Below are 72,089 nucleotides of genomic sequence, written 5' to 3' on the forward strand. Positions count from 1 at the left end.
TCAAAAGATTTTGGGAAGACTTTTAGAAGACTTCGCTAGATGTGTTCTACATCAAGAAGACTTCCTTGGAAATTCTACCTTTCCTTTATTAAAAAGAAGCAAAAAAATCCCAGAGAATCGGATAAACAAATTAGTTTTGCAATTGACCGAAGTTTGTCAGAAATTTGACTTTTTGTAAAAGACTTTTCAGGAAAAACTTCTATAGAAGTTTTTTGAAAGTTATTCCGAAGTCTTCTTAGTTTCGAATGAAGTCTACGTGGGTTACTTTTACAATTAAAAAATAATAGTAAAATATTTAATACTAATGAGAAGACTTCTAAAGAAGTCATAAGTCTTCTAAAATTTTATTTCGGGTTTTGGTCAAACCTTTGGTTACGAGAGAAGACTTCTCTGAAAAAGTCCAATATAGTCAATTGCAAAAGTATCTCAGGTAGACTTTTTGCAAAATTGAGAAGACTTTCAGAAAACTTCTATAGACGTCTTCCCCGATAAGATTTTCGGAGAATTCTTCTATAAAAAGTCAAATTTCTGACAAATTTGGTCAATTGCAAAACTAATTTATTTATCCGATAAGACTTCTCGAGAAGTTTTCTCTGGCATATTCGAGAATTTTTCAAATTCAAAAGTAAGGCAATATTTACAAAGGAAAACTTCTTAAGATGTCTTTTGTAGAGTAGACTTCCTAAGAAGTTTTCCTTCGTAAATTTGCAATTGCAAAAATGACCTAAATAGAAAACTTGGTACGTCAATGTTTAATAAACTTTCATTTTCTCTACAATTAAAATGACTTTTTAATATTTTCTTATTAGTTCATATGTATTAGTCAATATTGGGGCTCCTGGATGAAATTCATAACTTATTTGGTGATAATTATGAGATTTCAAATATTTATGTTTGCTAATGTTTCTAGCTAATCCGAGAAAAATTTTTAAGAAGTCTTCTATGTTAGATTTTCAAGAGTGTTAAGTAACTTCAAAGTATGTTTTTAACTTTCAAAAGTGTTAAGTAACTTCATAAATATCAAGTCATGTGGTTTAATATGTCTTTTTTATCATAAGAGATATTTTTTTAACTTACATGACATTTAAAATTTCAACTTTCACTTAAAATTCAAGTTTGATCTTTTATGAATTTGATTAAGTTTTCTTGTGAAGTTTTCTCTCTTAGTTTTAGTAAATTTGACTAAGTTTTGTGTTGTTGTGTTTTGTTATGAGTGGGTAAAATGGTTAAAACAAAATTCTTGGTATGTTGTATCAATAACTTCAATAATGTCAAGTACTTTTGGCAAAACATGAACCTATTTACCAAATTCTTTTGATTAACATCTCTTCAAGTTTACAATATAATTCATAAATAAAATAATACACATACAAATCATAAAACAGAGCATAAACAAAAATATTACACATGGAGCTAGATATCATTCATCAGCATAGATAAGTTTAGACTCCACTTGACATCATTCCTTTGTACCACTTTGGGCAGAAGACTTCGAAAGACTTTCTGAAGTCTTCCAAGATTCTTCTGAGAGTCTTCCAAGAGTCTTCTGAGAAGCATGATTCAGATCTGAAAAAATCTGCATATTCAAAAGCATTCAATTGACTTCAAAACAGAGAAAGCTTCAAAAATATTTTTTTATGCCTAAATAATAAACAAAACAATCAAATTATGTTGAATTTATAAATTTTTAGAATCTGATAGTAAAAATACACAAAATACTTATCCAAAATTTGTATCACTTTGGGCAGAAAACTTCGAAAGACTTTCTGAAGACTTTGTGGGACATGTTCTAGCATAAAATGCATTAGAAGACTTACCTAGAAGTCTTCCGAGGGTCTTCCGAAAAGTGTGTCTCAGATCTGAAAAACCTGCAAATTTAAAAATATTCAAATGGCTTCAAAACAGAGAAAAACTTCAAAAATATAACGTTATGCTTAAATAATAAACAAAACAGTCACATTATGTTGAATCTATAACTTTTTAGAATCTAATATATAAAACACACAATAATACTTATCCAAAATTTATAGATCTATCTTTGAAGCAGTGAAAGATGAGAACCATGTAATGAAAAACCTACAAAAAGAATATAAGTTAGTGAGAAGGCTTAAGAAAAAAATGAGAAATAGATTTAAAGTTTGGTGTTTTGATGTTCAAAGAGATTATAGAGAGGTTGGAGAGTTTTAGAATGAGAAACATTACATTTTTGTTATAGCCATTTGAGAGTAAGAAAAAAAATGTGTAAATTTTCTTTATATATGAAGACAAAAATTTTATTTAGGTTAAATATTTTCGATACAGAATTTTTCTAGACTCTAAAATAAAATACATGAAAAAACTTCTTGAAGACTTCGATTTAAGCGGGAAACTTTAATTATACTAAATTTTAGGCAGAAAACATAAATTCTACAAACATTTAGGCGGAAATATGGCAGAAAACTTCTTGGGAAGTCTTCTTTGAGTCTTTTTGGAAAGTCTTCTGAAAGTCTTCTTGGGATGTCTGCTAGAAGTCGTCGAAACCATAGTATAATCAAATAACTAACTAAATAACAAATAAAAATTCATAAAATTTAAAATCAACTTATAAAGTGTTTAATATACACAAAGCTAAACACATTTAGGTCAAAATGTTTTTTTTTAAGTTAAGATTCCAAAATCTAACCCTAAATACAAGCAATACTATATCATAAGTTACTAAACCATAAACCAAAGTCTTCTCGGAGTTTTCCAGACCATATAATTAAATAACTAGGCAAAAAACACTTCCTTAAAATTAAAAAAAACTTAAAAAGTGTTTAAATTAAGTTATTAGATAGTCACTAAACAGATATATATATAGGTCAAACTAAAAAAAATTTAAAAAAATAAAATTTCAAAATCTAACCCTAAGAATACCAACAATATTATAACATATGTTACTAAACCTTAAACCAAAGGTTATCATGATTCAGTCTACATTCACTCTCTATGTTAAAAATAGTTCAATTTTAGTAAAACAAAATTTTATTTGTCATATTTAATTTATAAATCACTTCTATTATATACAATAGAAATTATAATTATAAAATTTATAAAAATAGTATATATATATTTTTTTCTTGTTTTAGAATAAAATTTTAATTAACATTGATTTATAATTATATTACTAATTACAAAACTAATAATGTGTTATTTTATAAAAACATTTAAATTTTTAGTAAGATTTTGTTAAATTCTTTCTCAACTGATTTTATTACAATTTAAAAAATTTAAATTTATAATTGGTTTATTATTAATGTAAGTAATCAAATATGTCATATTGACATATTAAGTAATTAAATATGTCATCAAAATAGGACCATAAGTTAGTAGATTAGATAACGAAATTGTTTTTTTTAGTGTGGTAAGGTTTGGTTCACGGTCCGGATATTTGTCCAAACCTATACAATATTTTATATTAAAATTTGTTTGAGCTAATTTATTTAACTGCAAAAAAAAAATCCGTGCTTTCCAAGCGCGAGTTAAAATCTAATAGATACATTAAAGCTAATACATTGCTAATTAATCCACCTTGTTTCAACCAAACACCCAAAATCAACACTCTAATTAGTACACTAATTTTACTATTAATTTCTCACTAACACAATTATATACAATTTTTGAAAAATTGTTGTCTAATTTTATATAAATAGTAATCTTAGTAATCTTTGAAAAATTGTTGTGTAATTTCTTACTAACACAATTATATACAATTTTTGAAAAATTGTTGTGTAATTTTAAACTCAATCAAACAAAAAGTCATATAAAACTTTTTGAAAAATCGGATAAGGCGGTAGAGTATATATAAAAAAAGATTTGAACGTAATAAGTTTTCTCTGTTAATTTTAAATGTGATTTACATTAAAATGATGATAAGCTGAAATTTGATATACAGAAATAAAAGAAATGTAAATCTGTTATAAACCAAATGATGATCGACCATGGACCAGCCCGTACTGCAGGCCCAATCCGGGACATGATAAAGACAACCAGAGACTATGTGTTTATCTAGTATATATTCCATGTATATCTGTATCATAGTGTTTATCCTTATCCTTATCTTGTTAAGATAAACATGACCTTATGACGGTCTAATACCTTGTATATATATGGACCTTCTGGTCGACACTAATGGTAACCGAAGTATTTCTCCAACACTTCATTTACAACACGTTATCAGCACGACGTTGCTCTTGTAAACCCTAACCCTAAAAACAAGAAATAAATCCGAGCAGCAAAAACCCTAATTCCCGACAAACTTCAAACAGCTCTATCCCTCAACTCCGGTGGATCCAGACGACGAGCCAGATACCAAATTAAAGCTCTTGACGAGACGAAGCCAACGCCGCTAACCCCGCATCAATCGGAGTTCGGACGCGCCCCCACGCTCAGCTACAATACATGCGGAAAATTTGTTCCAGAAACCAAAATCTCTCTCAACCATATACCAGTCTCCTATTCCAACAAGCAGCAACAAAAAAATAATTCCGAGCAATCCATCAGCTAACCAGGAAGATCTCTAACTGATAGACCGATCAACCCATCAAAAGTTTTCAGGTATCATCGAAAACTCATCTAAAACCCATAAAGTATTAAATACCCCCATCCGCAGCCATGTAGCTATATTTAGCAACATGTCTCTGCAAATAAAATAAAACCAGAAACCATAAACTCTTTAAAATCTCGAACCTGAACTTGTTTTGAACCTGTTCTTAATCTGAAACTGATTTTAAAATTGTTTAAAACTTTTCCTGATGATAGTTTCACATTAGAACTGTTTAGGATTGAAAGTTAAACAATTTTTTTTTAAAATCTGACTGCTATATGTTGAAAGAAACCGACTGTTACTTGCTTAAACTTATCATTATTGTCCTGTTTAATGTTCTTATCTGATCTGAATCAACTAGAACTGTTAAGGACTGCATGTTACATAATTTTTTTTGAAAATCTGATCATGGTTTCATAAATTAATCCGAGGTTTTACCTTTTGTTCTTGTCTGAGAAATTTGTTTTCCTGATGATTGATAACGACTAGAACTTGATTAGGATTGAAAAAAAATATTTTTTTTAATATTTAAAATCGAAATATCAGAGATATATCTGAGAAAATATATTTATTTTTAAATCGAACAGTATATAATAAATTGCTTGAATAAATCAAATCTTCCTGATTTATTCTTTTTAAGTCACAATAATTTCTGATTTGATATTTTTTCGAAAAAAATAATAATAAATATATGGTATATTTTTCGAAAATCCTAACCTGATTTCATGATTGAATTGGTTTGCTTGATTGCATATTGTTTGCATACTAATATTGCATACTGAACATGAAATCTCGACTGTTAGGGATATAGATCATTCATAGTTTTCAAGCAATCTGATCTGAACTGAAAAAAAAAAATCATTATACTAAATGATCCGATCCAATGGGATGAAGAAAATATGGAACATTTTCCTGATCATCTAAGATAGAATCCCTAAAGGCCTTGAAACCTTGTGTTTGAAATAAGAGGACCTTAAATCTGAAAAATACATTGATCCACACCTTAAACCGTATGGTTTTAAGAAAATGCATCATTTAGAAATTTTTTTTCTTTTGGTCCGTGTGTGGCATTGATATGAAGCATGAAAAATTTCAAAAAGATTACTTGATTAAGACCTGTTTTGAATAATGATTTCAGATGTCGAGTTTCATACCCTCAGATTACAAAGCCCTTGATCTCTCTGGAGATAATTATCTTGATTGGGCTATAAACACTTCAGCCGTCTTGAAGTCTAGAGGACTTGGGAAGTGCATCAAGTATGGCAATGACACCCTTGCGTGTGAAAGACACAGAGCCATAATGATTATGCGACACCATCTCTGTGAGGACCTAAGAGACGAGTTTGGATATGTTAATGATCCTCATAATCTCTGGTCATTTTTGAATTCTAGATTCTGTGAGCCATTGTTGCACGAATCCAAGAAAAAATGGGAAGCTCTAAGGTTCCAGGATTATGAATCCGTGGACAATTATCACTCTGATCTTATGAGAATCACCTATAGTCTTAGACTATGTGGTGAATTGGTAACAAACGAGGATTTGTTAAACAAAACTCGTGACACATTCCATTCAGAGGAAGTGTTGTTATCACATCAGGCCAAAGGTTTCACCACCTATTATGACCTGTTCTCATATTTATTAGACATTGAGCAAAAGAAGCAGAAAAGGATGGATAACATCAGACGGTTTAATGACATCATGGAGATATATTATGAAGTACTAGACAGTGAGATGAAAATCCCTGAAGCTAATAAAGCCACATTTGATAAGAAGAGATCTGAGGAGGATTCCGAGTGGACACTCATGGACCATGAGGTCGGATTATACATTGAATAATTTTCCGACATTCTGATTTTATGTTTTCATATCTGATTTGATTTATTTGTTATTCATTTATGTTATTGAAATAATAAAAACGATTTTGTTTTTATATATTATCTTGCTTGGTCTTGCTTGATGATTCTTGATTAAATAACAAATAAAACCTTAATAAAAGGATAATCAGTCCACTGATAGTTGATTTCATGCATGGTTTAACTTTACCTTGATTGTATAGGTTTAACTTTACCTTCCTGCAATCACATAAAATCAATTGTTGGGTGTAGACTAATGACAGTTCACTGATAGATTGATTTCTCGCATAGATTTAACTTCATCTTGATTGTATAGGTTCAACTTTACGTTCCTACAATCACTTGAAATCAATTAATTGGTACTGACAATGGCAAAAGACACGACATTATTCAGACCCATTGAGTTATAAAGATTTATAACATTCTACATTGAACCAGTGAGCAAAGAAAATACGATTCCTTTCAGATTTTTGAAAAATCGCCTAAAAGCATTATGAATGCCTATACCCATATTTTCTACTGATTTATTCTATGCTAAGGATCAGTATGAAAGAGGCATAAAGCCATGGTAACCAATATGGCTCACCACGAAATAAACACTTATGGCATGACCAGATTAGCCATCTTGATCCAAAACATGATGAAAATTAATTAAGACACAAAAGTGATCCCATAAAATCTCACAATGTGTTATAAGTACACAAAAGGGAAAATCACTAAAATAATTAAGGCTCCACTGTCCTAAGCACTACGAAATTATGAGTATGTTCATGAGGGGGAGAGAGGACTAAAACCCACAGTCCATGATCATATCATAAATTCGGATTCCATGGTTTACAACCATAATATACACGGCTGGAAAGCTTTAAAGCCCTCACTAATGGTACATCACCCACGTCCAGCCTAAAGCTTAAGGACATTATGTATATAAATATTGATTTACATCAGGCCATACATGTAAGCATAGACATTCCCACCTCTGAATGATTAAGGGTCATAAACCAGACATATACACAAACCATCTTAAGAAAATACGAATATTCCACCACATATATGTGTGTCATTTAAGATGGAACCTCAGATGAGGATTGAGAATATATATTAGATAAATAAGACTTCCTCCACGAAACTATAATGTATCTTGTGCCAAACATGGATGATTTAATCAAGTGGCCAAGAACACAGATTACAAAAGATAGTAATCTAATTATCTAACTTTGAAAGGAGAAAGTTATCAGGCTGATAAAGAGTAAAGAGTAAAAGAGAAATATAATGGTATGTCTTGGCAAGATCCTCAGACCAAAGATTATGATCTAGACGTTCTAAAAGAATATGATCAAAAGATATAAAAGCTAGCAGAAATATATGCCAGACACACTGACCCGAAAAGAAAAAATGACTATGTCATACCAGCTTAAGCACCACGAATTAGATGTCTAAGAGACACAATCAAGTTGCTACAATGTCTATTAGAGATAGACAAATAAGTTCCAAATAATAAGGAACCTCGGAAAATTATGAAAGGTGCTCAGAATCGTACAAATCCGAGTTCATAAGAGAAACCAGTTCAGACAGAGAAATAAGGTTGCGCAACCACACATCTAAGGTACCAGACCATGTAGTTTGGGACGCCAAACTGCAAGGTATAAAGGTCTTGGATAATAAGATCTCAAAATCTAATTAGATCATGTCTGGAACAGTATGAAACTAAAGATAAAGAGTGTTAACACCAAAGATGTATTTACATACATAAGAGCTCATAAAAGATTGTAGTACTTGGGATTTGAAGGATATAACCTGAGGATCATGAACCCACGTAGAGTACTCATAAAACCTATATAGGGACGTGGGGTGTTCAAAGAATTCAAAGTAATTATAAGACAGATGGGCGTAGTAACCATGTACATACAGAAATGCCATCTAAGAAAAAAACCAATGAATGGATCTTGTGAGATAAGAAATTCTGTGAGATTAAAGGACATGACCACATGGTATAGTGTGTCCATGTTCCTTCTAAATAACGTTCAAGTATAGCTTGATTACACAAGGATACTCACAAGGACCAAAGAACAATTTATAAAGAGATATGCTCCTATATGGTGGATGCTACTACAGAAAATCAAGTTTGATTTTGTCTGGATATTTACTAAAGAAATAATGGTGTAGTAAGCAGCAAATGAATCACTGGATAAAGGTATCAACGTACCATAGAAATATGAGAAAGAAATTCTCATAGAACAAGCTTTGTTCCTAAGTTGTTTATGTATTGTAATATACAACAGCTGTAAGTAATATGAAAGACTAAGTATTTACTTAGTGCAGTCAGTCCATACAGAAAATATTATAATTCCTTGTGATCATAATAAAGACCAACTGAGAGAAAAATGTTTAATGGTTCAAAGGTTAAGTAATACAAGTTATCGATTGATTAAACAGGCTATGTTTTACATATGGAAAGTCTGTAGAAAAATCATAGCCGTGTGTGTGTGTATGATTAAGTCAGCACGTCTAAGTGAGAACCATAAACCAGGATAGTGACCAGAAGGATGTCTGGTCGTGGCTTAATGATTATAAGCATTGCTAAAGCAAGAAAAGATCGATAACCATGTACAAAGGACATGAGTGTATGACTGCGAATTCATTGTGTGATGAGTTTCATTGCAGCAAATAATTATTGATGGTATGACCTTAGACACTCATGATTATGAACGAATATAGACAAGGTCTATAGCTCAACATGGATCGACAAAAGAAAATAAAGAATGATTGGTTACAATGGATAAAGCCATTGGCACATACGAAGAGATATAAGTCCGAATGAACGAAAGATATGAAGTAAAGTTGTTCGTATGTGTTCTGGGTCTATGACTCAATATATATTGAATGTCCACGTTTTGGGAAAGCCATATAACCAAAGAGAATCCGTGGGACATGAAAAAGGACTTGCAAGTAAAGTTTTATTGCAGATTATAAAGTCCATCCGAGCACCGTTTGAAGCACAATCAGTTCAACAAAGACATGGAGTGATCAGCAGCAAAGATGTACATCCTGACCACATCTTAATGGAGTTCCAAAAGACATACCAACGTCCAAGACTTACAAGTTCATTCAAGGAGAATCCAGCTGATCATCTTCACCAAGTCATAGGCAACTTCAACGTTCAAGAAGACTCGGATACCAGATGGGAATGCGTCTACTACAGTGATGCATTCATCTGGGGGAGTTCATGTGTTGTACTCTTTTTCCTGTCCTTGGTTTCCCATTTTGCCACATTGGTTTTAGGGTTTTTCAGGAGAGGTTTTAATGAGGTAACATTAAGCATGCAACGAACCTGTACCGGATGTGTCGATCAAGGGGGAGTGTTATAAACCAAATGATGATCGACCATGGACCAGTCCGTACTGCAGGTCCAATCCGGGACATGATAAAGACAACCAGAGACTATGTGTTTATCTAGTATATATTCCATGTATATCTGTAACATAGTGTTTATCCTTATCCTTATCTTGTTAGGATAAACATGACCTTATGACGGTCTAATACCTTGTATATATATGGACCTTCTGGTCGACAGTAATGATAACATAAGTATTTTCCCAACACTTCATTTACAACAAAATCACACATATAATTTGTATACTTTATTTAAAAATCTCCTGAGACCTGAAAAACAAATACAAATAAAATAGAGTAAAACAATTTATAGATCTATCATTTTTAGAATAAAACTTCTTTTGTTATAGTTTTAAGTTCTTTTAGATCGAAAACTTTTCTCTACAGAAAAGATGTGAAACATAACCTTGATTAAAGTGAGCATATGCAGTTTTTCTTATACCTTTTAACATTTTTCTAAATTGTTTACCTGAGGCGTGATGAAATTCGAAAGTCTAACTATAGATATAAATGCCTTTCCAAAAAAAAAAAGATACAATGACCTAGATTTTTTTTTGTTTTTTTTAATGACCTAGATTATTCATCAGTGATTAATTTAATTTTAACTTTTAGTTGAAGGTTTGTTAGATAATGATGTGAAACTATCTACTTTAAGTTGACGTTGTTATATCCAGACTGTCTATAGAAATTTTAGAATTTTAGCAATGACAACTAACGATTAATTGTATATTAGAGAGTCAGTAACTGACAACCACTTACTTATTTACGGCACTGACAAGTATTTAAAGTATCAAATATAAAACCCTTTAGAAACCAACTTTACTTGTATTACCAACAAAAGAAAGATATAGAATGACCGATCTGATGCGCTTACCAAAAAGATATAAAATGGCCTGATGGTTTACCAAAAAGAAAGTTATAGAATGACCTGATCGATTACCTAATTGATGACCAAATAAATAAATAAAAATGACAAGATCGGCCACGGCTTTCATTTCCTACGAGGTCGTTCGCACCAAATGCGGGACAAGTATAAAATGACCTGATGCGTTTACCAAAAAGAAAGATATAGAATGATCGGATTACCTAATTGATGACCAAATGAATAAATACAAAGACCAGATCGGTCGCGTTTCATTTCCTACGAGGTCGTTCGCACCAAATGCGGGACAGGTATGAAAATGAATTATGCACATGTTTCTGAAAGTCAACCGTAGAGACTTTTCACTAAACTGTGAAGGGGAACTACCAAGAACATGATTATTGGAGGTTCTTGGTATGGAGTTTTTAGCGGAATATAAGAATCCGTCTCTTAACTTTTAACTAAAAAAGCTAAGAACCGGTTCTTAAATAAGAGTTTGAAGAGCCGGTTCTTAACTTTTTTAGTTAAAAGTTAAGAGACGGGTTTTTATATTCCGCGAAAAATCTCACTCTAAAAACCCCCAATAATCATGCTCTAATAGGTTTATCAACTATGAAGACGGAGAATCAAAACATGAATACAAAAGATTGGTCTCATAAGCCTTCTTTGCTAGCAAATCTGCTGCATGATTCTTCTAACAATTTAGACAATCAAAAGAACTCTGTGGAGTCTTGAAGTCCACCGTTTTATGTCATAAGCTAACATTTATATTTTATGTACTTTCTCCTTTAATGTTTTTTAGGGTTTCCTGGTGTTTAGCCCATGTTTGGAACTACATTAAACGTGAGTCAAGTGTTCGAAACTAGATCTTATACTGAATCAGTTAGTCAAAAATTATACAGTTAATCGGGGATTACTTTTGTGAAAGTCCTTGCATATATAAAGTCCAGCACGGGCATCCGGTCTGGCTCTAGTAGAGCATCTGGTCCAGGAGTGCATCTGGTCCGTCACAACAGATTGGTATCAGAGCCAAGGTTCTGTGGTCCTTGGTTTGAGGGGAGGATTGTCAGAATAAATAAAAAGGCAATCCAAGTCCCACATTGGATATTAGACAGAATAAAATCTAATATATATAGCTGGTTCAATTCCACTTAGTATGAGGCCTTTTGGGAGTAACGACCCAAAAACAAATCCGTGAGGGCTTAGGCCCAAAGCGGACAATATCATAATAAGCGAGGGGTTGGACATCTGGTGACGGACATCTGGCTCTAGTTGAGCGTCTGGCCTCCAGCACGGGCATCCGGTCTGGCTCTAGTATAGCATCTGGCCCAGGAGTGCATTTGGTCCGTCACAACAGATTGGTATCAGAGCCAAAGTTCTGTGGTCCTTGGTTTGAGGGGAGGATTGTCAGAATAAATAAAAAGGCAATCCAAGTCCCACATTGGATATTAGACAGAATAAAGTCTAATATATATAGCTGGTTCAATTCCACTTAGTATGAGGCCTTTTGGGAGTAACGACCCAAAAACAAATCCGTGAGGGCTTAGGCCCAAAGCGGACAATATCATAATAAGCGAGGGGTTGGACATCTGGTGACGGACATCTGGCTCTAGTTGAGCGTCTGGCCTCTCAGCACGGGCATCCGGTCTGGCTCTAGTAGAGCATCTGGCCCAGGAGTGCATCTGGTCCGTCACAACAGATTGGTATCAGAGCCAAAGTTCTGTGGTCCTTGGTTTGAGGGGAGGATTGTCAGAATAAATAAAAAGGCAATCCAAGTCCCGCATTGGATATTAGACAGAATAAAGTCTAATATATATAGCTGGTCCAATTCCACTTAGTATGAGGCCTTTTGGGAGTAACGACCCAAAAACAAATCCGTGAGGGCTTAGTTCCAAAGCGGACAATATCATAATAAGCGAGGGGTTGGACATCTGGTGACTGACATCTGGCTCTAGTTGAGCGTCTGGCCTCCAGCACGGGCATCCGGTCTGGCTCTAGTAGAGCATCTGGCCCAGGAGTGCATCTGGTCCGTCACAACAGATTGGTATCAGAGCCAAGGTTCTGTGGTCATTGGTTTGAGGGGAGGATTGTCAGAATAAATAAAGAGGCAATCCAAGTCCCACATCGGATATTAGGCAGAATAAAATCTAATATATATAGCTGGTTCAATCCCACTTAGTATGAGGCCTTTTGGGAGTAACGACCCAAAAACAAATCCGTGAGGGCTTAGGCCCAAAGCGGACAATATCATACTAAGCGAGGGGTTGGACATCTGGTGACGGACATCTGGCTCTAGTTGAGCGTCTGGCCTCCAGCACAGGCATCCGGTCTGGCTCTAGTAGAGCATCTGACCTAGGAGTGCATCCGGTCCGTCACAACATTATATTCCTTGGTAGAACAATAGTAACAGTTCAACATGGTATAATGTTCAAATCATATCTTAAAGTACGTTATTCGAGTATTTTTTTAGTTATTAAATGACGATATACTCATATTTTATTCCTATAAACATCAGTTTCTGCGATTTCAACTCTGCGGCCTATTTAGTTATCTTTACAATTTCCAATTTCCATCATTTTAAATTTATCTATTAATTATATCAAATAATTTTAAATTTATTAAATAACTAGAGTTTTACATTAAATAAAAGAAAAAATGATTTTTCAAAAGTTCTAATATTTTGTCCGAGCATGCCAAAAATTGTGATTGTCAAGAGCTGTCCATTGAGTCAGTGCTGGGCACATATACTCGATACTCGGCTGTACCCACTACTCTGTCATGTAGTTGCCCTGTAAAATCAAGTACTTGCAGTGATCAAATTAAGTAACAAGTATCTCAAATGAAAAACTTGTAAGCACAAGCCAAGTACCAAGTCTTAAAATAATTAACTACTTGGCTCGCTAAATTTAAAACTACTTGGCTCGTTTGTAGCTTATTTGTCTAGTTTCACCTTAAAAATTTCTTGACATTGTTAGATCAAATAATAAGCTAATAAATATTATTATTTGCAAATGTAAGTCCCTGTCAAATATCTTTATATCTTTCAATATTTATCTGGTTACTTGTTTTTTCCAATAATTCGCTACTTGTTTCTAAAACAATATATTCTTATATATTTAACCTATTTTGTCTTTTATTTATATTGTAACTAAAATCAGATAAAAATATTAGATTTGAGCAAAAGTTTTTTGATAAAAAAAGATAGTGAAATTGTTTGTATGAGATTATACTTTATTTTACTTATTTTCAATTTGCAATTTACAAGTAATAAGTATCTACAAACGAGTACTTGGTTTTAGCAAATAACAAATCGGAACAAGTAACTTACATGTATTGATTTTTCTCTAGAGTACTAGATATAGCAAGTACTTATTTTAAATAAGTCAAGTTCAAGTCCTAAATACGATTACTTGAACGAGTCAAGCCAAGTACCTAACCTTTGAAAATTAGCAAGTACTTTGCTTGTGTCCACCCCTACCATTGACCAACGCTTCATCGCTGCAAATTACCAGCTTTACCCGCGTTTTAAACATCTCAGGCTTTCTATTTGATTAGATTTTTTCATTTAAATAATTTTAAAACTCATGTATAATTTATATTTCATTAGTATTTTGACCTTTTATGCACTTTAATATTTATATTAGTTTAATCATTTAACTTAAATATAAATAAAAGACATAATATAAATTAGAAATTTTATTTATTTTTATTAAATAATTCAAGGCTTAGTTTACCCTTTTTTTTCCAAAATCATAACTTTCAGATTTAAGCATATAAACTAATTCTAAACCCATTAAATATAAGTTTTAGATCCTAAATTTTTCTAAGCTAAAATCTATCTAACATATAAAATCTAAACACTTAAAAAAAATAACCACCAATAATTTGAGGATATGTATAGGTTCAATTTATTAAATATAACCCAAATAGATAACATAACTGATTACCTAGCTATTTTATTTCTGTATTTAGGAAATTAATAAATAATACACATGCTGGGCTATTTTATCATTTTATATTTTACATGTAAATCTTAGTATTAATTTAACCCCAAGTTTAATAAATATACGAATCATTATTGTAGAGGAAATATCTCCAAAAATTCACATTTTAAATAAAATTATATATTACTATATTGAATGATAATTTAAAGTAATATTATGTAAGATAGTTATAGCGTGGGAGATTTTTGGGAAAGATTTCCATTAGAAATCCGGATGAAAATCTGACATGCTCTTATTAGTAAAACAGTAGTCTATCATACTCTGAATGAATCTGATATATTTTCCATTTATTAGATACTCTTGAGATGGATAGTTAAAGTAAAAAAAAAAAAATACTCCCACTTAATTCAACCAATCAATCACATGCTTTCTTCTCTTTCCTCTTTTCGCTCTCCCCGATGAGAATCCCCCGAAGACCCCCGATAACCAAGCACCACTTTGAAGCCTTTATCAAGGAATAAGAAGTGTAATCTTCAAATTTAAGTAAGTTATGGTTTGTATTATTGTTTTGTAGCTAATTAAATCCATTTGAATATAATGTTCTAATCCAATATCGCATTGATATGGCTTAGTTAATTGGAGTTGAGATCAATTTGTATATATGTGTTAGTAATTAAGTAATTGAGCATTTGGGAACTAAGTTTAGTGGATCAATTGAGGAATTAGATTGATTATTAGTCAAACACTGGGTGAATCAAAAGAAATTGTATTAGATTAGCGTTCTGATATGAATAAGAAGATGGGGTTAAACTAGTAAAACTTAGTATAATTTTGTGAAACTGTAAGCGTACAACTTGTAAAACTAAGTAGAACTATAATCATATAACTGGGATATATAGTTTCGTATACCTTCTATACTATTAAAAGAGAAGTCATGACTTTTTTCATGTGTGATATTTTAAATGGACAATCCCTAGAAAGTTGCTTACATTATTTTTTTTGTATTTTCATAACAATATCATGTTAGATATTTAATTATCTTTTTATTCCATCAAAATATTATTAATAATGGATAATTTCGAAAATATATTTATTCCATCAATATATAATTATAGTTGCATATAACCATTTATAATCAATTTAACATTAATAACATTTAATTATTCTAGAGTTAATACATGCATATGATCTAATTAATAATAATAATAATAATTAACATTTATTATGAAAATAATATATTGTTAGAATTTCACCATGAAAATAATAAATCAAATCAAATATTAAAATCCTAACACTATTGTATTTTCATAATAAGTGTTATTATTATTAATTATGTTATACATTATACATGTATCAATATTTTTTTTTTTTTTTTGATAACCCTGGTATCCGAAGACCTCGTAAGGCTCCGACTATCAACCAAAGACCGTCCACCGGAGCTAAGCCGGGGAGCCCGCCGAGGTCTCCAGGAGGGCTGGTGATCACCCCATTTAATTCCCACCAGTGGCCAGCGTAGTTGGAAGTGTCCGTATTGGGCCCGAAGGCCCTCAAGAGCAACATCCGCCAGCGGGACTTGAACCCATGACTTCCCAGGTCGAGGATCGCCACTGGACCACTAACGCGTGGTTACATGTATCAATATTTATATAGATGTTGTGTTAACAAACATGTATTGATAAATATATAATATTTTTAATATATATATATATATTGTAGTGATGAATTTTTCATGCGTGATTTTTTCATTTGGACCATTCTTTAAAATTTTATCAAATTTTACATGAATTAATTATAATATTTATATTTTTAATTGAATAACAATAAATATTTTTTAAGAAATTTCTAAAAAAAAATTTAAAAATATTTTCGGAATCAATTTAAATTTTATATCCAAAGTAATTAATTTTAGTTTTAGTTATCATAAACTATAATTAGAAATTAAAATTTATTTTAGTTTTGATTTATATATGAAAATGTAAAATTATATAAAGTATTATAATTATATAATAGATCGCGCTAGTTTTTGTTTTAATTTATTTTTATATAAACATTTTGTTTTCAATTCTAAATTGGTATATATTATATATATGTGTCTATCAATTTTGAAAACATAATAAGTTTACGGTATATTTGTTTCATTGAATAGATTGTTTCAAACTTTCACATGTATTTGTATCTTCTTCTATATATATATTTTCAGATTATTATTTCATTATTAAAATTGTAACTATATATATAAAATTTAGTAAAATATTTTTTATTGTCATATTCAAAAATATTGTAACATTTTACAAATTTAGATCTATTTTTTGTTACAAAAATAATTTTTTTTTAGTAATAATATATAAACCACGTAAATATAGCTATTATAGAATTACATAATATATAACACTAAATTACATTAAGTTACTGGTAAATTTTGTTATATAAACTAAAACATTTTAGGATATAAATAAAAAAAACTCGCACGGTAGTGCGGATCAAGATCTAGTTATTGGTTAAAATATAAAACTTTAGTTTTGTATACCTTCTCTGACTATGAGAATTGAAGGACCCAATAATGGAAGGAACATATTGATAGTTGGAGGTTGTCTAATTCCTATTGTCATGGTAGTTTTAGGTATTTGGATGTACAAGTCATTTAAACTTCTATCAGTTTAATGCAATTATGAACTTTTCAACATATTCATAAGGTTTACGAAGTTTACTGAAAAAGCGAAACTTAGGCAAAGTTGTACTTAGTAAACCAATACAACTGAAGAGTCACATATATACTGAAGAGTCGCCTACATTGGGAGTATACTAAAGAGTCGCATACATGGACTCTGATTTCCCTATTACATTACATTGGGACTTTGATTCCATTAATAAATTCTCCAACCTTCATTTGAGAAAAATATCTAAAGCAGAAGAAACATCCTCCTCTCGCTTGTTTCTTGATCAATATCCAAATTTAAGTAAGAAACCTCATCTACTTCTCATCATCTTATAAGCCAAAGTATGTTTTGATTGGAGTTGATTTCATTTACACAGGCAGGTTAAGATGTCAGGATCCATTGATCTTAAGAGGAAGGGCCCTATGAAGGATGATGACTACAGACGAATGACTAAAGAATGACTAAAACAGGAAAGGCAGAAACAAAGGAACACTACCAGGCAATCCTCCAAGTGGTGAAGGATCAGAACAAAGAAAAGGAGAAAAGTCACACAGCACAAACTGAGCTATACTCTATTTCTGATCAAATAAAGTTACTTGGAGAGATAGAGAAGGAGGCACTTTTTGACGTCAAGCGGAGAAGGAGAGACTCCAAGCCAAGCTCCTCCGAGCCAAGCTCCTCCTTTCAGAGGAGAAGTTAGCAACTGTTAAAGTCATGTATATTGACTGGGACAAGATTGAAGAGTCGTTTATGTCTAAGCCTCGAGGGCCTTCTAAATCAAAGTCCCTTTGCATGTATTGCCTTCTAAATCAAAACTTTAAATTAAGTGTGTTTTTATTTTTATTTTTCGAATCCTAAAACATTGGATGACGTTTCCGGTTATTAAACTGGATTTTATTAAGTTTTCTTACGGATATTATCTGAGTCCATATTATCTGGATTATTATCTATGCTTTTAATCTGGATTTCTATGTTCTTTGTCAAACTTCGGAAAAATTTCACTCCATAGGTTTTGTCACATTGAGAACTCATATGCTTCCTTTTTCGTTTTGTTCATTACCAACTTCTTTGTTGAAGTTGAAGTTGTACTAAGCTCCACAAAGTCTCTTTATAATTGCACTAAGTTTTACTAAGTTATACCATTATGGGTTTGTTTCTCTCTTTTTCGATGTATAATTCATGGTTCTTTATATTGTTATTTTTTGGGAGAAAGATTCGACGCATTTTCTGTTGGAAGGTTATCATTTCTCCGGTGATAAAATGATTAAAGAAAATCTGTAGGATTGAAAAGATAGATTTGTTTTAGAGAAGACGAAGAAGAAGCTAGAAGTAAGTAAAACCTAAATTACTTACTCAATTTTAGGGATTTCGGAGAGAATAAATGGGTTGACCAAGATGGATATACAATTGAATTGGATACTCCGGTTGGTTTAGTTGTATATTAGTTAGGTTTGCTTTAGGTTTATAGTCTTTATAATATTTTTTCTGATAAAAATAAAAATAATTAAAAATAGAAAAAAGAGATGAGTATATGAGACTGCTTTTTCACCAATAAGAGCATATCAGACTTTGGTGGTAATTGGTTTGACTATGGCTGTAAGAATTTAGCTGTAGGTAAGTCGGCTGTAGCTGTAAAGTTGTTGTTGTAGATTTTGTTGCATATATTTTTGATGTAGTTAAATTTGTTGTAGCTGTAAGACATATGCCGTAGATATTTTAGAATAAAACATGTAAACTATGCGATGTATATATGAAATAGATAATTTTTATTAATTAAAATAATTTATATTAATATTTTTTAATAAATTACCAAAGTTTACTGTTATTGAAAGTGTGATATGAAAATAATATTATGTTATATAAAATATTCAGTAGTTTAAAACACCCAAAATTAAATTAAAATAGTTATAAGTGTTTTTTATCATGATTATTTTCTTTCTTTCATATTATAAATAGTTATTTTCATTTCAGAGATTCTACAGCCTATAAAAAGAAAATTTAGATTTTCTGCCTAAAATACAAAAGAATAAGATTTGCTTTATTTATTTTGATGTAGCTTAAAAAATAAAGTTGAAGCATGATTGGTGAAAATTAATTGAAACTTGATGTATGCTTTAACGTTAAAAAATAAAGCTACAGCATAATTGGTAAAGTTTAATGATTTAAAAAAAATAAAGTTACGGAGATAAAGCCAAACCAATCATCCTCTTTATCCTAGAAATCGTTTGATATGTTTTTTTAATATGAATGAAAATTTATACCGTAGACTTGTTTGCTGAACCAAAGAAAGGGTATTTACTATTTTCCCAGTTATGGCTAGTTAATTGGCCACCAGAGAGAGAGACAGAAAGGGTCAGAGAAACTGAAATTTCAGACAAAAGGATTTGAGAACTTCCACTAGAAAAAAAACACTCAATGGAGACTTCAAGTGTGAATCAACATGACGTATTCATTCATTTCAGCTTGGAAGAGTTCCGCTACTCCTTTGCCAGCCATCTCTCGGCTGCTTTCAGCCGGAGTAGTATCTCCGTGTTTGTCGCAGAAGACACCAGCGGTGCGGCAGTGACATCAAATACTGATTTTCAGCTACCTGATGCCACTCAGTCTGCCATTGAAGGAACTAAGTTTATTGTGGTAGTTTTCTCCAAGAAAGACGCGTTCTCGCCGCTCTTCTTGGAAACGCTCGTGAAGTTCCTGGAGCGGCGTAAAGACGGTCTGGTCGTGGTGATTCCGGTCTTCTATGGTGATGTCACTCTATCAATGATTGAGCAAAAGATGGAAAGTTTCGGAGAAGCTTTTTCCAACCACCTACAAGGAAGATGGCGAAACGGTCTGATTGAAGCCGCGAACTTGCGAGGCCATAAGTCAAGTGATCAACGAAAGTAAGTTCGTGTATTTTAAATTAGTGTTTTCCATATATCTAAAATTTGGAAGTAGCCAAACACAGTGAATTTACAAATTTGATTTAGCTTCATTTGGTGGATTTGGAAATTTAATTCTTGTGGTGATAAAGCAACAATATTTGGCTATCAACATTGGTGAATAGAGTTTCTTAGAATAAATTTTAATATTAAGAAATAATAAGAAATGTTAAAAAGGTATTTTTATTGAGAATTTCTCATCCAATCTCTTAATAATAAAATAAAGAAGAAACCAAAAAGTAAGAAAGAAAATGATAAATAAGGAGAAAGAATAATATATAGGGAAAATTTGGAAAAATACTCTGCAAATAAATTTTATTTTGAAAAATACACTGTGTTTTACTTCTTTTGAAAAATAATTTGAAATTGTTTTAATTTAAATGATAAATAGTAAAAAAATTGAAAACAATCATAGTTGAAGCCTTTAACTTTTCATGTACTTTGGAACTTAGCAAATTTTGATCTAGTGCCATTATGCTTTATAAGTGTGTTGATAATTGAACTTAGCAAATTTTGAACTTAGCAAATTTTGATCTAGTTGAATTTCTAAGAATGATTGCTTTTAAAAAAAGATAAATATGACTATTTTAAATACTTTTGATATTTTGTATTGATAATTGTACTAAAATTAGTTATATATAATATTCATGATTCAGTTTTTAATAAAATTACTTAAGTTTTGAAGGTATATGATACTGAAACTTTTGAAATATTTTATGAGCTTGTATAAATGACTTAAAACCTCTTATCATAATTTAAAACATATGCTGAGATAAGATAAATAATTTTATAAATGTATTTATAATTTTTATAAATGAGTTATAAAGTTTGTGAATTTTATTAGACATTAATAGTTATTATAATACTTTATATATAAATATAAGGCTTTATATAAGAATATAAAATCATTATATCAATTTTAATAAAAAAAGATTTTATTATTTTATGTAGTTTACAAATATATAAAAATTGATCAAACATTATTATTCTTTCTATAGTTTCAACAAATAGTTACCATAAATAATTATTTGTAATATTATTTAGATTTTTGGCAAGTGATATTAACTAATTATAGACTTATTTTTTCCTACTAAATCTAATTAAAATAAAAATAAATAAAAATTAAAAATTATCGATCACTCAATTTATAACAATTTTTGAAGATTTCGTAAATGATCGACACAAAAAAAAAAATCTCTTAAGTGACTTCTCAATTAATATATAGTAGGATAGTAGGATGAGATTTTAAATATATTTTATAAAATAATTTATTAGCTCTTATAGATGACTTACAAACTCTTATGATAATTTAAAATATACAATAAGCCAAGATACATAATTTGATAAATATTTTTATAGATGATTTATAAAGCATGTAATATGAACTTTAGAAGATGTTAATAGTTGTTATGATAATTTATATAAAATATAATTATTTTAAATAAGAATATAAAATCATTAGATTGATTTATATAAAATTTTTGTCATTTATTATTTTATGCATTTTAAAAAATGTAAAAAAAATGATCTATATTAAATAATATCGACCAATCAATTTATAACATTTTTTTTAAGATTTCATATATGATCGACACATAAGAAAAAGTCTCATAAGTCACTTTTCAATTAATATATAGTAGGATAGTAGAATGAGATTTTAAAATAAATTTTATAAATTAATTTATAAGCTCTCATAGATGACATACAAACTCTTATAATCATTTAAAATATACAGTAAGCCAAGATAAATAATTTGAAAAATATTGTTATAAATGATTTATAAAGCATGTAATAAAAACTTTAGAATATACTAATAGTTATTATGATAATTTACACAAAATATAATGCTTTTAAATAAGAATATAAAATCACTATATTAATTTCTATAAACAGTTTGTCTTTTACTATTTTATGTATTTTATAAATTTTATAAATATAGAAAATGATCAATTTATTTCTCTTTCTATAATTTAAACAATTAGTTACCATAAATAATTATTTGTAATATTATGTAAATTATTTGGCAAGTGATATTAACTGGTTATAGACTTACCTTTCTTTTTAGATCTAAATAAAATAAATTAAAATTAAAAATCATCGACCAATCAAATTATAACAATTTTGTAAGAGTTTACTTATGATCGACACGTAAGCAAAAGTCAATAAAGACTTTTCAATTGATATATATTAGGATTCTGTAATTTAATTTGTTTAGATTCAAAAAAAAAAAAAAAATTTGTCTTATGAATTTTCTGTATTACTGAGATCCCTTGATTTGCTAACTACAGTAGAACCTCTATAAATTAATAATATTGAGACTTTAAAATTTTATTAATTTACAAAAGTTTTTTTAAAAGATTTTTTCTATTTTTATTAATAAAATAAGGAAATATTTGATTTTACCGTACATACATTATTTAAATTTTATATATTTGACTTTCATATTATTTATCTTATTTGGTGTATATTTTTATATTTCGTAGAATTTTTATGTGGTTTTCGATATAATTTTACTAAATATTATCAAATTATATTAAAATATTAAGAAAAATAGAAGTATTTTCATTGTGAATATAAAACCAACAAAATAATGTTTAGTATGTACTTATATAAAATAAAAATAGAGATAGATTATTAATTTATGATTTTAATGGGACTATATATTTACATGTGAGTTTTAAACATATTATTATCTTATTATTTTATCGATTTGTGTCATATTTTACACCGGCCTAAGTTGGGACCGACAAAATTATTAATTTATAGAGATTATTAATTTATCGAGTATTAATTTATAGAGGTTCTACTGTATTTATAATAGTACCATTGTATTCAATTTTAAATAACAAATTGTGAGAATTATATATAACTATTTTGAATATGACAATCATTAGTCATGTACATCCCTTAAATATAGGCAAGTGAAGGCTGATTAGGACACATGATTTTGTTGAATCAATTTACAAAGGATAAAAATATATTTAATGAAGGACAATAATCCTTTAAAAACATAATAAAACAAAAATTAATATTATAAAGTATCTAAGCCTAAAATAATATTGATTATATTTTAGTAAGACAGATATTAAATTACGGATAAGAAAACTAATGAGACGTTAGTCTTGAACATATTATTCAAAACCGGAAAATCAAATTGAAACCGAAACGAAAAAACTGAAACTAAAACCAGAAATTGTTTTGCAAAAACTCGAAAGGTTCCTATTTCTCTAAATCCAAAAATTGAAATCAAACCAAAATCAAACCGAAAACCGAAAGATTATCCAAATCTTAAAATGAAAGTATTAAATTATAGTATAATAATATAATTTATAAATTAAAATATCCAAAAACCCTTACTTACCCAACTTTCTTGATTTATGTGTTTAACTTGGGGTTTCAAGATTTTTTTTCGAAAATTTTGGCCTTAAACATACATCAAACTCAAACTATTTCTAATTCGGTTCCACTTTAGGTTTAACAAAAACCATAAACGCGGCCCAAATTTTACAATACCTAGACTGATCTGATCCGAAAAAAAATGTCTGGTTTTGAAACGGGTCCTAAACACTCTAAACTGAATAACCCAAAAACAGAATAACTTGAAAAGACCCAAACTAAAACCCGAATGTCTCGCATTATAAGACGTCAAAACTCAAACATTCAATTGAAACAAAAATAATAGTAATTTCTAAATTAAAAAAAATATTCCGCGCTTTCAAAACGCGGGTCAAAATCTAGTTGCTATATTAAAGTGATTCAATCATTTTTTCTGCCGCAAAAACATGAAAGTAATAACTTCAGAAGAAGTAACAACAAAGATCACAAAAAATCCTTATAAAAAATAATCATAAAGAATAATTGAGAAATATAAACTTATGATAATTTTGTAACAATTTTGTACCACTCATGCGAAACATTTAATAACGTTTGAAACCGTAACCGCACACATCCGTAAACTTCCGCATCCGCAACCACAACCGCTGAGTTTGAACCAGTCAGACCTTTAGTGAGATCAGCGGACCGCTATGGCCAAACTGTGAATTTCTTTGAAGTCATAATATACATAGATTTTTATTGTTTTATAGTGTTGAGACAAATCTAAATCTGGGAACCTGTTAGACTTTCAAATCCAGAGACTTTCAAATCCAGAAGATGTAGAATATTATGGTGATAAATAAAGAATAGTGGCAATTTTTTAATCTGAACTCCAATGTTGTAACAATTCAACCATTTTAAGTATTGCTCAAGTGAACAACGGGTTATTATGGTTCCATCATACGTGTGCAATGCTAGGTTTGGAAAGTAATAACGATTTGTCACTAGCATCTGTATGATATGAAATATAGCTACTAGTAGGACATATATATAAAAGATCAAATAACGAACATAATCATGTGTTAATAACTTGCAGTGACTCGGAGTTAGTGGATGAAATTGTTGCAGATGTGCGCGAGAAGCTGTATCCAACTGGTACGATCGGCTTTTATTCGAGGTTTCTTGGGATTGAAAACTTGCTTCGCAAGCAATCTCATGACATCTACCGGCTAGGGGTGTGGGGTACACCTGGTGTAGGCAAGACTACCATAGCTCAAACAGCCTTTAACCTAATGTCTCAGGACTTTGAAGCTCATTGTTTTCTCGAAGACTTCCACGTGAATTTTGAGGAGAAAGGACTATACAAATTGCGGGAAGAGCATTTCATCGAAAAACTAAAAAGGACAACAGTTCTTATTGTTCTTGATGATGTGCGTAATCCTATGGAAGCCGAGTCTTTCCTTGGAGGATATGATTGTTTTGGTCTCGCGAGTTTAATCATCATAATATCACGAGATAAACAAATTCTTTACCAGTGTCAAGTCCAGGGTTTTTTCGAGGTAACATCCTTAAACAAGAAGGAGGGTCTACAACTATTCAACCAGTTCGCGTTTCCAGAGAAAGAACCAAGTGATAGTAATCTAGTAGAAGTGTCAAAGAAGGTCGTTGAGTATGCTAATGGGAATCGTGCAGCTCTTTGCTCCTATGGCAGAGCGCTGAAGGAGAGAGCAAAACCAGAAGAAATGGAAGTAGAGTTCGAAAAGATCAAGCGTCATCCTCCACAGGAGATTATGGACGTTTTCAAAAGCAGTTATGATACGCTCACCGACCACGAGAGGAACATATTTTTGGACATTGCTTGTTTCTTTAAAGACGAAAAACTAGACTACATCTTGAGAATTCTTGAAGGTTGTGGGTTTTTTCCTCACGTTGGAGTTGACCGTCTTGTGGATCGGTCTCTTTTGATGATATCAGAGAACAAAAAGGTGAAGATGCATAATTTGATACAAGACGTTGGTCGGGAAATCGCCAAAACAGAAAACAGTCACATTGCGAGAATGTGGGAACCGTCAAGCATCAAGCCGTTACTAGAAGATGATGAACCTAAGGTACTACTGAGTCACATTGAATTAAATAGAAATCGTCTCTATCAATCTGACCCACTTGTTTATGTTTTTGTAGGAAACTGAATTTATTGAAGGAATATTTCTTGACACGACAAACATAAACGTTTTTGTTAACCCTAATGCATTTGAGAATATGTATAATCTTAGGCTGTTAAAGATTTACAGCTCAAGCTCTGAACCTTCTCAAGAACTATATCTCCCCAAGGGGCTAGAATCTCTGCCTTATGAGCTCACACTACTTCACTGGGAATACTATCCGTTGCAATCCTTGCCTCAAGATTTTGATCCCAGCCACCTTGTTGAAATCAATTTGCCTTATAGTCAGCTTCAATATCTCTGGACAGGAACCAAGGTAAACGCAATTGTTTTTTTTTGTTCACTCTTGCATTTATGGAATTACTTTGTGTTTCATTTTGTTTTACAGAGTCTAGGGAAGTTGAAGATAATAAATCTTAGTCATTCTCAGAAACTAGTTGAAGTTGATGAACTCTCGAGAGCTTGTAGTCTTAAGGAGATCGTTCTAAAAGGTTGCACAACTTTGGAGCGCACCCCACGCATTGATCAGCTAAAGAATCTTGAACTTCTTGATCTCTCTTGTTGCACGAGAATCAAACGTACAGAAGTTATAGAGATGATCAAACCACTGGATACAGGAGGACTGAGAGAAATAGAATCTGGATCAATGGTGTTCTCCACTTAAGGGAAGACTGTGGATAACACAGAGAGGCTTTAAGATTACAAAATTTAAAACCTTTTTATGTTGAATACCTTTGAGTCGCTCCAAAACTTAAGCTTGCTAGATACACTTCTAGATGGATTAGGGCAAGAAGTGAAAACGCTGTTCAATATTTTATCTATTCTAATAAAGGACGATTAGAAGAAGATTATATAGTTTGTTTGCCTTTGGTTTTAGAGAAATTTCCTAATATACCTCCTTTAAATTTTCTATCATTTTTTTTAATTAAGGGCTATTTTTGTGGAAAAAAAACAGGACAAAAAACTATTTGAGAGAATTTCCAGGTTTTATTCGGATTGTATTTTTACTCTGTTTATTCTCTTCCTCAGTTTTGTTATCGTGGAAGACAAGCTAATGTTACTTCCTAAATAGGAAACCCTTATTTAGTGGATAAGTCCAATTTGGTCTGTATGTATGGCTGCCAGTTTTGTGATATATATATATATATATCTTCCTTACCGATTGTGGTTGTTAAACAAGAACACTCAGTTATGATGATCGTTGATAGGTGGGAAATGATGAAGCTAAATCTTGAAAATTTATAGAATAAGTGGTTAATCTGAATTCGACATATACTGGATATATACAATCGATTGTAAATTATTTGAAAAAAACGTTTATTGATTGATCAAGAGACGGATAACAAGAGAAAAGGATAAGACTTTTGAGAATTAGCTCAACTCGGCAAGTACACATAGAATAATGAAAACTCTAGTTCTTGTGCCGAGAATCGTGTGTTTGTGAATGTCTTTCTCGGTCTTCGGCCTTCTCTTTATATACAAGTGTTTTTTTCCTTTTTCTCTTTTAAATCGGCGTAAACTTGTGCCGATTTCAACTGAACCGGACTAATTTATGTTTGCTCGATGGCTTTGTCCAATGGATATAATCGATCTCTAAGAATAAGTTTCTCCCTAGTAGGTTTTAAGAGTGGCAAACATTTTACAGCTTTTGATGTAGACACTCAAACAAGATTTAAAACAACAAACTTTTAATTTTATTGCTATCATACTAAGATAAATATATCAAGAAACTATTGAGCTTATATTATTCACGGTAAACTTATATCCTTCACCATTGATGATTGATAATCGTCACTCGATGTTAATGCATTTACATTTTTGTAATCATAAATTTAAAAACCATGCTCTTCTTCTCAAGAGACCCAAAAATCTACCTCCACCTTGTATTTCTCCCTCTACCACTGGATTTGCAACCACGTTTGCATCCGAAGAACCAGTATTAGATTCAACTATCACTGGAGTTGCTTCAGCGTTTGCCTCCAAAGCACCGTTATTAGATTCATAAATCATTGGAGTTGCTTCAGCATTTGCATTCCAAGAACCATTATCAGATTCACAAACGAAACTAAAACCGCACTTTAGTACCTCACAGTTTGCAGCCTCACAAGTACCATCCGTGACCTTAAATTCAATGGAAGCCTTAGCAGGAATACACCCTTCTTTAAGGCCAACTTCTCTACATTTGTTGATATTCAACCAACTAGTGAAGCCAATGAAAACATGAGTAGATTTGACTGTGCATTGCTCATTGCCTGCCTCGGATAAACCTCCAACATCACAGTTGGAAAAGCTAGCAGAGGATGTTCCGATGGCATTTTTGAAGTCACATATGCATGCATTTCACTATGAGGTTGTTGTTTTGGATTTTGTAGTCATGAAATGAGACAATAGCACATAGAGCTATTCCAACAAACCCACTTTCACTCCAATGTCTAGGCAGCTCTGGCTTTATGACTGCTCCAAAGGCTTTGTGATTGAACCATGCCGGAACTTCAATTCCGGGAAAGCAAGTGCCAACCAAAGCTTCCAAAGCAAGTCTCTGTAAAGTAAAACCAAAGATAAGTAATACATTCACTGTATTAGAAATGCTTTTCACTTAATACACACATACTAAGAATTTTTTTCTGAATATGTAATATATACCCTACTTATTGTTAGGTTAGTTAAAAAAGAAAAAGAAATACCTTATTTTGGCGGTTCAGTGCATCTGAAATCAGACGACTCTTATTGTGAGCATAGCACATGATCTCGTTCATTGCAACATGCTCCAATTTTTCACAGTTGGTAAAAATAAATGAGGATGGGACCTGCTCTGTTGACGGCAAGAGACTGGCCAAAGGACTGGCAACTGTTCTTAGTGAGGTGCAACCATGTGCATCTAAGCATCGTAGATTCGGTGGGAGCGTTGAAAGAGATGTCAGATTACTGCAATACGTCAAGTCAATCCATTTCAAATGATAGAGTTGACTGATGCTTGATTGCAAGCTGCTGATCTTATCATTTCTACTTAAGCATAGACGCCGCAATAAGGATAATCCAGTCATCCGGAGTTGTATCCGTTGTAAAGCCAATTGGTCGATGGAGTTATTACCAGAATGTAATAATGTACTTGGAAGCTCTTTGATCGACGTCCCATCGAGTAATAAAATTTGAAGATTCTCCATAATTTCCTCAACATGGGGAAAATTTGTAAGCCTTGAACAACCAGAGAGTATCAGTTCTTCAAGAGCTTTAAGCTTGTCAAGACAGTCTGGTAGAGACTCAAGTTCATTGCAGTCTTTCAGATTCAAAACAATAAGTTTTCCGAGGTTTTGGATGGACGGAGGGAGTCCCTTAATCGCAGTACCATCTAAATGTAGATATTCAAGATTATCAGAAATTACCTGAAATTCGTTGAACATTTTACAGTCACTGAGGATGAGAGTCTTGAGAGAGATTAAGTTATTAATGTCTGGGAGAGACAAGAGCCTTGTGCATCCTCTGAGATTCAAGAAAGCAAGACTCTTCATATTTTCTATACCTTCTGGCAACTTATCAAGCTTAGTGCAACCTTCAAGACTCAACCGTCTAAGAGATATAGCATTTGACAAAGCTGAAATGTCGTTCAAGTTAGTCGAATGAGTTAGATCTACCCACTTTAAATTTGGTGTATCCTGTGACAACCATTCAACACACAGCGCGATCAGCTAAGCTACATAGGTTATTTTAGATATTTAATTCAATATTAAAAGTATAAATAAAACACCTTAGTCTCTCTCCAAACCCTTTTAATCTTGCTGTAAGGCAGCCTAAGGTCGATAAGATTCTCTGGGTTGAAGTCTGGCGGAAGTTCCTCCAGTGGAAATTTCAGCCAGTGAAGATATCGGATCTCTTTCAAGGGAAACTCAAGTCCCTCAGGCAAGTTTACTTTGCCGTCAACAGGCTCACATTGCCGAGGACAGCCAGAGTCAAAGATTTTGAGGTACCGCAGATTCGGCATCTTAATCAAAGCTTTACGTTCTAAGGCTATTCCCTTGCCTATTTTGGACATATCTAGGAATACACCTCGTGCACTAACAGTTCCCTGCTAACAGTAGATATAATATATTAGAGCAAAGCTTTACGTTCTAAGGCTATTTTATTCCCTTGCCATTTCCATTGTAGTTTCCTATTTTCTTTCTCTCTTAAAACAGAATACGAAGTTTAGAATAACAATGAGTTAGAAATGCGCTTATCGACACCCAAATGAAATTTAATCTAAACACAAAATATAAAAACTAATGAGGAAGTTGTATGTTCTAGAGAATTCTCCTGCTTACCTTTTTGAGGACCAGAGCCTCACGAGCATCTTCACGATTCCACAATCTACTTTTCCCCAAATTTTTTTCAACTGATGAACCAATTTCTTTTCCCAGCGTACAAAAGAGATTATGCATATCTACTCGGCCCGCAGAGATATTTATCATGAACTTGTCGGCGAGATCTCTAATAACTTCGCTTCCAGCTTCACCAGAGTTAGTGTCCAGTAAATGTTGTACATAATCTTCTTCCTCGGATCTAAAGAAACAAGCTATGTCGAGAAATGCATGTTTCTGCATCTGAGTCAGGTCGTCATAACTGATTCTTAGTTCTCTTCCGATGTTCTCATTGCAACAATGTGGCAGCGTTTCTAGTCTCCTTCTCCAGTGAGCCTCATTTTCCCCGCAAAGCTCATTTCCCAATTCCTGGAGAGCTAGTGGATTGCCTCCGGCATATTCCACAAACATTTTTGACATTTCAATGAAATTCTCTGGGGGATGATCACAGTCTTGACCATTGAAGGCATGATGGCTGAAGAGCTGTAGAGCTTCTTTGTCGTTCAATCCAGGGACCACGTATGTATCTTCAACTAAATCTGCTATCAATCCCTTGTCACGTGTTGTTATCACAATCTTGCTTCCTTTCTTAATAAGTCCGGGGTTCGTCCGAAGGAACTCGAGTTGTTTCTTGTCGCTCACGTCATCTAGAACGACAAAAATCTTTACATTGCCTGTCCTTTGGAGTTGAGCATTTAGAAGCGTGTTCTTCACCCAATCATAGTCGTCTTTGGACTTTTCACGGAATCCCCGGAAAAACTCATTGAACAAAAACTTGTACTGCCACTCTTGATGATGCATTTCCGCGAGGGCTGTTTTACCAGTCCCAGGCATCCCAACAATTCCAACGATTTGAGTTTCTTCGGATTTGAAATCTATCTTTTCTTCCAATTGCTTCAGGACTTCTTTCATTCCATTGCTGGGGAAAGGCGCTATCGGCTGTAAGATGTCTCCAGATGAAGCATTTCCAATAGAATTCATAGAGGACATACTAGTAGAAACCATGTTGGTTCCTTCCTCTCTTTCGATCAAGGCTATCACGGTCTTCAGTTTCTCAACGACCTGGCTGATAAAATTGCTCTCGGTCCTACGCATGAAACATGAATGAATATAATCAATCAGGTCAGGTCACTTGTACTAAGTAGGAATGTAGGATTGAGATGATCAGATAATTTATTATTACCTGTCACTGTCAGCCTCCAAACGCAAACCTACTATTCGAGAAACTGACTGCAAAGCTTTCTTCCATTTATCCATATTACATAGGTCACGGCCTTCTCCTTTTCTTAAGTTTTCACCAAATTTCCCCTTCTGGTATTTCACATCTCCTACCTTCACATGGAAGAAGATGGGGAAGATTCTAAGTTTCTTCTCATCGACCCTCTCCATAATCTTCACCAGCTCGTCCAGACACCAGTTTGATTCTGAGTACCGTTCAGAAAAAACCGCAAGTGCGACTTTCGACTCCTCGATGTGGTTGAAAAGGTTAACCATCTCGTCCCCTGGATCTGCCATCGTGTCAATAAAGTAGTTGATGTCCTCATCCTTCAAGGCGTCCTCCAAATGGCTGACAAAGTTTTTGCGTAGTTCCTCTCCTCTGAAGTTGATGAACACTTGAGGGCGCTCTTGAGGGTGTCCGTTGACCATGGGAGTTGAGGAAGAAGCCATGAGAGAGTTTGTATTCGATTGTTAGGAGCGACCGGCAATTATATGGACCACGTCAACGTACGAATAATGAAGTCAAAGTCAATTAATTTATCATTTCATATTACAACAAATTGCTTAGTCATATACTCAACCACCAAACGCGCCATTTTGTATTAGTTTACATTAAAACTAGCTAGTCCATCCATCGCTCCATCGTACTATCCATAATTTATACATTAACTATACATAGGATTTTTTGCTGAATTGACATATAACTTAAAGTCAAACACAAAACTAATCTTTTTTTTTTTTGAAAATTGGTTTTGCCCTATTCACCCCACAAGTTCATATAATTTACGAAAATGCCATCAATTTTTTCTTTTTCTTTTCGAAAATGACATTTTTACTCTCTCACCCTCATCATCTTCAAGTAATTACAAGATTGCCATTGTCATCAATACCACAACCACCATGAACAACCAATTTGAAGCTCTTAATGCTCCCAAAATCAATTTACCCTTCTTCTTTTTCCATTCTTGTGAACTAAACACAACATATCTCTCACTTTCTCTCCACAATGAGCTAAAAAAACTCAAGATTTTGATTCTAATTTTTTTATGGTTTATAGAGTCATAGAAGCTAACGATTCTGGGTGGGTTACTTTCGTTTGTGATTCTGTGTGCTTGGAGAAGCCTTATGTATGCTAAGGAACTTATCTCACCAATTTAAGGTATGACATCGAGTTTTTTTTCAGATCTGTTCGTCAGACGACTTACTTGGGAAGTCGTCTGGCTGTAGACAACTTACCTGGAAGTCGTCTGGTCAACGCAGAGGTTATTTTTGTAACTGACTTTGAAATCTGTAACCTGAGACGACTGAAAGTTAAGTCGTCTGTTTTTGTTTGGTTTCAAAAAAAATTTCAAAGAACCTAGACGACTTACATTTCAGTCGTCATAGGTTAGTTTTGCATTTGACTGGATAATTTCAGAAGTTTGACTTCCCCAGACGACTTACATTTCAGTCGTCTGACGAAAATTAAAATAATAATATTTTTTTAAAAGTAGACGACTTACAGTTAAGTCGTCATAGGTTAGTTTTGCAATTGAAAAAAAAAACTTCAAAATTTAATTATACACAGACGACTTATAATTCAGTCGTCCACGAGACGACTTACTTGTAAGTCGTCCAGGATTTTTTTCCGAGATTCTGGTCAAACCTCGTAAATCCTGGACGACTTACATTTCAGTCGTCTCGTGGACGACTGAATTATAAGTCGTCTGTATATAATTAAATCTTGATGCTTTTTTTTCAATTGCAAAACTAACCTATGACGACTTAACTGTAAGTCGTCTACTTTTTAAAAAATATTATTATTTTAATTTTCACTAGACGACTGAAATGTAAGTCGTCCAGAAAAGTCAAACTTCTGAAATAATCCAGTCAAATGCAAAACTAACCTATGACGACTGAAATGTAAGTCGTCTAGCTTTTTTGGAGTTTTTTTTAGCCAAACAATAGTAGACGACTTATTTTTCAGTCGTCTGAAATAACAGATTTCAAAGTCAATTGCAAAAATAACCTCTGCGTTGACCAGACGACTTATAGTTTAGTCGTCTGGACAACTTAGATTGAAGTCGTCCGCATCTTCTCCGCTAGTTTTTAAGTCTTCTACGTTAGTTTTTGAATAACTTGTTATTTTTAAGAGTGATAAGTAACTTCAAGATATGTAAAACTCATATTTACAAAATATGTTCTCTCCCTTAGTTTACTAAATTTGACTAAGTTTTTCAACACAAACTTATAATAAAATATGATATGCTTTGACTAGTTACTATTGTTTGTTTCCATCGCTTAAGTATTATTGTTATAGACAATAATGATGACTATTGTTACGAGTTGGAAGAAGGGTTAAAATGCTTCTTAAAATGTTGTATCAATATAAAGCTACCAACATTCTTGTTTATTAAGATGAGAAAAAGGCCATTGGAGTTTATTATTGCATATGAGAGATCCAAAGATAAGAAAAAGGCTACTGAAGTCTATTATTTCATTGATTTGTAAATGTGTAAACACATTGTTAGCACATTTAATACATCTTGGAAAACATTATTACTGATTTTACAAAAAATTCACAACTAAAAGAGTAGACATGCAATTCACAAAACAGACCACAAACAAAACTATTATAGATCATTCCTCTACAAAGACAAGTTTGGATTCCACTTGAGTAGACAAGACCACACGACTTTTAAGAAGTCCAGACGACTTCTAGGAAGTTCAGACGACTTTGTCAGAAGACTTTTAGGAAGTTCAGACGACTTCCAGACGACTTTACAGGAAGTCCAGACGACTTTACAGGAAGTCCAGACGACTTTACAGGAAGTCCAGACGACTTTGTCAGAAGAGTTCCAAGAAGTCCAGACGACTTCCAGACGACTTCCAGATGACTAACAGGTAAGTCGTCCCAGAAGACTTCCAGATCTGAAAAACCTGCATATCCAAAAACGTTCAAATGGCTTAAAAACAGAAAAAATGAGTGAAAGATTAGATAAATCTTACTTTACAGAACACACAAAAATACATATCTAAAAATAATAGATCTACCTTTAAATTAGTGGAAGATGAGTACCATCTAATTAAAAACCTGCAAAAAAGATAGATTAGTAAGAAAGACATGAGACAAAACTGGAAAATTCATATAAAGTTTGGTGTTTTCAAGTCAAAGAGATTAGAGTGGGTTTGGAGAGTTTTAGTTTGGGAAAAAGTAAGAACTTTATACAACAAGAAGTTACCAAATGAAGAAAAATCAGACATAAGAACTTACCAAAACGCTCAGATCTATTATGAAAGGGAGACTTCGTCAGAAGACTTCCATGAAGTCCAGACGACTTCCATGAAGTCCAGACGACTTCCTGGAAGTCCAGACGACTTCCTGGAAGTCCAGACGACTTCCTGGAAGTCCAGACGACTTCCTGGAAGTCCAGACGACTTCCTGGAAGTCCAGACGACTTTGTCAGAAGACTTCCAAGAAGTCCAGAAGACTTCCAAGAAGTCCAGACGACTTCCAGACGACTAACAGGTAAGTCGTCCAAGAAGTCTTCCAGATCTGAAAAACCTGCATATCCAAAAACGTTCAAATGACTTAAAAATAGAGAAAATGAGTGGAAGATTAGATAAATCTACATTTATAGAACACACAAAAATACATATCTAAAATTAATAGATTTACCTCTAAATTAGTGGAAGATGAGTACCTTTTGATTAAAAACCTGCAAAAGAGATAGATTAGTAAGAAATACATGAGACAAAACTGAAAAATTCATATAAAGTTTGGTATTTCAAGTCAAAGAGATTAGAGAGAGGTTGGAGAGTTTTAGAATGATGAACATTACATTTTTGTTGCAGCCATTTGAGAGGAGGAGAGAGAATGTGTAAATCTTTCTTTATATAGGGAGACAAAAAATCCCATTAGGTTAAATATTTTTGACTCAGACGACTTCCTGGACGACTTACATTTCAGTCGTCTTGTAAGTCGTCTGGTTTAAATTATTTATGCGGAAAAATAATTTTTTTAAAAAATTTTAGGCGGGAATATTTGGACGACTTACATGTAAGTCGTCTGTTTTAATTTCTTCACCAGACGACTGAAATGTAAGTCGTCCGAGTAAAATGATCCGGTTAGGTTAAAACGTACATTGGCAAAATTAAAGGTTCGGTACGATGTGGACGACTGAAATATACGTCGTCCGAGTAAATTATTCAACAGACGACTGAAATATAAGTCGTCCACATCCTAAACATAACCCCTAAACTTAATTATCTAATTAAAGACTTCATAAAATCAAATCAAACTTGAAAAGTGTTTACTATACACATAAATAAACACATATAGGTGAAAACTAATTTTTGAAAAAAACATTTTAGTTTTCTAAAATCTAACCCTAACAATACATACAATACTACAACATATGTTTGCCTCCTAAACCAAAGTATTTCATGATTCACTACTTCCACTCATCTATCTTCAAAACAAATCAATTTTATCATATCTTAATTTATATCACTTAAAACTGTTTATAATTACTTGAATTTTATTTTTCACGCATCAAAATATTTTTTTACAAGAGTTATAAATTATTTTTAAAATAAACCGGTACCAGACGACTTACACTTCAGTCGTCCAGACGACTTCCAACATCTCAGACGACTCAGACGATTTACTAGGGCTATATTCGTAAAAATGGCTTCTGTTTTTTTGTTTGGTCACAAGGAGCTGAGCTGTAATTTCACTAGGCTTTTAGGTTAGTTTTCATTTGATTCAAGTTAGGGTATAGGTTTGGGGTTAAAATCTAGTTGTTGGTTAGTTTTGGCAAAAACCCCTTAACTATATAATTAGTTGGTCTGATTTATTTTCTTTTAAAATTAAATTATTGATTTTCGCCCCGCGTATACAAACAGTACTTTATAAAACTTCTTTGCCAGTTAAAAAAAAATTATTCACCTTTTTGTTAGGCGCTTAGAAAGCGCAATCTTAGTTTTTATGATCCAAAAATGATTTAAAATTAGTATTCCCTCCGAATCAAAAATATACATATTTTAAACTTTTCATATAGAGAAAATGGCATAGATAGCCCTAAGGCTGAGTTGCGGGTTAAACCCGCCATGCTGACCCGCCAACCCGCGGGTTACAAAGTTTTTTTTTGTCAAAAAATCCGACCCGCACAACCCGCGAACAAATAAATTTGTACCCGCACCCGCCCCGCTCAATTTTGCGGGTAACCCACGGGACCCGCGAGTTATATTTTTATTTTAAAAAATATTTATTTAATTTAATTTTTGTAAAATATAATATAAATAATATATTTATAATTAATATTTTAAAAATTTTAAAATATTTTGATTATTATTTTAAAATATATTGATTATTATTTTTTAAAATTTCTATATTTTTTTTAAAAATAAACATTTTTACAAAAAAATTATTTTTAAAAAAAAATGTAAAAAAAAAAATTGCGGGTTGGCGGGTACCCGCGTTTAAAAATCCACCAACCCGCACCCGCCCCACATAAAATGCTCATAACCCGCACCCGCACCGGCGAATCATTTTTTCTAAATTGTTCGACCCGAACCCGCCCCGCGACGGGTCAAACGGGCCGGGCCCCGCGGGTAAAAACTCATATTCCCAGGCCTAGATAGCCCCAAACCAATTTTTTGTTCCCAAACTAGCATTCAAGGCCCAAAGTCACAAAATAGGTTTCATTAAAGAGGATCATTTACTCTTATGCCCCTCTCTTTCTCTAATTATATTTTTTTCTTCTGAAAATTGAAATCACGAAAGCACTACGACAGCTCATCTCTTCTCCGGCGTCAATCATCTCCAGCATGAATCATCTCAGTCATCATCATCTCCGGCATCGATCATCTCGTCCATCATCGTCTCAGGCGTCGATCGTCTCCGGCGTCGTTCATCTCCGCTGTAATAATCTCCGCCATCTCTCTGTAATTGAGCTAAACGTGTTTGATTTCTGTGTGAAAAGTCAATTGTGAAAATGGTTACAAAACCAGGTACTGCATCCGAGGCACTCTATAATCCAGATGTGTCTAATGTGGATCTGGAACCATACAGTCATTGGAGTCTGAACTTTCGAAGAAACTCGAGATTACAGAGAATGCAAAAGAGGAGAACGACGAAGAAGAAGAAGGAAGCAAAGGTGAATACTTTTTCTTAGTGTTCTGACTGATCACATAGTTTTGAGCTTTTTTGCGTCTCTAATTCAATCACCCATTAAGAAAAAAAATTCTTTTGATATCTCTCTGTGTTACTGATTAATTAGATTGTAGAAAATTGACGTTTTTAAATGTTTAGATTATTGATAGCTTTCTAAAACTTAAAGTATAGCCTTATGGTTTAGATTGAGAATGGATGAGTTCATGAGTGTATGGTTGATTAATAAGTTACTTCTTGTTTGTTTTAAGCTGAGACTTCAACTACGAATAAGAAGAAAAACAAGAATAAAAGCAAGTAAGTAATGTTTTTTCTAGGACTTTTTTTAATTTGATTTGCCACTTTTGATTGTTTGCTTTAATGATCAGTCTCTTGCTTATGTTTGCAGGAAGAAGCCCCAGCAGACTGATCCGCCTACAATCCCTATCGTGAAGTTTTTCCCATCTGGAGACTTTCCTGAAGGTGAAATCCAACAGTATAAGGATGAGTAAGTTCCATACCAACAACTCTATTCGGAACAGCTTTATAGTATGCAATAAGCTTGTGGATTTAGTTCATATAGCTTCTGTCTTTGCATCTGTTAAACTCCATCGTATTTTTAGTCTTTTTCTTTTTAATACTTTTTTTCTTCTCTTGTTACCTTTATGACACTTTAAGATCGTGATCTCTGTAATGTAGCAATTTGTTTGTGTTTTATAATGATACCACATTTAACACTTTCTTGATATAATTACTGAAAATGCTTCAAGCTATTCTATTTTCATGTTCTCTGTTTTGTAGACAATGACCTCTATTTGGTGATTTCTATAGCCAATGATTTTTTTTATAGATTTTGATTATGTTGTTTTGTTTTTTGTTGTTTTGGACGATTAAGTTCCAAATCAGGATAGCCGTCCTGAACAAGGACTGTCTAACATTCCTTACACGCTTTTGATTCTCTTCGAAAATATACTTATGCAAAAAAACACACTCATTTATTTTTCTGGAAGCTCATCTTGAAAGTTTCACAAGCTATCCTAGATAACAGGTGTGTTTTAGAATGATACCACATTTAACACTTTTTTGATATTATTACTGAAAATACTTTCATGCTATTCTATTTCCATGTTCTCTGTTTGATACGTGTTCCATGTTTTGTAGACAATAACCTCCATTTGGTGATTTCTATAGCCAATGAACTTTTTTATAGATTTTGATTATGTTGTTTTGTTTTTGTTGTTTTGGACGATTAAGTTTCAATTCAGGATAGCCATCCTGACAATGACCGTCTAACATTCCTTACACGCTTTTGATTTTCTTCGAAAACATACTTATGCAAGAAAACACATTCATTTTATTTTTTTGGAAGCCCATCCTGAAAGTTCCACAAGCTATCCTAGATAACACGTGTGTTTTATAATGATACCACATTTAACACTTTCTTGATATAATTACTGAAAATGCTTCAAGCTATCCTATTTCCATGTTCTCTGTTTGATATGTGTTCCCTGTTTTGTAGACAATGACCTCCATTTGGTGATTTCTATAGCCAATGAATTTTCTTATAGATTTTGATTATGTTGTTTTGTTTTTGTTGTTTTGGACGATAAAGTTCCAATTCAGTATAGCCATCCTGAACAAGGACTGTCTAACATTCCTTACACGCTTTTGATTCTTTTCGAAAACATACTTATGCAAGAAAACACACTCATTTTATTTTTCTGGAAGCCCATCCTGAAAGTTCCACAAGCTATCCTAGATAACACGTGTGTTTTATAATGATACAACATTTAACACTTTCTTGATATAATTATTGAAAATGCTTCAAGCTATCCTATTTTCATGTTCTCTGTTTGATATGTGTTCCATGTTTTGTAGACAATGACCTCCATTTGGTGATTTCTATAGCCAATGAATTTTTTTCTAGATTTTGATTATGTTGTTTTATTTTTGTTGTTTGGGACGATTAAGTTCCAATTCAGGATAGTCATCCTAAACAAGGACCGTCTAACATTCCCTACACGGTTTTTTTTGGAAACCTATCCTGAAAATTCCACAAGCTATCCTAGATAACACGTGTGTTTTATAATGATACCATATTTTTATTCATTCACACAGCAAAAGTGCATTATTGTATACCAAATGTCATGCAACTTAATAACATGTCTCACAAATAAATGGAGATAAGTTATAAACCAAATGTCATTAAAGTCTGAATTTTGAGAGCAAAAAGAAAAAAAGGTTTTTTTTAAATTTCAAAGCTTTATCCGAACTTGTCTCCAAGAAAAATCAAATGGGAATAACAGTATTACACTCTCCAGCTACTTCTTTTTCTTCTGGAATAAACTTTATTTGTGACCATAAGGTGTTCAATAAAAATACAAATGAGAGAAGTTATGTAGATCTCAGATTCAGAGAGCGGAGAACAAAAATTTTGATCGGTGCTCGTCGCTTCAGCATTTGATTTTTTTTCCGATGACGTTGAGAGGAGGCGATGATCCAAACCAAAATTGGTCATGTTCTTCAACCACTTTGGCTCTGATCCAATTGGATACTTGAGCTCAGGCAGAGCTAGTAATTAAGGTATTGAAACTCCCATTTTGTCCCTGTCCTGCGTAAACCAAACCAAAATTTTTTTTCAAATAGTATCAGAGTTTCTGGAAAGCTATCCTGAAACTATGAAACGCCTTCCTAAAACCAAAAGAAAAATTCTCAAAAGTTTTCCCAAGCAAATTCATCTAAGTCACACTCACGAACACAAGCAAACTCTTCTGGCTCATTTCACACACAATTTTCGAACATTATCATATCACCCAACTTAACTATAAAGATCCTCTCCCCTAAACATTCAATAGATGCGAACAAACAAAAAATGAATATGCCAGCAGGGATATAAAAGTGGAATCTAAAGGAAAAATCAAAACCAATCTGTTGTTTGAGAAAGCCAAGCTTAAAACATCACAAGTTTTCAGAAGCAAACTCATCACAGTCACACTGAGGAACACAAAGAAATTCTCCTGGCTCATCTCACAAACAGTTTTCAAAGCCAGCGTCAAGAAACTTAACTAACTCAGGCCTAAAGCCAGTGTCTCCCATTATCTCTTAACCTTTTCTGGTAAGCTACAGAGCCTAGACGTAACCTTCAAGGCTGATTCTTGAACAGAGATCTCTCGTTGCTTAGAAGATACAGCAAAGGATCGAAGAACTTGCAACTCATCAATGCATTCAAACAACTGGGCGACCCGAAACATAAGTTATTGATTCCCTTAACGCTGTCTCCTTAGATTTGGAAGAGGACAACAGATTGGGATCTGATAATACACTCACTAGCTCCTGGATTCCTCCTTGTCTAACAAAGACCTCACGTTTCTGTTCATCTTTAAAACACATACCTAACAAATTATCAATTGAATTTACCTGAACAATATCTTCCTTCGATCCAATAAGCTTAGTGAAAGTTGTCAGTCTTCTTCAATCATATACCTCTTGATCTCTTCAACACCAACGAGATTCAACACTCCACATGAGCACTGTCAAAACTCTGAATATGAAATAAATAAAGCTTGATAAGAGAAGAAATATGAACATAAAACATTCAAAATCGCTTACCAAAAGCAAAGTCACAAACTCGTCTTCTTCCGTAAACCAAATTTATTTGTAAATAAAGCTCCCTGAAATTTCTTCTTTGCGACTCTGATTCTGCCTTTTCTGTTTGATTCAAACAACAAAAGAAGTTCAAATGTGTTATCCGAAGAACAACAAACCGAAACCCCCAAATTTCAAGTCGAAAACCCTAAGTAAAATTGAACTTTTCTTCATAAAACATTGATAATAATGATTAAAGCATACTGATACACAGCTTGTTGCGTTCGTCGCCGGAGATTATCAACAGCTCGTCGCCGGAGGTGATTCGTCGGAGGAGGTAATTCTTCGTAACGTTGTCGAGAGAGAAGAAGAATCATTTTCTTTTCTTTTTTTATTTGTTAGTTGTATTATTAACTAGGGGTATTATGGATATTTTGTCTATTAATGAATGTCATTTTTTGTGAATTTCTCCTTCTAGTGCTATTTTGGAGACAAAAACTTTAAAATGGCTATTATGGAAAATTGCCCTTTCATATATATTCAGAAAACAAATTATAATTTGATTGTAAATGCATTGTTTTTTGTGAATAACAATTTTCCATAAGTTTTTGCTGATAGAAACCTTTTTGGAATTTACAATTTTTTATTAAATAAGACATTGAAAGACTAAAAAAAATGTATCTTTTTGAAACAACATTTTTTTCTAGAATATGGATCTTTCTGAAACGGAAAGAGTATTATTTTTGAATGTTTATTATTAAGTTTTTAGATTTTTATCAATTTTTTTTTCAAAGTGTGATATGTTCAAAATACATTTAAAGATGATATGTGTAATTTAATAATATATATATATATATATATATTCTATATTGAAGAATAATGTGTTCTCATTATTGAAATATAGTGCGATATAAATTATCAATTTTAAATTGAAAATGAATTTCTCTTTTCATATATTTGTATCATACTTCTAACAATTAATCTAAATTTTTAATCATTATTCAATTTAGAATCTAATATTATATTTTTACCCATTTTTTCAAAGCGCCTATCTTTTTGTTGGCTATTTTGATAAAATTTGCATGAATTATATTTCTTTTTAGAAAACAAAAAATTTAAAGTTATTCTATTATAAAGTTTGAAACTCCACCAGTGTTTTCGTATCCGACCCAGATCCGTGGTTGAATCGGTAAACCCGACGCTTTGTATATAGAGACGGAAATATGAGCTCTGTCCCGCGGGCCTGGCCCACGAATGCTTTCGGCGGGCGGGTTTGGCAGCCAATATTCAGACCCTATTTTTAGCGGGCTTCGCGGTAAGGACTTGTGCAGAATTAAGCTTTTGGGGATGAACCGGATTTGACCCACGGAACAATGAAGATCCGCAAAAAAAGAAAGTAAATGAAGATCTGCATTGTTTTTCATTTGGGTTGTTCACCTGCAAAAGCGCAAGGGAGGAGATGACTCGATGGGGATCTTCACCAACAAGGAGACAAACCTAACAGACCTCCGTCTATGGAGCTTCCAGCTCTGGTGGTTCTTTAGGTCATCTCTTCATATTCGATCTGCAGCATGGCTGTATATAATCATGTTCAAATTTAATAAAATATTTATTAATTAATTTTGTTATAAAATTCAATAAAAACCTACAAATCCGCAATTAATTAGATGGAGGTAGTCTTTGTAAAAAAAAATAATGTGAATCTAAAAAATTAAAAATGAAAACAAACACATGACCTCAAATAAATGAATCTGGTTTCTTAGAAAATAATATATCATGTGGTCGAACGATCCTGATGGACTATAATCATATTATTGTAATATATTTGTAATTTTGAATAATTATGTTTTAAATAATAAACATATTTGGTTATATTTTTCTCCTTACTGATTTGTATATAATATAAATATCGTTAAAGATTAAGGTAGAATACATATTTTTCGGCATAAAACAAAAATAAAAAACCAAAATCTCAACCAATCACCCTCTACAACTACATCAGCCACTTCTTTATTTTCTTTATTATGCTATAGAATATAAAACATATGTGAAACTACATTAACTTCACATCACTTATCTAATGATTTAAATTATAATTCAACAAAGATTAGTTTTAATGTAATGACCCGATCCCAGTCCTAAGGCCCAAACTGATCTGCGGCCTTACTTCCAATAAATGTCCACATGATTCCAGTTTTAAGTCTGTAGTTTCTAAGTATATTTCATTTCAATTGAGGTTCAGGACAAACCAACTTAAACAAGATAGAATAAGGGGCAAATCGATTGTATATATATAAATGAGATCCATACATCATTCATATGTTCATACTACTAGATTACACACTTAGTCTATCATAAGTTCACAGTTTGCACAATATGCTATCAATACTTCACACTTATCAATAATGACCCATTCACCACACATCTTCCCATGGCTTGAATCCTCACAGTGCCTTTCCTTTACCACGGTCCAAATCAGATCCTGAAACCAATCCATACACATCAATCAATACATAACCGATAGCCTAACATCAACATCTAATCATGCATGGTTCGGTTCCCTAGAGTTCTTGACTAATCTATTCCACAAACTATCACAATAACAAGCGGCCACACTCAGATCCTTCATAAGATCAGGCGCGCCTAAGCCAGGCTATAACCGGATCACACCCAAGCGATCTAGATCAATCCGATCAGTCCTTGGTGTATCCGATCATGCCTAAGTCTGGCCAAGGACTTCCCTTCTGAACCGGCCAAAGCCTTGATTCAGTCTCTCTACATCTGATCAATCATAATATAACATAATATGAAGAGAACAAGGCGGAATAGAAGAGAGGGAAAGATGGATGTATCCGATCACCAAACCGGCCATAAGCCCGATCGGATCAACCGCCGGCTAGGGCCGATGGTTCACGGCCTACACCACTAACCTTAGGAGTTCTTTCCCCTGGCGCCATGTCCTTCTCTTTCTCCTTCTCCTTATCCTTCAGTCTGGTATCCATTCTCAAGCCTCGCCGGAATAGATCAGACCACCACTTCCACGGTTCCTTTCTTGGCCGCCGATCTCTCTCTCTTATCTCTCTCTCTCTCATGATTTGCTCAAAGTTTTCCCTAAGGAAATTCATGTGCAAAACTGACGCCAGCGACTTATATTTATAGAGAGAGGGGTCAGATAACTGCCTGGCCGACAGTTGCAAAGGATTGGGCGAAATGGTGCCACTTGTCCCCTTGCACCCTTTCGCCTCTAACTGCCCCCAACCGGTCTTCTTAACCGCCCAACTGCTTCTTGGCAGTTTCTACACGAAAAACCAACTCCCCTAGCCTTTTCCCAAGCCCTGGTTCAGCCTTGGCTACACACGGCCCCATCGTCCCACATGAGCCACCGGCTCGATTTAGTAACCGCTCGGACCCGACCACACTGGTCCGGACTGGAACACTCCGCCAAGCAGAGTTGAGCTGACCTCCAGCTATCCCCAGCTGAGTGAGCTAGTCCATCAGCTCCAGTGAGCTGATCAGTACTGAATGAGCTAGCTCCACACTCTCTCTGGCTGATTGATCTTGAACCAGAACTTTTCCAACTCCCGGATCACTCGTCCATCTCTTTTAAACTCGCCTTTACCTTATTCTGGTCAAGTCTCAGCTTCCTGATGCCCTTAACCCTGCCATTGAGCCATGATACGCTTGTCTTTAAGTCGTATGACCTTACTGGTGCGTCTCCTCGCACCATGGCTCGTCCCGAACGATCCTATCTCAGATCGGCGACACTACAAGTCTCCTTCACTAGCAACAGATTCGTCCTCGAATCCGTACTAGGTGTTTCTCCTTGAACAAACTGACCATACCACTCAGGATACTCTGCCTTCATCCTTCCCTCTGTTTCCCAAGTGACAACATCTTTTCCATTGTAATCCCACACAACTTTGATCATTGGGATTGTTTTCTTTCTAGTTGCTTTCTCTGTCCGATCTACTATACGAACCGGCCTTGTCTCTAAGGTTAGGTTCTTTCCAAGATCAGCAGGGATTTCAGGCAACACAATATCCTGAGCCGTCAAGCACTTCTGGAGCTGGGACACATGAAACACATTGTGGAATGCGTCCATGGCTGATGGCAAATTCAACTTGTAAGCCACGGTTCCCACTCTCTCAATTACTCTGAACGGACCTAAGTACCTTGGATCCAATTTCCTTCTTCCAGAAATTCTGGTTCTCCCTTTGAATGTGATCATCTTGAGATAGACCAAGTCATCAACCTCAAACTCAAGATGTTTCCTTCGTTTGTCTGCATAACTCTTTTCGCAATCATGCGCCTCCTTCATCCTTTCTTTCAAGAACTGTATCTTCTCGGTGGTTTCTTCCACAGTCTCAGGACCCAACATACTACGCTCCCCCACTTGGGTCCAGCATAGTGGTGTTCTACAGGGACGCCCATACAATGCCTCATATGGTGACATACAAATACTGCTGTGGAAACTGTTGTTGTAAGCAAACTCGATCAAGGGTAAGTGCTTCTCCCATGAGTAGCCCCAATCCAGAACCACTGCCCTAAGCATATCCTCCAAAGTCCGGATCGTTCTCTCTGACTGGCCGTCTGTTTAAGGATGATAGACTGTGCTCATGTTCACTCTTGTTCACAAGGCCTTTTGGAAAGCTTGCCAGAAATAAGATGAGAATCTAGGATCTCTGTCCGATACAATATTGGCTGGCACTCCATGCAGGCGTACTATCTCGTCCAAGTAGATCCGAATGATCTGATCAACCCCACCTCCCTTCTGGATGGTTAAGAAATGGGCCGACTATGTTAACTGATCGACCACCACCCAGACTGCGTCCTTCCGGTTCCTGGTCGTGGGAAATCCGGTCACAAAGTCCATGGTAATATGATCCCATTTCCACTCTGGTATAGGGAGACTCTGAAGCATCCCACCGGGTACCTGATGTTCAGCCTTCACGAGCTGGCAAGTAGGACACTTAGCCACCCATTCAGCCACATCATTTGTTGGGGTCAAAATTGGTCACGGCGGAATCAATGTCTGAAAGTCCGTAAAAATCGGCATGAACGTTTTTACGAAAAATAAATCTTTGGAAAAGATTTATTCTTACGAAGAGCCCTGCGGAAGAAACACGAGACATCAGAGAAAAGCCCGAAAAAGGTCGCACGGTCGCTACGTAGCGACCGAGCTTGAGCCAAGCTCGGTCGCCACGTAGCGACCGAGCACAAGTCCCGCTCGGTCAAGCTCGGTCGCTACGTAGCAACCGAGCGTCCGTCCCGCCCGGTCGCTACGTAGCGACCGAGCTCGAGCCAAGCTCGGTCGCTACGTAGCGACCGAGCATCCGTCCCGCTCGGTCGCTACGTAGCGCTCAAGACAAGCTCGGTCGCTACGTAGCGACCGGGCCTCCGTCTCGCTCGGTCGCTATGTAGCGACCAAGTGTCCGTCCCGCTCGGTCGCTACGTAGCGACTGATCTCTTCCAAAACGTCGATAAGACACGAATCTATGCATTCTCGTCTACCCTTCGATGCTGTCTCCCGAAGACTGTAGCGAACCCATTTCATGTTTTCCGCCATTCGAAGTCATCAATCAAACTTTACGATAAAAAGCAGAAAGTTCGTTTTTATCGAAAGAAGTCGTAATAAACCCTTTAAGTTGAAAGACGGCCCAAAGGGACCTAAGGCATGACTCGAAGCCCACCTTACGATTTCTTAACTTTCGAAAGTAAACGTAACAGGTTTTACGAAAAAGTACTTTCCTTATAGCAAAAAACCAAGCTGTGTGATCCGACATTGGACGACCAATATAAACTTTACTTCCTCGCACCACGATCTGAAAGGTCTCATTCTTTAGCTCGCGACTCACTGGCATCCGCTCTCATTCCGCTTGGTCACGTCCGAGCAAGAAATCACCCCGCAACTGACTCCGTACGGGCTCTGTATCGAGCTTCTTAGGCTTTATCTCCCTCGGAAACAAAGGAAACAACTTCCATACGAATAAAGAAAACATTATACGAAACTTTCATCGTATAAATTAACCCTAAAGTGGAAAAACGTTTTCTACCACCATGGGCATACTCGGCCTATCAATCTCGATAAACGCCATTCGTCACTCGCCCAATTACGCCTTTCCTTCGAAGCCGAACTAGGTTACAGCATCCCCTTTAAGGACGATTCTAACCGACTTGACCTTATTTACAGCACGAAAGTGTCATGGTCTAATCCTTTGGCAACAACGTCCTTGGCTATAAAGCTGAGCACAACCTTCATGCAAATCCAAAACAATTGAGCGACCACCGCTCCAATAACTTGACGGCTAAACGGTAATCCGGAATTTTTCTTGAAACGCCAAGTAACGATTACACAAAAAATTATCGTACCACCCAAAAACGGGAATCATACGGTAAATTCGTCATAACAAAACTCAGTCCTAACAACCAAACAGTTAACGGAAAGGTTCCACTTGTCAAAAATCGACCAAGTTCCATATACTACGATTCACTTTAAGCCCGTGTGTTTTACTCGTAAAATGCGGCATGTAAGGAAAACTCGTAACAAAGCTCCTATAGCTATACGGAACATCCTCAAATAGACACGAAAGAAATCTCGGAAGGCAAAACCACACAAAGCACGGTATCGGAGGATGCCTCTTTCCGGGGAAAAATTTACGCGACCCCTTGGTCCTAACTCCTTGATCGCAAATCAAATCCAAACGGGAACAGCAATTCTGGCTGCGAACATCCGTAGTCAAACCAGAATATTTCCCAAACGCAGGGCTAAGACTAATCCCTTGCAACATCGAGAAACATCTTTAAGCCCGCGAACATTGCAAGCACGAAACGCGGCATACGAAAGAATAACAAATCTTCAGCATCGCGAGACGTCGCAGACGCCTGAAGATTCGTTCTTCGACGAAATTTCTTTCCTCGATAAAAACACTTTCTTGGAAGACCAGACAGTCATACGCACTAACATCTTCTCAAAACATATCCTTCGCGAAGACTCAAAACGGTAATTTTAACCATTAAGTTTGTTGCTGATCACAACAAATTCTTAACGTCCTAAACAGACTTGGCCATCTCGTAGAGATGACTCTCGTACATCCGACACAAGGATAATAGCGCTATAAAAGAAACCCAAAATTTTTGGTCAGCATTTCCAGGAGGCTTAAAAATTGTCCTTGGAGAGATGCTCGGTTCCAACCATACAATACAAGTCGTATAAGCCGAGAACCTATCGCGGACTTTAAATCTGTATGGAATCGGGATGAAACTGAAACGGGATACATAAGTCGAATTAGTCATCGCACCCTCTAAAACCAGGAGTAAACCTAGGTCTTGCCTTAAACCCAGCGCACTGGTCTCTAACATCTCTAGGCATAGTATCAAAAACCTTGATACGAGATCCCAAAATTTGTCTCTTTGCCCATATTCGAGCGTCTTCAGAAATCCCGCAAGTTTACACACTGCAAAAAACTCTCAAACAGATCACGAATATAGCAGTTTACACAGAGTTAGATTACGAGATGACAGCTCGTAGTCTTCCTTCTACACCCATATAAAATGCCATCGGCAGCAACACGCCTGATAACCTCGACATAAAAACCAGACCGTAAAAGTCTCGCTGGAAAACTAGTTATACAAACCTTAACTCCAAGACGAACTACAAAAGGCTTGATCCCTTCAACAAGGGTACGTAGGCAGCCGTCATAAGGCGCAGCCCCAATCTTATCGCGTTCTACTTTTAGAAGAGCGAGAAGACCACTTACCACGGACCTTTTCGACCATAAATTCCGCCTAACTCACCTAACTTGCCTAACTTGCCAAGCCACTCGCTAGAACCTCACGCTAGAAGCTCATGGTTCTAACAAGCTGGGGGGCTAACTGTTGGGGTCAAAATCGGTCGCGACAGAATCAATGTCTGAAAGTCCGTAAAAATCGGCATGAACGATTTATTCTTACGAAGAGCCCTGCGGAAGAAACACGAGACATCGGAGAAGAGTCCAAAAAAGGTCGTACGGTCGCTACGTAGCGACCGAGCTCGAGCCAAGCTCGGTCGCCACGTAGCGACCGAGCACACGTCCCGCTCGGTCAAGCTCGGTCGCTACGTAGCGACCAAGCGTCCTTCCCGCCCGGTCGCTACGTAGCGCTCAAGCCAAGCTCCGTCTCTACGTAGCGACCGGGCGTCCGTCTCGCTCGGTTGCTACGTAGCGACCGAGCGTCCGTCCCGCTCGGTCGCTACGTAGCGACCGAGCTCTTCCGAAACGTCTATACGACACGAATCCATGCATTCTCGTCTACCCTTCGATGCTGTCTCCCGAAGACCGTAGCGAACCCATTTTATGTTTTCCGCCATTCAAAGTCATCAATCAAACTTTACGATAAAAACCGCGGAAAGTTCGTTTTTATCGAAAGAAGTCGTAATAAACGCTTCAAGTTGAAAGACGGCCCAAAGGGACCTAAGGCATGACTCGAAGCCCACCTTACGATTTCTTAACCAGCAGCCCGTAAACCGTGGGACGGTTTACGCTTGGTTCGCAAGGAAAGATAAATATCAAGTTTCCGCAGATAAATACGAAATTTTGAAGATAATTACGAAGATCGGGAAAAATGGAATATCTCTATTTTTAGGCTATGACGGCTTAAGGGCAGAAAGAGAAAAGCGTAAACCGACCTAGGAGCGAGTATATAAGGAGTCCTAGGCGAGAGGCATGAGGGACAACTTTTTAGACTCAGAACTCTCGGCACTTAGAATCTCTGAGGCATTATTCTCGACATGCTCTGTTTCCATGACTGGCACCCGATTACCAGACGAACGTGCACAAGCAGTTTGATCTCTTGGTTCACTCTTGAACTACGTTCGGCTTGATCCTCGAAAGGGGTACATAGGCTGCCTTTCTTAAGGTTCAGTCTGAAATCAATCAAAAACCTTTTCTGTATTTTCTTCGTCTTTTGTTATCGAGCTGCGAGTCAACCAGGTTTGAGATTTTAGGCTGCTAGAACTAGGTAACTCGCTGACAGCCTTTGCGGCCAAAGCTTTTATGATCTCTTGTAATGATCGCAACGCTCTCACGCGGACTCGAAATAAGATCTACTGTTTTCTGTAAACTCATTTGTTATCTTTTCATGATTTTCGCATATATTTGGTCACTTGCCGTTGGCTCTCGCAGAGATCCGGGACCTCTGGGAAATTAGGGTTTTCCAAGTTTTCTAATTTAAACGTAAATCGACAGTGTGAATTTCGGTTCCCACATCATTCTTCATCTTTACCTAATGGTAATACCGTTTCAGATCCCTATACATCTTGTTCAACCCTGGATGAACCAAGAACTTAGACTTATGAGCCTGTCTCATGATCTCGTCCTTGAGTTCCCTGTTGTTTGGCACACTGACCCTTCCATTGACTAAGATGGTACCATTGTTCATCGTTTGGTACTCAGTCTTATCATTGAGAGCCACCTTCTGCAAGTTCTCGTCTGTCAACTGGGCGAGTCGTATTTTGGTAAGGAGATCGGACTGATCTACTGCCTCTAACCCCAATGGCTCCTCTGTCCCGACCATGGTGTTGAGGTGCAAGGATCGAACCATCCCTTCCAACTCGTCTGCCTCGCGCTCGGCCGAGACCTCAGCTTGTCTTCGACTCAATGCATCAGCCACCAGATTTGCTTTACCCGGATGGTAAGCTATCTCCAGATCGTAGTCAGCCACAAACTCCATCCATCTCCTCTGTTTTAGATTCAACTCAGGTTGAGTGAAGATGTATTTCAGACTCTTATGGTCGTAGAGGATCTGGACTTTAGCTCCGTACAGATAGGATCTCCATATCTTTAGAGCAAACACCACAGCCGCCATCTCCAGATCATGGGTCGGGTAATTCCCTTCATGCTTTCTCAATTGCCTCGAAGCATAAGCAATTACCTTCCCATGCTGAGTCATGACACATCCCAACCCCGTGATGGACGCGTCCGTGTACACCACATAAGGCTAATCTGCCTCGGGTAGTACTAGGACCGGTGCACTTGTCAGCACATCCTTCAGAGCTGAGAAACTTCCCTCACACTATACCGTCCAGGCAAACTTAACGTTCTTTCCTGTAAGTTGTGTCATGGGTTGAGCCAAACTTGCAAACCCCTTGACAAACTTCCTGTAGTAGCCGGCCTGCCCTAGGAAACTTCTAACTTCCGTAGCATTCTTAGGCTGCGGCCATGCTCGTATAGACTGAATCTCTCGGGTCTACAGACACTCCTTGATCAGAAACAATGTGTCCAAGGAATCCAATGCTCTTCTGCCAGAAACTACACTTGCTCAACTTAGCAAAGAGCTTCTGTTCTCTCAGCCGTTCCAACACTGCCCTGAGATGCCTCTCATGGTCTTTTTGCTTCTGGAATATACATGTATGTCATCTATGAAGATGATTACAAATTCATCCAGGAAGTCTCGGAAGATACCATTCATCATCTTCATGAAGGCAGCTGGAACATTGGTCAGACCGTATGTCATGACCACAAATTCATAGTGGCCGTACCTGGTCCGGAACGCCGTCTTCCTTACATCATTGGGCTCAATTGGGATCTGATGATACCCCGAGGCCAAATCAATCTTGGAAAACCATTTGGCTCCCTTAAGCTGATCCAACAACTCATCAATCCGGGGTAATGGGTACTTGTTCTTCACAGTCACCCTATTCAACGCTCTGTAATCAATACACATCCTGAAGCTACCATCCTTTTTCTTCACCAAAAGAACTGGTGCTCCCCAAGGCGAGACATTTGGGCGTATAAACCCCTTGTCCAACAACTCCTCTAGTTGTTTCTTTAGCTCGGCCATCTTGGCAGGAGCCATTCGATGGGGACTTTTAGACATTGGGACCGTCCCTGGTTCCAGTTATATTATGAAAGGGTCAGAACTATCAGGGGAATGCCCTGTAGCGCCCGAAACACATCCTCGAACTCATTGACCAGCGGAATCCCATGTGGGTCACCACCCCACACGACCTCCTTAGTGGTGATTGTTGCCAAGTAAGCCTCACAACCCTTCTCGAGCATCTGTTCCACTTGGATCGCTGATACCACTAAGCAACCAGAGGTCAGCTTAATACCTTGGAACCTGATCGGGGGTCCAAACCCACTCTCGAACTGCACCCTTCCCCGGTGACAATCCAAGGTGGCCCGATTCTTTCCAAGCCAGTTCTTACCCAATATAACCTCGTGATTCTTAAGGGGGACTACCACCAGATCCACATGCATTACCCTGTCCTGGATCATAACTGGGATGTCCTTAACCAGCCCTAGCGAATGCATCACTTGCCCTCCGGCTGCATTCACTATGCATGGATCATCCCCTGTCCCAATCTGGAACAACCTCTTTCCGATCAACTCTGGACTCACAAAACTATGTGCAGCTCCAGTATCAAAAAGTACGTGTGTATCCACACCACCAATACTTAGGGTCCCTACAAAGACCCAATCTAAGTATCTAATCCGTTCTAGGTTCCGTACCATGCAATCCTACTGAATTGAAAAAGAATAAGCCTGGAATCATTACCAGTGATCGCCTTGAATGGTTTAGTCTCATCCGCATCCTTGGACAGCTCGTACACCCTTGGTGTGGAGGTCTGGCCCCGGCTCTGGCTTGGCTTGCTTGCTTCACCGTGGCCCTTCTCCTGTTCTGCTTGGAGCTTGGGACATTCTCGTTTGAAATGTCCTGCATTTCCACAATAGTGGCAACCTATGGTACCACCACCACTCGAGCCCTGCCTGCGGCTCTGTTCCGGCCCTGGACAGTCCCGAGCTGAAGGATCCATCTTGCCACAACGAGTGCAAGCCCCCATGGCCTCTTCCACACTTGGAGCACTCTGGCCTACCACTTGAGGTTCTACCCTCCTCGGCCGAGTCCCTCTTCCTCTTCCGGTCACTTCCAGTACCACTAGAAGCCGTGTGGCTCCTTGACTTCAGCTTGGCCTCGTCGGCCAGATTGGTCTCCACCATAGCCATCTTCTCTACTATCTCAGACACTGTGTGATAAATACCAACTGAGCAGTAGGTTCGGAGTTCGACCCTTAGGCCTCTGACGAACCGGCGAACCTGAACCATCTCATCTTCCAATTCCTTACCCACATAGCGTCTAAACCGGTTGAACTTTTCCTCATAATCACGCACTGTCATGCGTCCTTGAGTCAGATCCAAGAACTGAGACTCCAAACGATCCCAAGCTTCAGCTGGAAAATACTTGTGGTTAAACTCAACCTCAAAGTCTGAGAAACGCTCAATAGACCCGTTGGTACGTTTGTATAGAGCTAACGACCAGTTGTGTGCGTCACCTTCCAGAAAGTGAACTGCAATATCCTTCTTATACTCTTCTGGGCAACGAGTCGAGCTGAAATTTCGAGTCAATCTGCTCCTCCACTCGTCTGCCTCAATGGGATCAACCGTACCAGCAAACTGCTTCGTGCCCAACTTGGATATGTGAACTAACAAGCTCAGGTAATCAACTCTCCTAGATGGCCGAGCTGGTGGGTCGATATCCATTACCTCTGCATCGACCGTAGATCGATCCTCGACTATCCGCGAAGCTGTCCGAGCTACTTGTGCAGCTGCCTCAGGTACTTGAGCTGCCGTCCTAGCTGTCTGAACTGTTCTCCGAGCTGCCTGAGCCGTGGTCTGAGCTGGCATGACCTGGCCTACTGAAGAATTCACCAATGGGGTGAATGCTCGAGTCAAAGCCAGCACCTGTGTGCCCATAGTCTTTACCGCATCCATTACTTCATGCATGGACGGCTCAGCCACTTCTGCTGTGCCGGTTCCATGACCGGTCTGGTCTCATGCGTGAGAGGATTCAGCTTCCTCCTCACGTCCCAACTCCTGTTGATTTTTCAAGTCAGTTACTTGAACCTCAGTAGGAAGGATCGACACCACGGGCTCTTTGGTCTCATTGTTAACCAGCCCCGCCTGGGTTGGCAACACTTGGGTGGGATTCGTCCCCTCTAACCCAACCTGTCCGGATGCACCAGCCGCTTCCTTTCCCTTTCGAGCCGTAGTCCTCTTAGTTCCCTTAGGAGTTGAAAACACAGCAAGTTAGTCCAATGACTTAACATAAACCTCAAGCAACATACAAGATCAAGCAATTCAACAATCACTACCCAACCTTACTGTGAGACTCAAAGCCAGATGTGTGGTGAACACATAACACAACACGAATCCTAGAATCAAGCATGCTCTGATACCAACTTGTAATGACCAGATCCCGACCCTAAGGCCTAAACTTTTCTTCGGCCTTACTTCCTATAAATTTCCATATGATTCCGGTTTTAAGTCTTTAGTTTCTAAGTACATTTCATTTCAATTGAGGTTCAGGACAAACCAACTTAAACAAGATAGAATAAGGGGCAAATCGATTGTATATATATAAATGAGATCCATACATCATCCATATGTTCATACTACTAGATTACACACTTAGTCTATCATAAGTTCACAGTTTGCAAAATAGGCTATCAATACTTCACACTTATCAATAATGACCCAATCACCACACATCTTCCCATGGCTTGAATCCTCACGGTGCCTTTCCTTTACCAAGGTCCAAGTCGGATCCTGAAACCAATCCATACACATCAATCAATACATAACCGATAGCCTAACATCAACATCTAATCATGCATGGTTCGGTTCCCTAGAGTTCTTGACTAATCTATTCCACAAACAATCACAATAACAAGCGGCCACACTCAGATCCTTCATAAGATCAGGCGGGCCTAAGCCAGGCTATAACCGGATCACACCCAAGCGATCTAGATCAATCCGATCAGTCCTTGGTGTATCCGATCATGCCTAAGTCTGGCCAAGGGCCAAGGACTTCCCTTCTGAACCAGCCAAAGCCTTGATTCAGTCTCTCTACATCTGATCAATCATAATATAACATAATATGAAGAGAACAAGGAGGAATAGAAGAGAGGGAAAGATGGATGTATCCGATCACCAAACCGGCCATAAGCCCGATCGAACCAACCGCCGACTAGGGCCGATGGTTCACGGCCTACACCACTAACCTTAGGAGTTCTTTCCCCTGGCGCCATGTCCTTCTCTTTCTCCTTCTCCTTATCCTTCTGTCTGGTATCCATTCTCAAGCCTCGCCGGAATAGATCAGACCACCACTTCCACGGTTCCTTTCTTGGCCGCCGATCTCTCTCTCTTGTCTCTCTCTCTCACGATTTGCTCAGAGTTTTCCCTAAGGAAAATCATGTGCAAAAACTGACCCTAGAGACTTATATTTATGGAGAGAGGGATCAGATAACTGCCTGGCCAATCGGTTGCAAAGGATTGGAAGAAATGGTGTCACTTGTCCCCTTGCACCCTTTCGCCTCTAACTGCCCCCAACCGGTCCTCTTAACCGCCCAACCGCCCAACTGCTTCTTGGCAGTTTCTCCACCGAAAACCAACTCCCCTAGCCTTTGCCCAAGCCCTGGTTCAGCCTTGGCTACACACGGCCCCATCGTCCCACATGAGCCACCGGCTCGGTTTGGTAACCGCTCGGACCCGACCACACTGATCCGGACTGGAACACTCCACCAAGCTGAGTTGAGCTGACCTCCAGATGTCCCCAGCTGAGTGAGGTAGTCCATCAGCTCCAGTGAGCTGATCAGTACTGAATGAGCTAGCTCTACACTCTCTCCAGCTGATTGAGCTTGAACCGGAACTTGTCCAGCTCCCGGATCACTCGTCCATCTCTCTTAAACTCGCATTTACCTTATTTTGGTCAAGTTTCAGCTTCCTGATGCCCTTAACCCTGCCATTGAGACATGATATGCTTGTCTTTAGGTCGTGTGACCTGATTGGTGCGTCTCCTCGCACCATGGCTCGTCCTGAACGATCCTATCTCGGATCGGAGACACTACATTTAAAATTATCTTGTATTTGTCGGTATAACACAAAACTTCATTTATCGGGGACTTAAAAGACAAAAGCTTCAATCACAAGGTGGTTAAGATTTTTAAGGTGCCTAAAATCAGTATGGATTAGTGGTTTAAATTCACATGATTATTGTTGTTTCTAAAACCAATACGGTTGAACTGAAAGTAACCAAATATGATTATTTTGCTATTACAAATAATAAATAGTGATAGATGTGTTTGCTAAGAAACAGAAAATTAGATTTATAAATAACTTTGAGAGAACTACAAAAATAATTATATGCGATAAAAGATGCAAGTTTCAAAGAATATTTGCTTTCAATGTACTCTTTATTCATTTGAATCTAAAAGAGTCATAGATCATTTGTTATGATCTCTTAATGGATGACAAATGCGCAAATACATGAGTCTAAGTTACTTGTTGAAATATGGGGAAGCTTTGCTTACTCTTGTGATCAGGTTTTGACCCTAAATTCAGTACTACAAGTGTACAACAAATCTCTTATATATTAATTGAGGATCTTTTAAAAAGATGAAACCTTAAATTTGTACTAATTAATTTTTAAACTTGCTTAAATGTCAATCCCTAAAGTATTCTTATTGCTTAGATGGCATCATTAGAAAGAGTTTAAGTTAACCTTAGTGTAGAATAATTAATCCCTAGCGAGAGACATATACGGACTAACTAATATATATAGGTGGTACGAACCAACTAATCTAAGGCATACCAGACGGAAGTTTAGCTCGTTGTACGGACCAACTAATTTATGTGTACATTATTTATGTGTTCTTATGTTCGGTGAAGAAGAGGCAAAATCATATTCAAGTGTTGTTACCTTACAATTGCACATTGATAAACTAGTACGTTTGAGTGCGTATCTTCTCGATAAGTACCAAAGGAATATGTAATAATTTAAGAATAACTAGATCTCTGCCCGCGCAACCGCACCGGTTTTTATTTTCATTTATTTTTATATAAACATTTTGTTTTCAATTCTAAATTTGTATATATTATAATATATATATGTTTATCAATTTTTAAAACATAATAAGTTTACGGTATATTTTTTTCATTAAATAGATTGTTTCAAACTTTCACATGTATTTGTATCTTCTTCTATATATATATTTTCGGATTATTATTTCATTATTAAAATCGTAACTATATATGTAAAGATTAGTAAAATATTGTTTTATTGTCATATTAAAAAATATTGTAACATTTAACAAATTTAGAAAGTTTTTAAAAAATTAAACTTTTCGCTTCATAGATTTATATTATCTAGTAAATAATTAAACATTTAGTTTTTGTTTAATTTTTAAAATAAATTATCTAATCTATTAAAACAGGATTACAAAATTGAATTAACCCTTTAAATATCACTTTATTTACACTCAAATGCCATTGAGAATATATTTCCTATTTTTAAAATAAATTTAACGTCATTTATTAAGTTGATAAACTCCACAACACTTCTATTGATTTCTCACACCACATTTAACCTATGCATGTTATTTGGTCATCTTCCTCATCCGACAAAAGACAGAGCTCCCATACCAAAGCATCCTAAAAGGATGATTTCTTGAGTAATCTGTTTCACCACTATAGTTCAACAATAAAATTCAGAATTATTTTTTAAAATCCCGTGAACCATAATCATCAAAGTGCAGCAACAAACCCTAATTAATGAGTTTCATAACACATTAATTACGCCTAAAAGTTTTCTTTATGGCAAAATATCTATTGATGAAGAAGACAATAGTTTGGTTTGCCCCTTCTAAATTAATTGTCTTTCCAATAACAAAAATGTACTAAACAGGAATCATCTTCTCAAAACCGAAATCTAATAAATCAAGATATATATATATTACTTGACATAATCTAAGGTTGACAAAACTAAAATTTACTCACATTAACTCCCACTTATATCGACATCCTAATTACTCACGTATCTTCCAAAACGCCTAATTACGTGATTCATTTACATTAGCACCTTCCTTATCCAATAAAGTCTAACATTATTTCAAACAATTAGGAAGTTTTAAAAGGGAATATTCTCAGTGATCATAACTAATTTACTTATAATCGCATATTAGTAAGATCTTAGACGTGATCAACTCCACAAAATCTAACTATCTATCTATCTATTCTATTTAAACTTAAGTACAAAATAATATTTGCCTAATTTTAAGTGATTTTTTACATATTTTCATTCCTTTTTATACTAATTATAACCACTTCATTTATTCACTTTTCTAATTAATTTGGCTTCGTTTATTACATAGTCCAAAATATAACTTACCTATTTTAAAGTGTTTTATTACATTCTTTACATTCCATTTTCCTCTTCCTAATTACTTAATTACTTATATTTATCATAATAATCCGATAACATTTATTTTACGTGTTAATCAAAATAATTTCACAAGTTTGAATGAAACTGATTCATTCATGACAAGAATTCAACCGACCCTTTCGGGTACATAACGTTTTTTGTATTGAATTTTTGAGTTTAAAATTAAACTTTGTTCAGATTTTGTAAATTTTTGGACAGGGTTCGGATTCAGATCCTTCTGGATCCGAATAGGATTGTAGGAACCTAAAATATTCAAATAACTTATTTGTTTAGAAATATTATTACACAATTCATAAAAAAAGTAAAAACTAACACCCGCACGCACGGACGTGCGGGTCAAGCTCTAGATTTAAAAAAAATCTTTATAATTTTAAAAGTTAACATCGACAAATATTTAAATAATTAACATATGGAGGTAACATTAAATTATATCTATTTAATTTATACTATTTATAAATCCAATGGATCATCTATTGTTTAAATCCAATTGTTGATAGCCTAATCAAAATTTTTGGTAGACTCAAAATTTAAATGATAAGATTAGAGATTTAATGTAACATGACTTTTTAGGAATATGTCTATTAGGTTCATTTTTAAAAAAATCACACATGAATCAATGTTGTGACTTCTGTTTTAATATATAAGACTAGATCTCGATCCGCGCAACTGCGCGAGTTTTTGTTTTCATTTTATTATTATATAAATATTTTGTTTTCAATTCTAAATTGGCATATATTATAATATATGTGTCTATCAATTTTTAAAACATAATAAGTGTACGGTATATTCTTTTCATTGAATAGATTGTTTTAAACTTTCACATGTATTTGTATCTTCTTATATATATATATTTTCGGATTATTATTTCATTATTAAAATTGTAACTATATATATAAAGATTAGTAAAATATTATTTTATTGTCATATTCAAAGATATTGTAACATTTCACAAATTTAGAAAGTTTTAAAAAAATTAAACTTTGCGCTTCATAGATTTATATTATCGAGTAAATAATTAAACATTTAGTTTTTGTTTAATTTTTAAAATAAACTATATAGTTTAAAATTTGTTTTCATTGGTTTAAGGTAGTAATTATTAATCATTGTTAGATAATATGATTTTTTTTATTTAAATTTTTTTTTATAATTTTAAAAGTTAACATTGACAAATATTTAAATATTTAATATATGGAGGTATAGTATTACAACATTAAATTATATCTATTTAATTTGTACTATCTATAATCCAATGGATCATCTTTTCTTTAAATCAAATTATTGATAGCCCAATAAAAATTTCTGGTATGCCCAAAATTTAAATCATAAGATTAGAGATTAAATGTAACATGACTTTCTAAAAATTATGTTCATTTTTAAAAAATCACACATGAATCAAGGTTGTGATTTTTGTTTTAATATATAAGATGTTTTGCTCAAAACTGAATACATACCAACGGAAGTTTAGTAAGACATAACTAGACAGTATACATTGTATACAAATATCAAGTTGTTTTTTTATGTGTTCTATGTTCTTTAGCTGTAAAATTTGTCTTTTAATGTGTCAACTTACACCATGATTTTTTTGGGTCGATTTATGTGTTCTATCTTTTGTGGCTGTCAAATCCCCTAGACTATATTTGCGAAGTGGTTTATACACATGTCGTCACTACAATCATTCTCGCTGAAAAAAAGATGACATGACACTTAAAATAGATGACATGGTTTTAGAAAATAGTGACATGACATCATATTAATTGTGAGATGTAAAATTTCCTTATAAACATTTATATTTGTTTGCAGGGATTTTAAATATGGTATAAAAAATAACTCATATATCATCATTAATGTCAATTTTCCATATAAATATTTATTTATGGTAAACTATTAAATATATTAATAATTCATATATCACAATTAAAATAATAATATATATGTATATGTGTATCTCACATTAATAAAAATAAACTAAATAAAGTAACACTAATCCAAAAAAAAATTGATAGTTAAATATTTAAACATTATTTACATTTATCCCTTCATCTTCATCATTTAAATTAACAAAAAAAAATTTCAGTTTAACTAAAACAAACAAAGTCTCAAATTTATTAGAATTTATATTTATATGTAAATATATATATATTTAAAATTAGATGGGAAGATATATATATAAGAGAGACAAACAAAGCAGAAGAGAGACAAAACAAACAAACAAGGATACGGTGTTTAACTAAAACAAACAAAGTCTCAAGCAGTTTAACTAAAACAAACAAAGTCTCAACTGCTTCAATGATCTTCTGTGTTAGTTTGTCTGCAAAAAGAGAAGAGAGACAAAACCACAATTAGCCTTCTGATTCTGCAATAAGAGAAGAGAAAAAACTACAATTAGATACGGTGTTTGAAAGAGAATCATATGCTGTCAAACAGAGAGTAGATTGAGAGAGTACCTGTGAAGTCAAGGATGCGTGTCATGACTGGTATGGAGAACCCTGATGAAAAAGTATTGGACTTGTCTGTGACTCTCTGGATGCCTTATATGCCAGTGATATAGCTGTGGAACAGCTTGTCCTGAGTCGCTCAGAAAAACCTGACTTCTTTCTTTGCTTCGAACTCAAGAAGCATAGCTCCCTAGAACCTGACTCCTTTATTTTATTTAGTCCAGAGAGTCTTCTATAGAGAGCATTGACAGAGGTTCACGATCTGCAAAAAAAGGGGCAAATTATCAATAACTGCCTACTATAAGGTGGTTGAAATCAGATAGAAAACAAGGGGCACAAGATAAACAACTAAAAACATCTGGGTCAGAATTGAAGCCATTTGAATCACTAACCGCAAGGGCAGCAAAGACAAGTATAATCCTTGGAACTATGGTACCGGTTACTGTAAAACAAACTCAAAGGAAACTAACTGTTACTCTTATAGATCAAAAATGTTAAGAGACTTTAGGATTTAATCTTATTAAAAATGTTCACAACTTACAAGGTGATACAAGGCGACTGAGAAGATGCTCATCGAGCTTTAAGGTGGAGGAAAGCAGCCACTATTTTCTGAAGCTCGAACCTTCTTTTAACTGAATATAAAGCACCTTGCTAATATATAAAATTGTCAAATTTCCAATCAAACACACTATAAGAATGATGTATACTTTTTTTTTTTTGTAAAAAGCCATTCATAGAATGATGTATACTTGGAGACTGAAACAAACTAAATATGAATCGTAGGAACACTTGATCTAAGAATTAAAAACCTTAGGGTGTGTACTTGTGAGCATCTTTTCCGAGATAACTGGGAGGCTTCTTCTTGCTTAGAGAAACGGTGCAGAGACGTCTAAGAGAAAAAGATAACAAACAAAATAATTTTAGATATACAGAGATGGAGGAGAGAAACCCAAAATCAAACTGAAACCCTAATCGAGACACATTGATACATAAACAGATAGTCTACAGAATCGAAACCCTATAACACAAACGGATAGTGAGGAAAAATTGAAACCCTAATCCAAAAACCCAAATCAAAACCCTTACCTTAACTAATAGAAGAAAGAGGGGTATGCAAAACGTACCCGGGAGATTCAACTTCGGTGGCCATGGACGACGACGATTATAGGTTTGTCCGGTGTGAGCCATGAAGAAAGTACCAGATAACATGACAGAGGCGAGATAGAGAAGAAGACTGTGAGTTTCGAGAGTTTGGTCTTCTTCTTTTTTTTTATGTCGTAACACTTAAGCGGTAACAAGTTTTTGGAGCTAACCCCGAAAATACGTGGAAGGAAATTATTGGAGCCAAAAATACTTAAGAGGGAAATGTGTGGAGGGAAATCAAACTTTGTGATGTTAAACATTAAAAAAATATTTATAATAACCAAATTTATACATTTTTAATTGTCTAATATAAATTTCTAACCAATTTAAATTTATTAACAAAGTTTTTATATTTTTAACAACTTCTTAAATAACTCATTACCCTAAACCACAAGCCCTAAATTCTAAACTCTATACCATAATCCCTAACAAAAATAATAACCAAATACTTTTATTTTTACATCACAAATTTATATACTTTTAAATAATGTAATATAAATTTCTAACCAATTATAATTTACTATGTTTTTGATAACCTTTTAACAGTAAATCTTTTAACCCTAAACCGTAAACCACAATCCCTAAAATCAAACCCTATACTATAATTTATATCTCAAGTATCAACCAAACAAATAAGCACAAAAAGTAAAATGTTTCAAACATATAACACAATTACACAGTATCTTAATTCAAACATTACTAGTTTCAATCATACATCACAAATGCAAATTTCAAACATATAACACATACATATCAATTAGACACATAAATATTTATAATCATGTGTTGATAACTATAAAACTTTTGGCGACAATTAATTCTTCGCTAATTAGTAGCTATTTAGCTAGAAAATGCCTATGGGTCATATTCGTAGCTAGATAGCTATAGATCGCAACAAATTAGCTACAAACTTACCATTTTTATGTTTTGTCGCTATCCATCGCAACTTTCATCGCTAATAATTATGGCTACGGAAATGTCTTCACCAGTCCTTTGCTATTTTTAATTATTCTTGTAGTGATGTTAGATTAGAGACTTATTTATTCAATTCTTCATTTAGGTTGTTCTTAATGCAAAAAATAGATTCAAGATCTAGTTTCTGATCTTAAGTTGTTTAGAACATCAAAATTGTTTGATTAAATGAATGAATGAATGAACCTAGAATGAGGTAAACATTCTTAACCAAAGGAAATTGATGTTAGGGAGTATCATGAACCTATCAAACTCGATCTTAATACATGTTTAGAATCTAAAATTCAACGAAAGTTTAGTCTCTAGGATTCTTTTAACATAGGTTTAGCACTGCAGAAGTAGGCTAATCTAATCGCGTTGTTTGAGTTAGAGAACAACACTTAATGCATTCCCTATCTGGCTATTGTTTCATGATCTATATTTCTTGAGAATTACCCACTACCTAACGCTTGAACCTATTTATTTTACATCATTTTACTTTTTGTTGTTTAGTTTCTTACTAGTTGAAAGTACACAAAACCCCTTTTATCTTAGCTTAACTTTCTCTCGAACATTTGTAGTGTAGCCTTAGTATTTGTGGATTCCATCCCTGAAATACTATGTGGTTCACTGTGCACTTACAGTAAACTTTCAGTGGTTAAAACCTGATTGTATCCAAACGAGGCTGGTCCACAGTTTCGTTAAGCTTCCAATAGTAGCCATCTATCGCCAAACCTTTTTCTCGACAATTCGCGAGTTCCTTTTTGAGTTTCTGAACTCTTTGACAATTTTTCAGATTCTCGTTGGATATGCATCACAATTCATATATTTTTTACTGTGTGATACAGAGGATCATAGTGTGTCTGCAATCGTAAGTTTTATCCACGATATTACAAGTACATTATTCGTACACCAATCTGCTTAATCATACGGATCATGTTTTGGAACAAAAAAATTGTTCCATCTTCAAACCTTTTGAGCTTGAACCGTCAAGTAGATTTGCAGACCATTCACATAGTTTGCCTTTCGACAGCGGCTGAGACTTGAGAGAGGTTAGTTTTCATGGGTTATCACCAGAGGCAAGGTCATATGGCGAAATTGTTTGCCTTACATACTCAACTTTCGACTTTGATTTTGACGTACATCCTTCTTTTGACTTGGAACCTCCATCGCCTGACATCGAAGAAGAAGTGAAGTCGTGAAGTAAGCGAAAAATGCAGTATGATAGTTTAACCATTAACCTTTTAGGTTATGCATCTCAAGAAAGCTTAAAATTTATAAAGGTTTCTCAATCTTATTTCATTAGGAGACAACTCCTCATATATAGTCATATATATTCATTTAACCAAACATACAGATAACATATTTACATACGGAATCCTATAGGGTTCTATACTCTTAGTTCTATCGTGTGTATAGGCACTTGATTTTTCCCGAGTCTTTTGTGGACATCATGCATAACTACATAAAGCTACAGTTTGGAATTAGAGTAGAGTAAGACTTGAAAAGAATATTCTAATGGAGTTACGCATCAAATTAGTTGATTTCCCTCCTCGGGATTCGACTATCATGAGGCTGATATTTGATATCATGATTCTTTCTGGTCTTTCCAATATGAGTGACTTCACCCAGGACGTTCGTGGCCCTCTCTGGCTTTATAGTGTTGTAAGACTGATATAGGACATTATCATCCCTTCTCAACTTTCCAAAATATTTCGCTTTAGCTAGACATGTGTAAGGTTGATATTTGATACCATTATTTTTTCGGGTCTTTCCAAAATGAGTGACTTCACCTTTGAGCTTTCTTGACCCTCTCTGGATTTAGACTCTGGAAAAACTGATATATGACATTATTCTCCCTCTTCAAGCAGTGGCGGTCCGGACTTATGTGGTGCCTGAAGCGCTTTATAAAACTGGTGCTCTAGTTATAACTTAATATTTGTACTGCATTTAAAATATGTAAACCTTGATGAGCAAACAAGCACAATGCCTAATATGAACTTGGAGCTGCAGACTGAATAGCTCTTGTAGGATTCCAAGAAAATCCTTTGCTTTCTTTTGGAAGCAGATGATTATTCATTTAGTTTCTACATTCCTTGAATAGCTGGCGCATTGAGGAATATACATAAAACTATGTATTTAGGGAATCGATTTGATGGTATCTCTCTTCCTTCCGTTTGAGGAAGGATCCCAAAGAATCAATCTTTCTTTTAGTTGTTGAATCTCTCTTTGATTGATTATTGTGTGATAGTGATTTTCCGGATTTTCATTACTAATGGAATCAGAAGGATCTATGAATTGTGAACTGATCAGAAGCGAAATAATACAATATATTATTAAATATTAACTTGCTATCAAATAAAATAAAATAAAAATATTAAAATTATATTATTCTTGAAAAAATGGTTTTACTGATTGATTACCAATCTTTGTTTTTGTGGCATTTTCTATAAAAAAACATAAACTGTTTAATATGACAATACATGATACAATTACGCTAGCATCAACATCATTTTCCCTTTGATGAAATGTCTAACGGCACGGGATATTAGAACCTAATTTAAGATAATTTGTATGTTCAAAATTCATAAAGTCCTAAAAATAATAAGAACCTACAAAAAAGGAATGAATAGAGCAAACGAGACATGTAATATTGAGAGTCATATTAATAATGAAGATTGAATAAAAATAAAATGTAAAATATGAGGTACTGATAATTGTTTTTTGACAACAAAATCTAAAATAAGTAGTTGGGCCTCTCGGTTCAGAAAACCAAACCAGAGGTGTTGAATCGACATATAGTATAGCTGAAGGAAAACTCATCGTACCACGTACAAGCTTGTCCGCCATAGAATTTTGTGCTCTTGGGATATGTCTGATCCTGAAATTAGAGAAGAAAGTCTTACTTCGTCTGAACTCTTCCATATGTGTAGAAAAAGCTGGAAATTCTTCAGGTGTCGACACCATCTTCACCAATTGAGAACAATCCGTCGCGAAAACTACATCAGAAAATTGGAGGGTCTTCATGCATTCCATTACCCAAATCAGAGCTTCACACTCAGCGTGCAAAGGTGATAGACTCCGTCGAAGATTCATCGTCTCCATCATGACTTCTGTCGAATCTATCCTTCGACAGAACCATCTTTATCATGTATAATTATCCTCCTCTTTCCATGCTCCATCAATATAACAGACTCTGTTATGTTCCAAAGCTTGCCAATCAGAAAACTGCTGTGAATTCTCAAGGTGTCCATTGATCAACAATTATGCCTCTGCCCAAAGCTCACTTTCCACATGTGCTATACGAAGTATTTCCTGCGGATTTCCATTCCTATTCGAATAAACCTTATCATTTTGATTCTTCCAAATATACCACAACATCCAAAGAAAATAATTAAAGTCCCCATCTTTTGGAAGTCTCCAGAAGAGATAATCCATACTGGTGTAAACCGATGTTGATGGGAAAATTCCAGGAGGGGAAGGAATCCTGGATAGAGCCCATGTTTGAAGTGCTGATGGACATTCAAAAAGTATGTGGTTAGTAGATTCCTCGTCTACCCGCAAATGCTACACCATAGATCACAATCAGTCCCACGTGTCTTTAGGGTTTTTAAGACTGGTAATGTGTCCGATAATATTTGCCATATGAAGTGTTTCAAATTCAGAGAACACTTCCGTTTCGAGGAAAAGGCCAATAGAGATTTAATATTTGGTCCAAAGGTGATCATCCTGGGAACTCTATCCGGGAATAAAGTCTCCGTTCTGGAATCCTGAATTAACCGAATATTTACCAGATTCAATGAAATTTCACCCATATGTGTATGGCCTCTGGCACCTGCTAACCGCCAAACCCCTAATGATTTTAACATCGTCAGAATGTATGTATGCATTAAGAAATTCTACATTCCAAGATCTATCAACCGGGTTGATAAGATGTTCCACCATTAAAGATGGATTTAAAAATTGAATATCATTTTTCGGTATTGCTGACCTTGGACGAGGAGCGGGGATCCAAGGGTCAGTCCATATAAAGATGGACTGTCCCGTTCCCACACTTTTGATTAGTCTTTTTTTAACCAGAGATCTAGATGAACAGATGCTTCTCCATCCATACGAGGATGAATAAGATTTGTGATCCTCCAAGGGATCAGTATTCCAAAAATATCTGCCTTTAAAAACCTTCGAGAATAGACAATTGGGTTTTATCTATTTTAGCCAACAGTGACAAGAAGAACGTCTACTTAAAATGAATAACTAAAGTTTGCTTTCTCAACAAAAAAAAACTACCGTTTGCTTTATTAAATTGTTTATTTAATATATCATTTAATATAATATTTAGGATAGAGTAAAATTAGAAATGGTAAGTAAATAACCCTATTATATTCAACAAAAACAGAGTTTAAAACAAGCAGACCCAAAAGAAAGGCAGTACAAAGAAGCCCAAAAGAAAGGGCAGTACAAACGAAAAGAAAAGGGGCCCAACAAGAAAGGCCTGCGACACGAGAACGCCAGAAGCAGCCCATAACGTTGGCCCAGACACAAAAGAGCCCAAAGGTGAGCGATGAACAACTCTGATGACTCGCTACCACGTGGAAGTCCCCGAACGAAGCGGGACAGGTGGCGGAAGAAACATATATGTCCTCGAACGGAACCGGTTTGTGGGTCGAGACCGAAATTTTGATCGGAGTCCACCGGAGCTTCCCGGAAACAGGAGCAACGACCAGAACCGTCGTCAACAACTCTTAGTCGAAACAGAGCACAAAGGTTCCAACACTGATGCTTCAATCGATCCAAGAAGATTCGGTTTTGACAACATTCCAAGCGATCTTAAGACAACGAAAGCTTCAACCCCAGAACATGCAACCACCGCCATCTTTAAAAATTTGAATAAGCTTGAAGATGACAAACCCTAACCAAAGGGAAAGGTTGAAACTTTCCAATCAAAAGATCTAACTCAATAAAACCGATAGGAGATCGAAAAGTCAAAAGAAACCCGAAAAGTATAAACAATAAACAACAAAAAGGAAAAACAAGGGTAAAACCGGAAGAGGTCCGACATAGAGCCAGCCGGCAACATCAAAGGACGATGTGCCGCTAGAGACAGGTGCCAGCCAATCGGTGCTGTGAAAGCCACTGTTGCCGGAGGCGAAGCCCGAACGTCGGGAGTCGTATCACCGGAAAAGGAACACCGGCGACTTTTATTAGTCTCTCCAAAAAGTTTTATTGCGATTAATTTCCAAAAAGAAAAAAATAGTAAAAGGGAAGCAAAACTGAACTCATTATCTGTAGCACTAGAGAACATGTACACAAACCAATAGGCTAAGGTGATTAAACTATTACACTTTGGCGCCCGAAATATATATATCAATTATGGCCCCTAAGACCTTTGCTTAACAGGCTTTAGCCAGAGCCTCTGTCTTCAAGCTTACACAAGATGTTCCTTATGGTAGATGAGAGTATGATTGATTCTAGATATCACTATATAACTCCGACACTTTTCAAGTAGTTTTGATGCTTCACCCTGGACGTCGACAACAGTTTATGCATCCCAAATATGTTTTCTCTTTCATCGGGTACATGTACCAAATCAAAGCCACACTTAACTACTTCACAACCTACTACTACCTCTTCGGTACCATCTGTAACTTGAAACTCAAGTGAGGTTTCATTAAATGCGCATATTTCCTCTTGTGTGTCGACATCCAGTCTACGAACATAGCCAATAAAGACATGAGATGAGTCCATTTTCTGCGTCATGTTACTTGATTCGCTCCAAACTCCAATACTGCAACTAAAGGGAATATGAGTTCCGTCTTCAGTCTTGAATACACCGGTACATTCCACCGAGAGATTAGAGTGGTTATTGTAACATGGAAACTGGATTACAGCGCATAGAACTATCCCAGTAAACCTGTTGTCACAGTATGGAGGCAGCTTTGAGTTCAACAATGATCCAGATGCTCGGTGACTAAACCATGCGGGTACTTCCCAACCAGGAAAACAAGTTCCAATCAAAGCTTCCGAGGTAATTCCCTATCAAAAAATGTCAATCCAAAAGTCATATATATACCCCATATGATGCAAGAAAAAAATGAATATTGACATAAAGAAATATACACACCCCATGGTATCGAGAAAGTGCATCTAGCACTAATTGAATTTTCTGCCGAGTATAGGAGATGATACTATCCCTTGCCTCTTGATGAAGCTTTCTGCAGTTGGAAAATATGAACGTGGCATGTATCTGCTCCGTCGCCACTAGTGGAAGAGTAAGCGGATTTGCAACTTTTTCCAAAGAATCACAACCATGTGCATCAAAGTATTCAAGTCTTGGAGGAAGCACTGGAACCGATCTTAGCTTCTTGCAGTGTTTCACATCAAGCCATTTCAGGTGATGGAGTTGTGAGATGTCAGCTTGCAAGCTGACGAAATTATTTCCGCTCAAAGATAAATGATGAAGTAAGGATGCTCTACTGACACTAGTGAAGTATAATACTTGTGGCATCTCTTCTGCTCCTGTCCCATCAAAAAGTAATATCTGTAGATGTGTCAGACTCTGCTTGATATAGGGAAAGTTCCTAAGCATTGAACAACCAGAGAGAATTAGCTCCTCCAAAAGTTTCAACTCGCAAATACAGTCTGGCAGGAACTCCAACATTTTGCAGTTTCTCATGTTCAACATGACAAGTCTTCCGAGGTTTCTTATGGCCGGTGGAAGTGTCTTGATTGAAGTTCCATCTAAATGCAAGAATTCTAAACTTTCAGAAATTAACTCAAATTCGTCTAGACTTGGACATCCACTGAGAATGAGAATTTTAAGAGAGATTAAAGTTATCTTTGGAAGACACTGCAGACGTATGCACCCTCTCATATTTAGGTAAACGAGGCACTTCAGGTTCTGAATCTCCAGTGGTAACTCATACAAGCTCGTGCAGCCTTCTAAATTTAATCTCTCAAGATTTTCAGCCTTTGATAATGCCGATAAGCTGAGCAACTTACTTGAATGGCTTAGATCTACCCACCTCAGCCGTGGTGTCTCCTGAGATAATTCATTAGAATTAAACTTCCAATAAGGAAAACAATAAATACACATGCCAATAGTTTAGTAAAAATTCACTAGAGAACTAACCTTGATTCCTTCCCAAACATGTGAAATTTTGCTGTAAGGAAGCCTAAGGTCAACAAGATTTTCTGTTTTAAACTCTGATGGAAGTTCCATCAGTGGAAATTTTAACCAGTGAAGATATCTGATCTCTTCCAATGGGAGACCAAGCCCATCCGGAAAGTATAATTTACTGTCAGATTTACACTGCCGTGGACAACAAGAATCATACACCTTGAGGCATCGAAGATTGCTCATATTGGTGAAGGTCATGCGTTCCAATGCAATGCTTTTTGTTACTTCAGACTGGTCTAAAAATATACCTCTCACATTATTAGCTTCCTGAGAATGTTGAAAGAAAATAACTTAGGAAACATATGATGTCTCTGTGGTTGTATGCAATGAATTCTTATCCATACTTAAATTTCAATGCAAATATTGAACAGACATGTACTCCAAACTATGTATATGCTAACATTTCAAAACTAAAGATGTTCCTAGCAGCACTCTTGTCAACAGCAAGAGGAATAGTTCACTAACAAAAAGAGTGAGATGAATCTTGTTGGGGCTCTTTTCATGTAGAATATGATGATATGCACATATGTTGATCAAACTTAATATGTGTTTAGGGTTGTAATTTGGTGGTGAAAACATTTTAGAAGTTTGTTTTACCACGAGCAACAAATATTGTAAGTATATGTTAGATTTTCTCTATTGCAAAACTAAACTAATCATGAATAATATTTATAGGGAATAAACTTACCACATTTCCCATATTCTTGAGCTTTTCATTGATATCATCATAGTTCAACAGCGTATACCGCCCATGAGAACCATGGTCCTTAGCGAACATAGAAACTTCCCCATCCATATCTACACGGCCGTTAGAGATATCAGTCATGAACCTATCAGTGAGATTCCTGACTTCACTAATAGAATACAAATCTCCTGAATCCAATAGACTTCTAACTAGACACTCCTCCTCTGATCTGAAAAACCATATAATGTCTAGGAACACATCTTTGTGTTGTTGATTGAGTTGATCCATATATGATCTCTTGAATTCTTGGATCTTCGCAATGCGTGTCAATGTTTGCATCTTATTTTCCCAGTGAGTCTTGTCTTTACCACGAAGTTCACTACCCAATAACTTCAGAGCTTGTGGGTTGCCTCCATTTTTATCCACAATTATTCTGGCCAGTATCATGAAGGTCCTTGTGGGACTACATATCTGATTATCAAATGCATAATAACAAAAAAGTTGAAAGGCCTCTCTGTTGTCCAATTTTGGAACCATGTAAGTATCATGAGCAAATCCCTCAAGGAACGACATGTTACGTGAAGTAATTACAATCTTGCTTCCCTTCTTGATCCACTTGAGGTTGCCAAGGAGAAACTCTAACTGCTTCTTGTCACTCACGTCATCGAGAACGATAAAAGATTTAGCTTTAAGCAGGCTATCCTTCACATTTTCATGTGTTGTCTCACCGCTTATGGTTTGATTCACAGGCTTTAGTAGATTTACCAGAAACGTCCTTCTCAAACGCTCTGGTCTGTGAGCTCTTGACATCTTTAAGAACAAGTTTTGTGGGAACCCACACCCACGCTTTTTAAACAAAGCCTTTGCAAGAGTTGTTTTGCCAATACCTGGCTCCCCCACAACTCCAATTATACGAGTTTCTCCAGGCGTAGAGTACAACGCTTTCTCCAGTTGCTTGAGCCGTAGATCAACTCCAACAGAAGAAAGCAGTTTAGGCTTCTCAACCCTCTCCGGAAGTACATAATTCTTTTCATCAGATGCATATACCAAACTAAACCCGCAATTCAACACCTTGCAACCTGCTAACTCTTTAGTACCATCTGTCACTTGAAACTCAAGGGAAGCTTCAGTCCAGTTACATCCCTCTCCAATTCCAGCACCATGTTTATTGATATCCCTTCTACTGATATAGCCAATGAAGACATGAGAGGACTCAATCATTATTAGTGTGCTTCCTGCTTCGTTCCATCCTCCAACACTAAAACTGAAGCTGATACGTGATCCGTCTTCATTCTTGAACTCACAACCACATTTTACCAAGAGATGGCTCGTATGGTCATGGTTTCCAGCAGAGATAACAGCACATAGAGCTATCCCTGTGAACTTATTGTCGCACCAGTGTGCAGGTAGCTTTTGCTTTAACACTGATGCAGATGCTCGGTAACTGAACCATACTGGTACTTCCCGTCCAGGAAAGCAAGTAACAATCAGACCTTCCAAAGC

General features: G+C 35.4%; 5 protein-coding genes, 1 long non-coding RNA gene and 1 pseudogene across 9 annotated transcripts; 3 read left to right on the top strand and 4 right to left on the bottom strand.

Annotated features, from left to right (window-relative positions):
* The first annotated feature begins 5,702 nt into the window (after nt 1-5,702).
* Nucleotides 5,703-6,401, top strand: LOC125590559. Its single transcript, XM_048764160.1, has one exon. The coding sequence runs from the start codon at nt 5,703-5,705 to the stop codon at nt 6,399-6,401; it is 699 nt and encodes a 232-aa protein (XP_048620117.1).
* Nucleotides 6,402-19,344: 12,943 nt separating this feature from the next.
* LOC106419142 (disease resistance protein RRS1B-like) lies at nt 19,345-26,729 on the top strand. 2 transcript variants are annotated; one of them, XM_013859901.3, is made up of 4 exons: nt 19,345-20,156; nt 24,607-25,618; nt 25,692-25,988; nt 26,061-26,722. In XM_013859901.3, the coding sequence occupies exons 1-4, from the start codon at nt 19,690-19,692 to the stop codon at nt 26,334-26,336; spliced, it is 2,052 nt and encodes a 683-aa protein (XP_013715355.1). In that variant the 5' UTR covers nt 19,345-19,689; the 3' UTR covers nt 26,337-26,722. The 2 variants fall into 2 exon arrangements, with proteins under 2 accessions (XP_013715355.1, XP_048618298.1); XM_048762341.1 differs by having other exon boundaries at nt 25,692-26,729.
* A 767-nt stretch (nt 26,730-27,496) lies between these two features.
* On the bottom strand, nt 27,497-31,674 carry LOC106409119 (disease resistance-like protein CSA1). The gene is made up of 7 exons (XM_048764161.1): nt 31,190-31,674; nt 29,971-31,093; nt 29,436-29,735; nt 29,193-29,325; nt 28,480-29,021; nt 28,067-28,211; nt 27,497-27,924 (listed from the first exon to the last, which is right to left on the bottom strand). The coding sequence occupies exons 1-7, from the start codon at nt 31,672-31,674 to the stop codon at nt 27,497-27,499; spliced, it is 3,156 nt and encodes a 1,051-aa protein (XP_048620118.1).
* A 4,866-nt stretch (nt 31,675-36,540) lies between these two features.
* BNAC07G18300D lies at nt 36,541-38,130 on the top strand. The gene is made up of 4 exons (XM_013859907.3): nt 36,541-37,129; nt 37,219-37,364; nt 37,630-37,675; nt 37,767-38,130. The coding sequence occupies exons 1-4, from the start codon at nt 37,036-37,038 to the stop codon at nt 37,808-37,810; spliced, it is 330 nt and encodes a 109-aa protein (XP_013715361.1). The 5' UTR covers nt 36,541-37,035; the 3' UTR covers nt 37,811-38,130.
* A 12,782-nt stretch (nt 38,131-50,912) lies between these two features.
* On the bottom strand, nt 50,913-53,688 carry LOC106426525 (annotated as a pseudogene).
* Nucleotides 53,689-60,275: 6,587 nt separating this feature from the next.
* LOC106380955 lies at nt 60,276-62,011 on the bottom strand. Of its 3 annotated transcripts, none has more exons than XR_007325998.1 (6): nt 61,755-62,011; nt 61,440-61,519; nt 61,172-61,262; nt 61,023-61,072; nt 60,640-60,892; nt 60,276-60,503 (listed from the first exon to the last, which is right to left on the bottom strand). It is a non-coding gene; the product is annotated as an uncharacterized LOC106380955 (long non-coding RNA). The 3 variants fall into 3 exon arrangements; XR_007325997.1 differs by having other exon boundaries at nt 60,276-60,548; nt 61,172-61,281; XR_007325996.1 differs by having other exon boundaries at nt 60,276-60,548; nt 61,755-62,010.
* A 2,252-nt stretch (nt 62,012-64,263) lies between these two features.
* Nucleotides 64,264-70,192, bottom strand: LOC125589815 (disease resistance protein RPS4-like). Its single transcript, XM_048762342.1, has 2 exons — nt 68,846-70,192; nt 64,264-68,757 (listed from the first exon to the last, which is right to left on the bottom strand). The coding sequence occupies exons 1-2, from the start codon at nt 69,815-69,817 to the stop codon at nt 68,203-68,205; spliced, it is 1,527 nt and encodes a 508-aa protein (XP_048618299.1). The 5' UTR covers nt 69,818-70,192; the 3' UTR covers nt 64,264-68,202.
* Nucleotides 70,193-72,089: the final 1,897 nt, after the last annotated feature.

The sequence above is a fragment of the Brassica napus genome, chromosome C7, assembly GCF_020379485.1.
Source record: "Brassica napus cultivar Da-Ae chromosome C7, Da-Ae, whole genome shotgun sequence".
Taxonomy (NCBI): domain Eukaryota; kingdom Viridiplantae; phylum Streptophyta; class Magnoliopsida; order Brassicales; family Brassicaceae; genus Brassica; species Brassica napus.

Excerpts from the sequence above, each read along its gene's own strand:
- LOC125590559 (XM_048764160.1), top strand. The coding sequence starts at position 5,703 with ATGTCGAGTTTCATACCCTCAGATTACAAAGCCCTTGATCTCTCTGGA.
- LOC106419142 (XM_048762341.1), top strand. The coding sequence starts at position 19,690 with ATGGAGACTTCAAGTGTGAATCAACATGACGTATTCATTCATTTCAGC. Across the intron at positions 20,157-24,606 it reads AAGTCAAGTGATCAACGAAA|TGACTCGGAGTTAGTGGATG; the intron begins GTAAGTTCGTGT and ends AATAACTTGCAG. Across the intron at positions 25,619-25,691 it reads TAGAAGATGATGAACCTAAG|GAAACTGAATTTATTGAAGG; the intron begins GTACTACTGAGT and ends ATGTTTTTGTAG.
- LOC106409119 (XM_048764161.1), bottom strand. The coding sequence starts at position 31,674 with ATGGCTTCTTCCTCAACTCCCATGGTCAACGGACACCCTCAAGAGCGC. Across the intron at positions 31,094-31,189 it reads TTGGAGGCTGACAGTGACAG|GACCGAGAGCAATTTTATCA; the intron begins GTAATAATAAAT and ends TTTCATGCGTAG. Across the intron at positions 29,736-29,970 it reads AGGCTCTGGTCCTCAAAAAG|GGAACTGTTAGTGCACGAGG; the intron begins GTAAGCAGGAGA and ends TACTGTTAGCAG.
- BNAC07G18300D (XM_013859907.3), top strand. The coding sequence starts at position 37,036 with ATGAATCATCTCAGTCATCATCATCTCCGGCATCGATCATCTCGTCCA. Across the intron at positions 37,130-37,218 it reads CGGCGTCGTTCATCTCCGCT|GTACTGCATCCGAGGCACTC; the intron begins GTAATAATCTCC and ends TTACAAAACCAG. Across the intron at positions 37,365-37,629 it reads AGAAGAAGAAGGAAGCAAAG|CTGAGACTTCAACTACGAAT; the intron begins GTGAATACTTTT and ends GTTTGTTTTAAG.
- LOC125589815 (XM_048762342.1), bottom strand. The coding sequence starts at position 69,817 with ATGTGTATTTATTGTTTTCCTTATTGGAAGTTTAATTCTAATGAATTA. Across the intron at positions 68,758-68,845 it reads CACTTTCTCGATACCATGGG|GGAATTACCTCGGAAGCTTT; the intron begins GTGTGTATATTT and ends ATTTTTTGATAG.